General features: G+C 41.6%; 4 protein-coding genes across 8 annotated transcripts; 3 read left to right on the forward strand and 1 right to left on the reverse strand.

Moving 5' to 3' along the window:
- The first annotated feature begins 4,349 nt into the window (after positions 1–4,349).
- Positions 4,350–16,648, forward strand: pcsk9 (proprotein convertase subtilisin/kexin type 9). Its single transcript, XM_062424646.1, has 13 exons — positions 4,350–5,190; positions 8,730–9,072; positions 9,443–9,634; positions 10,330–10,462; positions 10,631–10,764; positions 10,891–11,032; positions 11,292–11,488; positions 11,576–11,759; positions 11,880–12,056; positions 12,140–12,288; positions 12,375–12,540; positions 13,396–13,562; positions 13,647–16,648. The coding sequence occupies exons 2-13, from the start codon at positions 8,899–8,901 to the stop codon at positions 13,839–13,841; spliced, it is 2,010 nt and encodes a 669-aa protein (XP_062280630.1). The 5' UTR covers positions 4,350–5,190; positions 8,730–8,898; the 3' UTR covers positions 13,842–16,648.
- Positions 5,201–7,877, forward strand: bsnd (barttin CLCNK type accessory subunit beta). Its single transcript, XM_062424648.1, has 3 exons — positions 5,201–5,709; positions 5,821–5,891; positions 6,518–7,877. The coding sequence occupies exons 1-3, from the start codon at positions 5,533–5,535 to the stop codon at positions 6,627–6,629; spliced, it is 360 nt and encodes a 119-aa protein (XP_062280632.1). The 5' UTR covers positions 5,201–5,532; the 3' UTR covers positions 6,630–7,877.
- usp24 (ubiquitin specific peptidase 24) lies at positions 15,283–50,582 on the reverse strand. 5 transcript variants are annotated; one of them, XM_062424643.1, is made up of 67 exons: positions 50,185–50,582; positions 46,519–46,687; positions 46,222–46,289; positions 45,974–46,117; positions 45,346–45,471; positions 44,968–45,003; positions 44,787–44,852; positions 43,603–43,668; positions 43,249–43,323; positions 42,456–42,614; positions 42,240–42,354; positions 41,949–42,052; positions 41,649–41,756; positions 41,444–41,539; positions 41,164–41,325; positions 39,308–39,400; positions 38,484–38,591; positions 38,246–38,395; positions 37,768–37,899; positions 37,041–37,152; positions 36,872–36,948; positions 36,578–36,718; positions 35,219–35,272; positions 35,017–35,132; positions 34,780–34,846; positions 34,585–34,695; positions 34,380–34,478; positions 33,877–34,050; positions 33,690–33,775; positions 32,081–32,189; positions 31,722–31,877; positions 31,448–31,545; positions 31,136–31,231; positions 30,821–31,043; positions 30,527–30,689; positions 29,951–30,112; positions 29,712–29,782; positions 29,441–29,601; positions 29,296–29,357; positions 28,804–28,995; positions 28,503–28,617; positions 28,181–28,325; positions 27,969–28,088; positions 27,715–27,840; positions 27,322–27,420; positions 27,125–27,207; positions 26,897–27,038; positions 26,685–26,804; positions 26,228–26,442; positions 25,314–25,438; positions 24,852–24,993; positions 24,337–24,487; positions 24,145–24,240; positions 23,630–23,733; positions 23,405–23,518; positions 21,964–22,171; positions 21,761–21,850; positions 20,520–20,622; positions 20,281–20,399; positions 19,944–20,057; positions 19,720–19,785; positions 19,545–19,611; positions 19,310–19,388; positions 19,086–19,161; positions 18,887–18,973; positions 18,437–18,547; positions 15,283–18,075 (listed from the first exon to the last, which is right to left on the reverse strand). In XM_062424643.1, the coding sequence occupies exons 1-67, from the start codon at positions 50,461–50,463 to the stop codon at positions 18,013–18,015; spliced, it is 7,866 nt and encodes a 2,621-aa protein (XP_062280627.1). In that variant the 5' UTR covers positions 50,464–50,582; the 3' UTR covers positions 15,283–18,012. The 5 variants fall into 5 exon arrangements, with proteins under 5 accessions (XP_062280627.1, XP_062280625.1, XP_062280626.1 ...); XM_062424641.1 differs by having other exon boundaries at positions 28,783–28,995; XM_062424642.1 differs by having other exon boundaries at positions 34,999–35,132.
- Positions 50,583–52,103: 1,521 nt separating this feature from the next.
- bloc1s2 (biogenesis of lysosomal organelles complex-1, subunit 2) lies at positions 52,104–54,549 on the forward strand. Its single transcript, XM_062424649.1, has 5 exons — positions 52,104–52,278; positions 52,506–52,622; positions 52,818–52,937; positions 53,073–53,177; positions 53,728–54,549. Exons 1-5 carry the CDS (start codon positions 52,113–52,115, stop codon positions 53,757–53,759), a joined length of 540 nt encoding a protein of 179 aa, XP_062280633.1. The 5' UTR covers positions 52,104–52,112; the 3' UTR covers positions 53,760–54,549.
- Positions 54,550–71,085: the final 16,536 nt, after the last annotated feature.

Consider the following 71,085-nt stretch of genomic DNA (forward strand, 5'->3'; position numbering starts at 1 on the left):
CTCTGCTGCTGCTGTGGCCAGATGAAAACCAAACAGTGCCCGGCCCACATGCGACAACAACTCATATCCTACATATTTTCGGTTCCGTATCCATACCACAGCCGGATATGGCTCTTCTCTGGGGAGAAAATGCAAGACTGCAGAGGAGGACCACATAATGAGAGAGGCGCGGCGGGGTCGCAGGATTTTACGCACTGAATCGGAAGGACTGTTTTTCCCAGAGTTTTCTGAGCTTTGCGGGGATGGGTGTGGGGGGGTGGGGGAACGCCACACGGGCATCATGAGAGGAGTGGAAGTTGATGAAGAGGAGAAGAGAGATGGTCCAGCTTTCAGTGAACACATCTGCTGAGCTGCTCCTCATCGCGATTTCCTATCAGGTAGAAAAGAGGATCGATGTTGATCAAAACGCGTGCGCACAGATTTACATGTTGAATTGGTCCGTGTTATACACCCTGAAGTCAGCTTCCTTTTTGAATTTTCTCGCCTCTTTTAAATAGGTTTCTGTTCCTCTGTCTATAAGCCACTTCCTCTCATACACTCATGCCTGGTGATATTCTTGGATGCTGTGAATCTGTGCCCTCTCTTCCTCCCTCCTGCAGACTGGCTGCTCCTGAAGTGCAGCTGTAAGTTGGAAGTAGTGAATTCCTGGAAGTCGGGAGTTCTCCATAGATGCCGCTCCCCCAGGGCATGGTGCTCTGTCTGGGCATGCTGCTGATGACCGCAGGGGGGGTCATGGCCCTGTGCGTGGGCCTGCCTAATAACTCAGCCCCGCTGTTCGGAGTCGGACTCTTCCTGGGCCTGGGGGGTGTGGCAATGCTGGTCAGCGGGCTCTGCATGGCCATGAAGAAACTTCAGGTGGCGGTGCCCGGCCACTTCCTCCTGCACCCCCGCACCGGTACCCGCTTCAGCCCGCAGCAGGCACTGGCCATACAGAGGTACTCACGCACCAAGGAACACATGCACATAGCCTGAAGACACAGATCTTCTTTTGCAAGGTTTTAACAACTTTTCACAAAAAAAAACAACCAGTCATGAAAAGAGGAGCAGTGTTTCTTAATTCCTTCATGTCATCACAAGATGAGTCAGAGGGAAAGGGGATGGGATAAACAAGAGAACATTTTTTTACATTCATGTTGTTGTCTTTAATCTTTTGCTTCTCATGAAATAGTGGATAGTCACCTCTCCGAGCCCCTAGAAAGTGTTTAAATGAAGCAATCCAAGATGTTTAGAGGGGATTATTTTAAGGGCTTGCCTGCCAAAAAGGTCGGAAACTACTAGCAAGGAAAACAGCAGACACCTTTCTATCTTTAACATCAGAAGTGAAGACGTTTTCAGGCTTCCCTTTTGTTGTTCTAGATACATAAACCCATATACAGACACAAAAGTTGTTGTTGTTGAACAGATCTCTTGGACGCATCACCACACATTAGTTTATAGTGTGCAGTTTGACAAAGAGCAGCAAAGTGCATTAGGCATGTTGACTTGATACTGAGAATTGGAAAGCAGCACATTTTTTGATTATGGACTAATTATAAGAAGTAGGTCACGAAGAAAAAAGCGGACACACATGCATGTGGTTGAGAGGCTGCCCTGGCATTGTCTGATGTAATCCACGATAGCCTGCAACTTTAAACAAGACATGCTCTGCTTATTGTCCATTGCTGTGTAAGAGTTTCCATCATCACACCTTTTTCTATTTCCAGACACCAAGCTGACACAACTCAGAATGATCAGTATCTCTGTCATTTGAGATACAGACAATGCATGTAAAGTTTTTAATGTTTGTTTGAGAGTTTGAAGAATGAGAAAAATGAAATCACGACAGAAGATTCATGTGCAAGATAATGCGTTCTCTGAAGGAAATGTGGCGTGATATCTCGGAGCTGACATGCATTACTGGAATACTGTGAGTGATTTCTAGTGAGGAGCTAAAGTGGCAATAATCTTGTATTCAGGTTGGGAACAAGTAGAGCCACATAAGGCACAGCGCCACTATAGAGTACAATACATCTGCTTATTTAACATGTTAAAATTAAGTGCATGAGGAATGATTGATGGTTTAAAAACACCAAACCTGAACTGTGATTTTTGAAGTTAAAAAATACTGTGCTCAATTTAAGAAGATGTATTATAATGTAAAATGAAGATTGATTGCTGGTTACCAATACTGTGTCGCATTCTCACAGGGAATAACAGACACAGGTCAGTTTTATGGCCTAAAGGAGCAGAAGGAAGAACAGATCCCACAGTCATGTTAGAGGCGACTGTTTAGGTTTAACCACCGTACTGTCAACACAGAGAAACCACACATTATCTGTCCTACATTTAGATTTACATTTGTCATTCATATAGCAGCACATTATCACTCCCTCCAGGAAATACACGGGACCACGGTTCTTCAAATACAGATGACTTTATTTTCCTCCTTCCTCATAAACCCTGATAAGCCACCGTCGAACTGTTTGAATACATAGTGTGCAAAATTAAGACATATTTGTACATACAGAATGTAAACACATAAGCACAATACAACATAACAGAAATAAACGTACCTCGCTGGCTGCACACAACCGAGAGGGAATGAGTCCACTTGACAAATCTTCCAAACCAAAAATATAATACTTAAAACCGAAATAAATCTTCAAAATGAGCAGTAAAATGTCTCTTTGCACAAACTTAAGGGTTTCAACTTCTTAGTGGAGGTTTTGCACACTGCACCTGCTTCACTCCACTCACTCGTGCTCTTTTTCTCCCAAGTGGTTTGTTACAATTAAATTTGTCCCACTTGCAACACGGTCATAAAATAAATTCCTACCCAGTGTTACACAAAGAAAATAAATATCCATGAAAATAAATAGGATAAAATAAAATATGTAACAAAAACATTAAATAATGACAAATTATATTTATGGCAGTAAAATAAGTATATGATGGAATAGGGAGGAAATATCAGGGGCAAATATTATGTAGCTATACAAATATGTTGTATTTCTTATGCTTTGTATTTTTTATGCAAAGGCAAAGTAGAAAAATATGACGCCCATCTGAAGGCATATGATAAAAGAATAAAAGGAATGAGATTCAATTAAAGTTAAATCTTTGAAATGAGTTAAAGTGTGATGACTGAAAGGAGTTGACTGTCAGTTGTAGTAAAAGTGCTGAAAGAAGCCGAAGTGTGTGTTGAAGTGTAATCATTGAAAATAGTCAACTAGAGGTTTAAGGATTAGTCAATTGACAGAAAATTAATTTTTATAGCAACTATTTTTATAATCGTTTTGAGTCATTTTCAAGAAGAAATGCTCAAATTCTCTGCTTTCTTGCTTCTTAAGTATGAATATTTTCTGGTTTCTTAAGCCCTCCATGATAGTAAACTGAATATATTTGGGTTGTGGACTCTTAGGCGGGACACAATAATACATTTTATGTTGGATCTTCAGTTTTGCGATCAACATTTTTCACAAGTTTCTGCCATTTTATAGACCAACAGCCCTACAGTTGACTATCAGTTGTAATGTAGTTATAGAGAGGAGCTGAAGTGTAAGTTAAAGTTCAATTGAACATGCACATGTACCTGCTCAGAGGAGTTGAAATGTGGGTTAAAGTGTGGTATAATTATCATCATAAAGCACTTTTCAAAACCAATATTACAGAGTACTTTACACATGACAAACAATAAAAACAGAATAACAGGAGTAAAATCAAAATGCGGACACCAGTAAATCCAATGTTGCACAGTACTTTACATAAGAATGAGAAAAAAATCTTAATAGTGCAGCACATAAAACATAATGAGATGTCACACATAAATGACTCATAAACTAAGCAATAAAAATTGGGTTTTAAGAGGTGATTGAAAAGATAATGAGTTGGTTAGTCTGAACCAAAGCAGGTCCCTCCAGAGCTTTTGTACGATCCACTCTAACTTTTAATCTATGACACAGATAATCACTAAAAGGAGTTGGCTCTCAGTTGAAGAGGAGTGGGTGCTGAAAGGAGTTGAAGGGTACGATAAAGTGTAAGTATGTGAAGGAACTGACAGCTGAATCAGTTCAAGTGTAAGCACTGAAGGCAGTTACAGTGTGAGGTGAAATGTTGACACAGAAAGGAATTGAAGCGTAAGATTTGAAATGTGTACTTAAACACTATTTCCTATCTCTTTTTTTCTTTCTTCAGGAGGTTGGACCGAATTCGTCGGGAGATGTCAGCAGACTCTGTCACCACGAGACCAGAGCCCGAACCGTCCCTCCCGTCAACCCCACCTCCCTGGACTATGGAACCTCCTCCGTCCTACGACACAGTGATGAAGAGCCAAGAACACAGCGAGCAGCTTTAACTCCTCACTCTGGTGGACACATTTACTTCATGTCAGTGCCTTTTGTATTTGGCGGGAACCAGTCGGTGCTATCGGTAAGCGCTATTGCTGCGACGGGCCTATTCTGTGCCTTAGGACAGCCGCCCTGATCCTAAACACGGGCCAAGAAGCAGGAAGAGACTGCAGCTGGTTTAAGACTTGTACAGACTGAGCCCCAGTGTGGCCTCTTTGTCTGTTCTGTGACTGATCATGAAAGGAATTGAAATGATCACTACAGCTGCTTCACTCTCTAAACTAAGGGCCTTCCTGGAGATCAGCATTATGTAACATTTACAACCAAGTTGAAGGATTCACATCAACAGATGGGCTGCAAGCCTTCTGAAGACACATAATTACGATATTGTATTGGCCTGCTTGACTTCATGTGACCTACTACTGTGGATGCACAGCACTTCTTCAAACACTAGAACAACTTTCCTCACAGTTTCTATTTGTATCTGCACTCTATCCTGTCATAACTTTGCACAACATTCATTTATTTTTTCAATGCAAAGTGCCTTAGCCAGTGAGAGCCGAATGTCAACAGTACAGTGTTATTCATCTTCCAGCTTTGTATCCAGTATTTGCAGAATGTCCACTGTTAGTTCTATGCTGTGATGTTATTATAAACCTGAGTTAATGAATAGCTACGGGGCTCTCTGTGGGTGGTGTTTGCTCTCCGAAATAATAGATTATTTGTTTAAGAGGGAAACACCGAAAGGCAGAGAACATAGATGGCAGCTAATTTTAAAAGCCACATCTAAACCAAGCTAATGAACGTGGACACTGTTCAGGAGCTGAGTTGCTTGCCAGCAGCTTGAGGCAAGGTGACCTATCAGGTACACACACTCACACACACACACACACACACACACACACACACACACACACACACACACACACACACACACACACACACACACACACACACACACACACACACACACACACACACACACACACACACACACACACACACACAATTTTATACCTGACCTGGCCAGGCTGTCTGCAGGCTTTAATAGGCAGCAGAGTGGAACCCTAACTGTGTTTTTCTCCACCCTCACCTTCAAGCCCTGACACAGAACAACATTAAATCTCTTCTCAGTGGTAGCACAACAGGTACTCTAGTTTCCAGTCTGCACATATAAGAGCTTCAGTAGCCAACAGTAGTTGCAGCGATGGTCGCAGGGAAACCATATCGGTACGGGCTGATAGCGGCAGGGCTGTGCGTGGCCGCAGTCGGCCTGTTCATCATGACTCAGGAGCGACCGCACATCTATGGCACAATGTGTGTTCTGGGCGTCATCATGGTGTGTGTCGGGACTGTGTGGAGCCTCTGCCAGTGCTATCCCAAGGTAGATACAGGCTGTGTGTGTGTGTGTTGGAGAGAACAGCACAGGAAGTAATATGCAATGGCTGCCATGCATGGATGGACTTAATAAGGGAGATAATGTTGTGTTTGTTAGGTCATTTTGGCCTCTGGGATTCAGGAGGAAAAACTAGAGGATCTAGAGTGTACTGCAGCAAAATATGAGAGGTATACACACACATGCACACACACAAACACACACTGTCCTAATAGCCCACAGACAAGCGGGTGTTCATTCAGGTCTTAATGATTCCCTATGGTCTGTCTGTATGTCTCAGGATGCTTAGCGACAATCATATAGTGGGCGTATATGGCGACAGCAGCAGCATAATGTGTCTGTAGGGAGGAAGGGTCTCCTCTAATACACAGTAGATAGTAATTTTATTGTCTTCACAGGAAAATTAATGGTTATGTAATGGAGTGCACCGGTAGCAGGGGCAGAGGATGGAGGTAATGGAGAGGGGTGAGGAAGGAAAGAGTGGAAGGGAAGAAAAGAGGAGAAATGAGAAAGAAACACAGGCAGAGATGGTGAATGAGTAACGCTTCCCCTTCCCCGAACAATGACCATTAATGTTCCCTCGATTTAAGCACTTGGGAGCGTTCGAAAACCTGCATACGAGTGTTTGCAATTACTTGAGCGTTCAGCAGCCAGATAAAGACATGCCTGCTCAGCAAATCCTGCCTTGGGAGGGGAAAAAAAGTAAGAAAATGAGGACAAAATGCTGGAACTAGACTACACTTTCTATTTCTGTCTCTCCCCCCTCTACTCCCCCCCATTTCTTATTTCATTTTAGGCATGCTGAGGCTCTGCCAGGTTTCTGTGGCCAAAAGTCAAGTAACAGCAGACTTCTCCCCGAGGTTCTTAAGATCCAGTGTCAAAGCTGTCCCACACTGCACCTGGTCTGAGGCAGGGACACCATCATCATGACACTCAGGACAGTGAAAAGATCTCATATGATGCTGTTTGAGCGTCTGTGTGTGTTTTTAAAGCTATTGTAAGTGTCTGTTTCTATATGAACGGTTTTGCATCACTTTTTGTCAGTGAGAAGTGGTTAATAAAGTCAAATGTGTGTTGCATGGTAGTTCCAGAGGATGGCACTGTTTACTCTATGAAAAGGAGAGGGAATATGTATGGTAAACCTGACACATAGGAGAACACTGGCCCACATTAACTCCACCAAGACAATGGTTTGTATAAAAACGACACTGTACTTCAGCTACTTAGCGTCGCACTTCCATTGAGACTTACAAGAGACACATTAAAAAAATGGATGCAGCTGATATCTTGACTTTTATTCTTTTCAGTATGGTGTATGGATCAAGCTCAGAAAACATAATGCACCTCTGTGCTAGTGTCAAACTTAAAGATGCTCTTTGGAGCTTTTTTTGAAAACAGACCAAAGTTACGTTCAGTATTTGTCACTAAAACAGATTGTGTGTATCCTTTTTAAGAGATTATTAAGATTTATTTTAGGGCTTTTTTGCCTTTATTTTACAGTGGGCAAACAGGGAGAGGAAGGGGAATGACCTGCAACAAAGCTCCCTTACTGGAATCAAACCAGGGGACACTGCCTTTATGTGGCATACGCTTTAACCACTCCGCTACCAAGGCACTCTACATAATGTGTATCCTTGATGCCTGACAAAACATGCTGAATGCATTTTGCTCCTCATCAAATTTTTGCAAATCTCCATTGCTTCATTTGTTGTTGATCAATGGAATAGTGTGAAACTGGTGGCAGGAAATGTGTGAAGTTTTGAGTATGTGTGTCCTCATTCACTTGCACGATACAAACTAATCAGGGACTCACTCATAATGACATGGCTCTATAGCACTACTAGTGGTGAAAAACTCCATAGGGTGTCTTTAATGGCATCAGTTATCTGGTCACTATCTGGTAATAAAAAAATAGTACAAAGCGGAAAATGTTATGGACTACATCAGAATGTAAATGCTCATAACCTCATATCTCCGTCCTCTCTGATAATTTCTTCATGAGATTTTTTTTACTTGAGCTGTAGGGTCAATGAATAAAATTTCATAACTTCTGGCCTACACAAAATTAACTTTCTCACTATTCGTCTCTTCAGTAAAATTGTTGCTGTCACCTTCTGTCGTCAATGTCAGAATCTCACTGGTCATGCACTGTAAAGGTCAACGTATGTGGGGTCAAAGTTCAATTTATTTGAACAGTTTACATTTGGGAAATCAGCTTAGTGTAGCATGAGGCTCACTTTTTGTGTGAAAACTGCAAAAACTCAATACAAAATAACCATGTTGGCATCATCAGGGTTGTTTTCACAGTCTTGAAAGCTACTCCAGATCCACAGAGGACATTATGCAACTGATTACACAGACTAAGGTGTACTCCACATGATGAATAAACTCACCTTCATGTGTAAAATCAGTGCACTCTATGACTTAATAAGCACTGTTTTGTTCCACTTTTTCCAGTATGATTCACACACGTACAGTAATTATATGGAGTGAACTGAGAGTTAAGGATACAGAGATGTAGCCTATGTGAGAGTCTGAGAGAGATCCAGGAGTTTTACTCTGCTCCCCTGAGCAATTACTTAAACAGCAATGATAAAATAACAATTAAATGATACATAGCCTGATTACATATATAAATATATAAAAACCTCTTCATATATGCACTCACCATGGTGCGTTTCTGCACACAGTCACACACTATGAGCTCAGGCACAGACAAACTTGCACTTACATGCATAACTTCCATTGTTGTGAGCACGCACACATGTTAAAACAGCATTTACAAATTAACTTGCATTGACAGGAAATGTTTTCTCAGATTGTCATTCAATAATGACATGGTGCTTTGGAGGGAAGCATGAAACATGACTCCTCTACAGTAAGAGGTGTTTTTAACGGAGGAGAATCATTCGATACAAAAGCGGTGGCGTGAGCCCCAGAAACGTCACTAGTCCCCGCCTTGAATTATAAGAATCAATTGTTCGATTTTTTTTCTTCTCCCAAATCAGAAGAGATGCTTGGAGGCGTTATCTGACAGTCAGGCACACAGAGCGCGCAGCTGTCGGAGACACCAAAACATCTGGATAACTCAGCCTGAAATAAAAACTCATCAGTGGATTTGTGTCATTTCACACTTCTCCTAATTTTACTGGAAACGGTCCAGAGCTGGTGTGAAGAATGCATCGCACCTCAGTTTGGATCGGCTGGGCGCTGTGGCTGTGCGCATCTTTGGCCGTGAGCGCACAGGACTACCCCGAGGACGACGAGATGATTCTGGATCTAATCCGGGAGGACGGGACTCAACCTGAAACCGGAGCCGAACCCGCTGCTGAGTTTCTCAGGTGCAACAAGGTAATTATCATCAAGCATTTCCTCCGCACACATTACAGCCTGTTTTTACCTGCGTTTCAGCACCTGACACTTATCTGAGGTTCCACCCTTCACTGATGAAGCACTGTCACCTGTAATAAACATCAAATCTTGAGTCATAACTGTTGAGATATTTTTAAATGTAATTTAATTATTAAAAATATGGGTTCTTCTTTGGTCTTATGGTGGTCTCGAGTTGTTCTTGCGAAGTGGCAACCCAAAAGTTGGAGATTTTATTTTTGCATGGTTAAAACATGATCTGTAAATGATAAAGTTGCTTTCTTTTTTGCAAGTAAGCCTACACATCATGTATGGAGCACCTGAACTTCATGTTCTCTGTGCTGTGCTGCAGGCGGCTTGGCGCATGCCCGGTCAGTACCTGGTCATGCTGCGCGAGGGGACGCACGAGTCTCACGTCCAGAGGACCATCAGGAGACTGAGAGCCAAAGCAGCCAGGAGGGGCTACCTGCTGGAGATCCTGCAGACCTACTCTGGAGCTCTGCGAGGCTTCCTGGTCAAGATGAGTAGCGACGTCCTTCATTTGGTAACTCCTCACCTGTCATCATGCTGCAGCTGTGCTCACCTGGATCAGCCTTAAGTGAAGAAACCAAAGTTTGAATTAGCATCTATTGTGTGATTAATAACAGTCAGAACTATCAGAACAAATCTTATGGGCTAATAACAACAAAAGTGCATGGTTTTAACTGAATCACAGTGGATGTAAGCAAAGAAAAAACCCCTTTAGAAATTATTCTAAATTAAGTAGAAATATAAAATACAAATTATTGATCAAGTAATAATTACTTTATTCAACAAAGTGCTTAGTTAAAAAATGATTAGAACAAAGAATTTAAGAAAATCTAACTCCTAATAAAGATAAAAGAATAAGCCACTTAAAGGACTAGTGTGTAAGTTTCAGTGGCATATAGTGGTAAGGTTGCAGATTGCAGCCAAATGAGAATTCTTTCCCCTCACCCTCACGTTCTAAACATGTAGGAAAACCTACTGTGGCCACGAAACTCACCAAAAACGTGAAAAAACCTCTCTATAGCCAGTGTTTGGTTTTTCCGTTCTGGGCTACTGTAGAAACATGGCAATGCAACATCATTACATCCACTATGATTAAAATAAAACAGTTCAAATATAGATGGACAGGTTCACGCCCCTTCCTGTATAGGTTTTTATTTTTATTATTTTCTTCAGAGAAACATTAAAACATTGGATATGTGTTCTTGTCAGGCGGTGAAACTCCCTCATATCCAGTACATAGAAGAGGACTCATCCATCTTTGCTCAGAGCGTCCCCTGGAACCTCCAGAGGTTATTGCAGCCTCACGGTGGTACCTTGGAGAACACAACATACAGGCCACCCAGTGAGTCAATCTTTGTCACACACACACACACACACACACACACACACACACACACACACACACACACACACACACACACACACACACACACACACACACACACACACACACACACACACACACACAAAGCCAACGTTATTACATTCTTAATCCCTCTGTCCTCTGCAGATGATGGAGGGATGGCAGAGGTGTATCTGATGGATGGCAGTGTTCAGAGTTCTCACAGAGAGGTCGAAGGACGTGTGCTCATCACAGACTTCAATAACGTGCCTGAGGAGGATGGAGTCCGAGTCCATAGACAGGTTACACACACACACAGGCAATACTCACACTTGCACAATACTCATAAAAGTGCAGCTCAATAATACAGCTTGCAATTCCTCAGTAAGTGAGTTTCAAAGTTTTGTGTGACCCTGCTTCCTCTGTAGGCCAGCCAGTGTGACAGTCACGGCACACACATGGCTGGGGTTGTGAGCGGGTCAGACACAGGTGTTGCCCGAGGCGCTGGTGTTAACCTGGTCCGTGTGCTCAACTGTCAGGGGAAGGGGACTGTGTCAGGAGCTCTGGCAGGTAAGACTTTAAAACTGTCATTATATGGAGATTATGACCAATAATTGATTTTTGGATGTTTTAAAAAAGTTGGATCATGCTTTAAAGGACAGGTTGACAATTTTTCGGGTCTGTCTCAAAACAACAGGTATTCATATCAGATTTTCCTCACTGTAATTATTCCTCTTGTTCATATTGGGTATTAAAAGAAGACAGTGTTAATTTCTGTGCACTGGCTTTACTTTTTAATTTGGACGTCCTTCCTCTGTCCTCCTCTCAGGCATGGAGTATATCCGAGCGACTTTACTGGCCCGTCCAGTAAATGCAGTGGTCATTCTGCTGCCTTTCGTCGGTGGCTTCAGCCGTTCATTAAACGCAGCTTGTCGGGACATGGTGGCTAACGGAGCCGTGATCATCGCAGCAGCGGGGAACTACAGAGATGACGCCTGCCTCTACTCGCCAGCTTCAGAGCCTGAGGTTACATCACACTTCATCTTTGGAGACTGACATTTACACGCTGTACTACCTACTCACAACCGTTACTTTAACTTCTCACATGTGCAGGTCATCACAGTCGGGGCGGTAAACTCAGCTGACCAGCTCATGTCACAGGGAGCAGGTGGCACCAACTTTGGTCGCTGCGTTGATCTGTTTGCACCAGGCGATGACATTGTTAGTGCGAGTAGTGACTGCAGCACCTGTTTTACCCCCCGAAGTGGAACCTCCCAGGCGGCTGCACACGCTGCTGGTATACACACACACACACACACACACACAGCTAAGACTTCTAAGAAAACACCAGTAACCAAAAAAACACAGACACAATGCATCTGTGGCTGCACAATAAGTGGTTTATATTCATGTGTAGGTATAGCAGCAGTGATCCTGTCGTCCAATCAGAACGCCTCACCTGTGCAGGTCCTGCAAATGATGCTACGCTATTCCATCAGCAACGCAATCAACCTCCTCCATCTGTCCGAATCACATCGTCTCACTACTCCAAACCTGCTGGCAGCCATGCCTCCTGCCAACAACACAACAACAAGTTAGTGACTCACACACTGTAATCTAACACACATGAACGGCATCTGTGTGAAGTTTACACTGTGCGCTCACTTGGGTGTGTAGGTGGGGAGCTTCTGTGTCGGTCAGTGTGGTCAGAGAGGTCAGGGGTCACGAACAAGGACAAGGCCATCAGCCGCTGTCGTCAGGGGGAGGAGATGATGGGCTGCAGCGGCTACGCTACTGACGGTGTGCGCATGGGAGAAACCATTACCGTGAGTTGAAATGGCCTCGTCTGAAAACCTTTCATCGAACGCCCACAAACATCAGAAGTTAATGACGCATGACTCTGTATTAACAGGTGAACAGCGGGCAGATGGAGTGCGCTGCATATAATGGGCCCGGGGGTAAAGGTGTGTACGCTGTGGCCCGTTGCTGTGTGATGAGTGGTCTGCAGTGCCAGGTTCATGCTAGTCCTGAGCCCGGGCAAGATGCTGAGTGTGATGGCATGCAGCACCACCTGTCTGGTAAGTCACAGATACGAGTTTAAAGGGGACATTTCATGGACATTTCTAGGTCTATAGTTTTATTCTGGGGCTCTACTGGAATGTCTTATTACATGTTTTACAGTTTTAAAAAACACTCTTATTTATCTTACACACTCTTCATGCAACCCCTCAGTTCAGCCTCTGTCTCAAACAGGCTATTTTAGCTCTTATCTCTTTAAGGCCCACAACCAATTGAGCACACTCTGTTCTGATTGGTTAGCTGCTGGAGGACATCTCTTGGCAAATACAATCTGAAACATGCATGTGGACAACATGAATAACACAAACACTTTCACTTAAAGGCAACAGTTTTATATACATTAATGTCAAGTTTTGGACATGTGACCAACTGACATTATAACAGTATATAAATGAATGAAGAAAATCACAAAAAGTTTGTTGTCCCATTTAATGGAGTAGCTCCTTTCTTCCCACACATGTCAAACTATTCCTTTAAAAAGGATATATGTTGAAGGAGTTAGTTATTGTCCATACTGTATGCAAACTGTCCTTTAAACCTAGTTCAAGCTTTTGATGTGGCTCCATTTAGAGCATCTTGGTCAATTATGCTAGTTACCATGGTAATCACTGTGAAAGGAAAATGAACTCCCTGCTAGTATAACTACCAGCTTTGTGTGTGGCATAAAGAGAGGGGGTTCAAACGCTGTTATAAATACACTTACATGATGATTCCTATTTATCGCCATCATGATGAACTCAGGTTGGAGGGTCGGTCAGTGCTTGTTTGGAGCTTTGTCTCAGAATCACTTACAGACAATACTTGAAGTTTTTCTGGTGTGATCTGATGTTAACATGCAGGTCTTCTCTTGTTAGGCTGTACATCTCAGTCCACTGTTGAGATCTTGTCAGACTCACGTCCACATCATGGTGATCGGAGGCGGTGCGGGGTGAAAGAAGAGATGACATCACATGCGGTGTGCTGCCATGCCCCGTCTCTGGAGTGCAAGTTGCTGGAAAACATATCAGCTGATAAAGAGCAGGTAAATCAGAGAAATGTCTTTTAAGATCATCTCCTCAACTTTCCATCAGACTTTGAACTCAAAATCGCTGCTTTTCTCCTCCAGGTTGAGGTGTCCTGTCCCTCTGGCTGGACTCTGACCGACTGCAACGCCATCTCACAGGGCTCTGCTATCTTGGGGCCAGTTGCTAGAGGCAACAGTTGTCATGTCCGCACTGCTACAGGAGTGAATGGGGCAGCCGGCATCGCTGTGTGCTGTCGCATCGGACCACCGGAGCAACCTGCCACAGCTCCTCACTGATCATCTCAGTTCGATGTCCAACATCGTGGAAACAGCCGATATCTCTCTAATGCAGTGTTGTCATATTTGTCGTTCAACCTCTGAATACACCCTAAACCCCAAAATACTCGTGTGTGACTGTGAGCAATTCTGTAAAGCTGTTTGTGGTTCAGTTTTAGGATTAGGTCCAAATCAGCTCCAGCACACACATCTGTCTTCTTAGCTGCTTCTAAACCGTTTACCATACACAGTTTGTAAAATGTAACCAAATATTTTTGTATCTTTTTATGTAACAATTATAAAAAGTTTTCTTGAATATATGATTCATTTATTTAAACAAATGTTGACCTTGGTGTTTTATCTGACATACTGTCTGTGTGTTGTTTGTATTCAAGTGATCACCAGACTGGTCCCAATAGTTTAAGACCGGTTTGGAAAGTAGGATTTGAAGAATTTATTTGTTAAGTAACACAATGACAAAGTGGATGATTATTGTGGTCATGAGTTTCATACACTTTCTGTAATAAAACATCTAAAAGCAAATATCTTATCAGATGGGGGACGGTGAAGTAAAATCTTGTAAAATGGGGGTCCATGGTCTAATTTGTACCAGTTTAGGGATCTTCGATGCAAAAAAGTTTGAGAACCGCAGCTTTAAGACTTGACTGCACTGTGTATTTGACTCATGTTTTCAGCTGGTTCAGGAAAATAGTCTGTTCCTAAATGAATTACAACCCAAACGTTGAAAAGGACGCAGCAGATAAAAAGGAGGCAAGGACAGCTGACACAATGAACACAATCAAAGACCGCAGTTCATTCAAATCAAAGCTAGATGCACTGAAATATCTAACAGAGTACACACACAATTAAACACACAGAGGGTGGCTCAGTCAGCAGCAGGAACAGCTGCAGGTGATCAGACTGAATAGCAGCATGAATAATGTGGCGGTATCTCTTGCTCACTTTGCATTTGTCTAAAGATGCACACAAGTTTAACAGCAGACTTTGAGGCAAACCTTTTACTTGAGATTATGCTTGAATAAAACACATTTGTGTGTCCTGAGCAATGAACTGCATCATGGGAGAGTCCATAGTTCATAGTTGAAATAAATGGACTGAAAAATGTGCCGTCATGAAAACCAAGCACGCTCTTCACATACAATATCTGGATGACCGTATAGATGACAGATGCCTTATATTTTTGTCAATAAGAACAATAAGCCACGGGATGAAGCTAGAGTAATGTTAATTGTTCATCATGTGGAGCTGACCTGCTCTGCCTCTCTGTCTAAAGGATAACATGGGATGGGGTACTGAGTGGAAATCCTGCTGAAGTCAACATATAAAAAGGTACAAATGAAAATGAAGATGCAGCAACATAGAATCAGGTACATCTCTGGCCTGAGTCATGAATAATATGACAATCTGTAAAATGTACATGAAAAACAATGTTTACAAAAGGTTGTGCATTCCAGTTTATTTTATATCAAATTTCCCCTTAATCAAACTCTGATGTACAAATTAAAACTGAGTTTTAACATGCATTACAGAATCCTGTGATGGCAGAAGTGAATTTTCAAAATTGAATGACAGTAAAAACCCGTATAGATGCCAATCCATTACCCACGCACTTACCCATCCCTCCCTGCATCCCAGGATTAAAACAAAAGATTGTTTCGAAGTGTTTTTTTTCGCTTTTTCTTTAAAGTAGTTGTGATGATGTAGCAGAGGGGCAAACCTAGAGGAGACTCCCGGCTGAATTATCACTTGGCACAGACTGCATGCAGCTCCATCGGATAGCACGTAACCAGCCACAGAGGAAGGGCGTGTGTTTGTGACAGTAAGTGCTAATGACCAAATTACACAGCAAACAACACAGGGGGCTGTTTTTTTTTTCTCCATCACACAGAAAAGACAAACTTCACCACCACTTACTGCCACACATGCAAACGTGCCAGAGAGCACAACGTGACATTCACATCTAGTGAGATAGAGAGGAAAATGGGCTTGGGGGGGGGCTAAAACAATGTCTTCCCTCTCCTCAGGCTCCGAGAGCCCACAACGAGGACGCAGAGGAGCCTCAGTGGATTGATTACATGATGACTCCAGCAGAAAACCATTTTGCATGATTGCTTTGTAGGTCCTCACACTGTAAACATTGACCTGTTAAAGCTGATAGCTAATCTGCTAAACTAGTTTAAGCTCATGTCTTCAGAACATCTGAGTGAAAGTGTGGCTTCCTTAAAACTATCTAGCATAAATCAGTATCTACAAAGTGTCTCTGCTTGAGCACAGAGTGAAAAGAAGCAGCATTTGACCATCACCAAAACCCTGTCCTGTCACCTAAACCCTGTTTTATTAGGGTAACCCCCCTCCCAATTCCCCCATACACACAGAATTATCAACCGACAGTAACATTCCTACAATCCATTATCACGACACACAGAGGACATTCCCTGTATTGTTTTGGGTCTGACGGGGGGATGAAAAAGCCCTGTTTGCACTCCTACAGTGAGACTATTTGACCACAGGAAACACTTGGTTTGGTGTCACGGTCAGGACAGGTGGAGAAGACGTTAACACACCTCCTCAGAGACATGACAATACAGTGTCAGAAGCGGGGACAGGGGGAGAGATCGGGAGGTTAAGGCACTTCAAGTCTCCCGATGATTGGGGGGTAGGGGATGATGGTTACACGTGGGTGGCGTTCTTGAGCTAGAACTCGGGCTACATTTGGGTTTCGGCCCCTCTGTGTTTCCAAAGGTAGACAAAAGCAAAAAAGGCAAAGCAAAAAGAAAACTCCATAGAAAAAAAAGAAAAAATAAGAAAATCAAACCTGATAAAGCAGAGGTAACAGTGAGGCGAGGAGGACCTGTTCTTTGTGTGTTTGTGAGCGAAGTGAATGACGTTACACACGCTTGCATTTTTTTTCCCACAAGTTCTACCATAGTGTGTTATTCTTTGTGTGTGTGTGTGTGTGTGTGTGTGTGTGTGTGTGTGTGTGTGTGTGTGTATAAACTTGGCACCTAAAAAATAAAACATGCTCCTGAGCTCCCCCTCAGTCACGACTGATCTGTGGGCTTCCAAGATCAGCTTTTTTTTTTTTCTTGCATAAGGCTTAAGTCTCTAAACATCCTTTCCAAAATTCAATCTGTCCAGAGTCAAAGAAAAGTGGCAAAGAAAATAAAACACGGCAATGAAAAAAAAAGAAGAGTAAAATCCAGCACGAGGCTGCCTGTCAGCGACAAGAAGTGGAAGGGAGAGTGCTGACCGTGGCTGGCACTGCTTGTTTCAAATTTGCTGAGAGGGCTGGGATCTGTCCTGTTTTCTAGGTCAGACCCTGCCCTGTGCTGCGTCCCTGTGGCTACGCTGTGGTTGGGGGGGTCAAAGGTCAAGTCACAAGTCACAGGCAAAGTGGCTCGCCATCAGGGCTTCCATGTGTCTGCAGAAGTGGCACTGACAATAGATCTCAAGTGTTAAAAGCAACAAAAAAAAGAAGAAGGAGAGGACACGAGCATGAGGAGGCTCTAGAGGAACTGACCAGTGCCGCTGTACGTCACAATTGACTGGGCTGGACTCTAAAGTGCATACTTAACCCCACCCCTTCCAAATGCTCATGTGTGGAGATGTTCCCGTATAAGTGCACACAATATGTCTGTACGCCGAGTTCCTCTAGAGCGGGGCTAACGTGACCTCTCGCAATTCGCATGGCTGTGGAGTTGAGCGCAGGAGACTTTAAAATATTATCTTACATCGGAAATTACATCTATGGAACAAATCTTTACAATATGAATATGTCTATGTAGATACATTGGCAAATATGAGCAGAAAATTGTTAAAACACAACCCAAACCCATCCTCCACCTCGCTGTCATTCTGAGTGAATGAATGAATAAAAAGGATAAACTGAAGTCATCCGTGATTGTGGAAGGTTTTTGCACTTCCCCCGTAATCAACTCTGCTGCCCTTAATGCATCTCCACCATCGCCTTGGCTGGTCTGAAAGGAAGTAATTCATGATTTATTCATAGCTCCTTAGTTGCTGTAGCGACCGAGAGAGTAATTGTTCTGATTGGCTTGTTGTGGAGTCCTAAATGTCCTGACCAATCAGAGGCGAAGTGCAGCCCTTTTTTCGAATGGCTGCCCGGAGCTGTGCTGCCTCTCCTATGGAGGGATCCTGCTGGTTGGAGGAGCTAGGGGTCCACGTCTTCTAGGTCGCTCTTCGAATCACCGAGCATCATGGGAGACTCTGACCCCTGTGAGAGATAGAGAAGGCGCATGTTTAATTTGAGAAATGTGTTGTTTTTGTGAGGAGAGGGAACAAATCTGTATGCCAGGCAGTGACAGTGGGATTATAACTTTTGAACGCCATGCTCGTTATCTGCAGCGTTCACGCCTGCGTCTGAACACGTCTGACAGTCTTGTGTTGTGTGGGCAACCTGACGGGCGCAGCAACAGCCGTGGGAGGACTTTACAGCTCCTGACAGAAGCCGGTGACATGTTCCAGTTTTTTTCCATTCTTCTCTGCAGATGTTCTACAGTAACGCATTGAGTCACTTAAGAACCGTGTGTGTGTGTGTGTGTGTGTGTGTGTGTGTGTGTGTGGTTGATAACTACCTGTCGGAGGCTGCGGTCTGCGTTTTCGTTGGCTGGGCTGCCGTCAGAGCCGTTGCTGCTGCCAGACTGCTCCTTTTCATTTAACAACGCTGTGGCATAGGCCAGGGTGTCCTGCAAAGTTACACACACACACACACAATGAAAGAAGTAAGCTAAGCAGGGAGCAGAGGAGAAAATGAACAGCATGTACAAATGAGTGTGTTTGTGTAGCTGTGGGGGGTGATACTGGAGGGGGGGCATATGAAATGCAATATTTTCTCTGTGTGAGTGTGTGTTTTTATATCTTTGAGAGAACCAGTTCAGTTTTGGGTAAGGGTTGGGTTCAGGCACTTAGTTGTGATGGTTAGGGTAGGGGGCTAGGAAATGCATTATGTCAATAAGCCTCCTCACAAGGATATAAAGACAAATGTGTGGGTGTGTGTGTGTGTGTGTGTGTGTGTGTTTGTGTACCTGTGCAGATATTGTGCGTTGGAAGGTTTTATTAGTGGATGTCTCATTGGACACGTTGCTCTGTGGAGTCCAGTAATGTTCAGTCATCTGAGGAAGTACAACCCAAATTAAAGTCAGTATACAGGATAATTATAAAAAAGTAATCACAATGTAAAATGTATATCTCTGCTATATTTCGTGACACAATATTTAAGCTTACCTTTTTTTGAAGCCACTGTACTGCCCAGCTCCAGTGACCAGACAAGTCTTTGAAGTAATCCTTAGCTGGAGCACACCTGGTGGGAAAAATGAAAAGAGGTTCAGAAATATATGTTGTCTGTTTTGTCTGTCAAAATATCATCAAAGTATCACCTGCAAGGGAGTATATCTAGGAGTATTTCTATTCCTTTACAACCATGACCTCTGACCCTTAGATGTACTCACTTCTGAGCTAATGTGACCAGGAACTTTACACACTGGTAGCAGCGTCTGCTGTCCACGTTGTTACTCTGGTGCATCAAAGCTGTAAAGAGAAAAAGCTCAGTTGGGTGTTTTTTTATATTCACTAAATCCTTTTAATACCCAAACAAAAAACAAAGATGCTGCCAAGTATCATGGCAGTCTACCAACACTATGAATAAGAAAAACACACAACAATAAAAAAGAGACTAAGACATACCTAGCAGGCCTTTCTCTGACTCAAAAGCATACTTGAGTCTCTGGGATTGCAGAGTGTCCTCCGCGACCTGAGGTAGAAGAATTAACTGAAGTTAGCAACGTTGATTATAATAGTGATCATACAGACATGAAAGCATAGATTAATACATTAAGGGTCATTGATGACTGTCACTCACAAGTAGCTCCTGCAGCATCTGGAAAATGTTTTTCAGTTCATGAGGTGGAGCCGTCTCCAGCTGGGTCTAAAAGACAAAGATTTGAAATGAAGAATACTCAAAACTGTTAGATTTTGGTGATTATACACTAATTAAAACATGAATATTATATTCTACCACATCCTTTCTGCTAATACCACACACTGCACCTTTAAGGTTTTTTTTTGGATGTTTTTTCTTATTACCTTGAGTAACTGCAGCACTCCTAGGGAGAAGGACTCATTACAGTACGAGCAGTAGGTCACCATCTCTATCAGGAGAGCCAGAGGGCCAGACAACTCACGCATAGCAAACATCACCTGGTGAATATTAAAAGAAAAAACAACAACACAGCAGTCATCAGTCAAACAGCTTCTAAGCCTTTTCATTTTTGTCTAATTAGTAGATTACGACCCCTAACTGACTGTCCAATTCCTTTTAAATGACTACTTTACAAGAATGACTATCATTAGTCAAGATCAAGATTTAAATAAAATCTGAAAAAAAGTGCACAATACTGTGAGTTGTTGGTTTGTATATTACCTCTAGCAAGTAAGGCTGTCCCTCTGGAGTGAAGAGTGAAGCCATGATGTCTGAGTGGAGGGGGAGCAGAGGGGTGGAGGCTGGGACGCAACTCACACGGAGCTTAAAACCTTCTGGAGCTAACGACAAACAAGAAGGGTACAAACGAGTCAGACCAAGAACTGGACAGTAGAAATAATACAAATCGATCCTTGTGTGCGTTTATGCATGAGACAAAGAGTAGATTGTGAGAGTCTCACCCTGTGTCCGCTGGGAGCTGAGGTCAGTGTGCAGAGTGATGAGGGCCAGGGTGCTGTGGAGGTGAAGAAACTCCCGAGCCTGAGCTGGACTCCACCGCCGGTTCTGTAGAAACGCACAGAGAGAAATGTTGCAGAATAGTTTGAATTAACTAGACTCACAATAGTTTTCCATGTGAGTGTGGGCAAAAGTCATTATTTATCTGTCACTCTTGTATTTTTAATCAAAATGTTGCTATATTCAAACACACACCATATTCAGTGGTGTGGTGTGTTTGTGAGTGCAAAATGATCATTCCTTTTGGCCTTTTTTGACTAATTTTTATAAATGTTAAGTCTATTTTAACATGTCTGTGATATTTTATTCATCTAACAATGTTTAGATTTCTCTACATTCATCTTCCCTTCCCTCAGATTCCCCTCTGACTTCCATCAGGCTGTTTTGGAAGCTATTTACATAAAATTGGTATTATTAATGACCATCTAGTCTGATTGGTTGGAGGTGTTGAAATACAACCTTATGAATAATGCAAATTCCTTTAATCTGCATCTTTACATGGAGTAATGGTTGCAGCTGGAGAGAAAAATGATTTAAACTTGAAGCTCCGCTAACACAATTTTTTCTCCCAAAAAATAATTAAAACATTTAATTAAAAAGACGCAGTAAATTTTGTTATTCAGTCTGTAGAATATTCATATTCTGTCCAGTAAAAACATGAAGCTTCACTTTACATTCAGACAAACTTATGTGGTGCCTACAATTGTAAAATTGAATCTGTGAGACCAACATTTATCTTCCAAAATGGACTGCTAGAGGCTGAGATGACTGGCTGGTCACCTAGCCAGCAGCACAAAAACATCTCCAAAAATGTAAAACATAATAAACTGATCACATATTGGGAATCTAAGTGGTTGTGCTCACCTGAAAAAGTATTAAAACTTAACAAGTGACATTAACAGTCCTACAGTAAAAATTACAACCATTTTTAGCCTGGCTTAAAATCTCCACTGTCACTGCTGGCTGGCATGAAATGCATTCTGGGTATTTGGCTGCCCCAAATCCACAAAAATCATCTCCTGATGTATCACAGATAAAACAGGTGGAGCAAGTACACATCCAGGCGTTTGGACAGTACTTGGCTGGATGTGGACTTTGAATTGGAGCAGTAGTTGGGCTGCAACTGATTTTGTTTCACAAGTACAAAAGAACACAAGTACACACTATATATACTATTGAATTGTACCTGGTTGTTTTGCCTGTTGGGTCCCAACAGGAAGATGAGCATCCGGCGATATGCTGAATGTTTTAACAACAACTGACAAGGACCACAACCCTGAGAGAGTGAACAGAGAAAGAAAAGCATTAGGATTTAATGTATTTGTACTGTCCTAAAGCAAGTAGAAAAGATGATCTACTTATTGCGTTTTTTCTTTTTTTCTTTATTACCCTCTGAGCGAAGTTACTGAAGAGCCCGAAGTACTGTGCACAGTTTTTCACATTCTCAGGAACATCTTTGTCCAATAAGGAGAGGAGGGCGTCAGTCAGGCCGTCCACCCCCGGGTCTCCAAAGTGAAGCGCGCTCTCCAGAGTCTTTTCAAGGATGGATGCGACCACCACCCTCACTTCCCTCACGCTGCACTCCAACAGACAAACCCTGAGGAGGAGGGGATGGAAAATAGAAAGATATTCATTATTGCAATTATAAAAAGATATGCTAAACAAATGGAATTGAAACCCAAGAAGGAAACGCTAGTCTGACAATGATAAAAGTGTTTAAGCATCCTCAGTAGCTTTTCAGACTGTGAGGACAAGGTGAAAAATGAAGTTGACAAAATAAAGAAATGCAGTTAATAACAATATTTGTGTGAGACAAAACACTTATTGTTGTGCTGCAGCTCCAGCCTTGATACACACAGCTGAGTGCGACATATTGTATTTGTTTTCTCTGGGAAGGGGTGTGTGGTGTGTAAAGGGGGCCGGGGTGTATTGTTGCCCAAAACGTCCGATGTTTCGACAACCAATCATGTCTAAGGACCACATGATCACCCCATGCCTGAACAGAGAGTATTGCAAGACCACACCTTTCTTAAAAACACACGCCCACTTTGGGAAACTGTTTGGGTCTTAATGCTTACATTCCAGAGACTGACCTGCTCTTTCAGCCAATCAGCATCCATTCAGTGAGGATCACACACAGGTGTTTTTAATACTCTGCTGTCAGTACAGATGCAATTGTAAGCGTGTTCGAAAACACTCCAGAGGCTCAGATGATGTGTGTGTGTGTTCTTGTAAATTAAATACATCATCAGGCGCTAATGCCTTTTATAGTCTCAGGTAAAGCTTGAGTATGTAAGAATGTGCACTTGAGAGAAAGAGAGAGGAGCATTAGTGGCTGCAGCAATATTACAAGGGTAGAATGATTTCACCCTGACCAGAGAGCTGAATGTGCATTGATTAGAGTGAGGGAGCAATGCTGGCAGCTGCCAACTCTGCAGTATCGCATATCACTAGGGCAGCTACAAAAATGCTGCAATGATTAGACCCAGGCCAAAGCTCGGCAAAAAGAACAGAAATCTCCCGTAGAAACATACAGAATGTCTGTGCTTGATTTCAGGGATTGCATAAAGCAGAAGTGAGTTCAAACTGTGATTTAAACTACAGTCTCAATCTGCAGCTAGAGCTTGCTTTTGATAAGCTCAGATCTAGAAACAGGCTATCAAACAATCACAATGAAGTTTATGTTAAAGTGTTGTAATTATTTGCAAAACCTACATGTAATGACATGGTTTTCGCTGATAATTTCTTTGCAAACACCACATGTAGGATTGCATATCACATAATGCGACAAACACTCTGGGGGTTAAGCAGCTGGGCAACAAGCACTGACCTGGTGATCTCTCTTCCCTCTTGTCCAACAAGGTACTGCACCATCCACTGACACGCTTCACTGCTCTTAGACAGCAACACCTCAACTGTTGCCATCCACTCCTCTGTGTCCACACTGCAGGAGATTAACAGAACAACAGCATGTGACAGAGATAGAGAGAGCCGAATAAAAAGAAGTGCAATCAACAAGACATAATGTTGTAGCTCATGGTGGGTGTGTTTGTACCGGAGTTTCTTTTTGGTGTGCAGGTAGGTGTGGAAGAGAAAGTGAACAGCCAGCTGAAGACTCTCTTTGGCCATGGGCTGGTAGTCTGCATGCTTCAGCTTTGTCTGTAACACACACACAATTTTTAAAACATCTTTGTGAAATGGAAACTGATAATCATACATGAATTGTAGTGATTTAAAAGTCTTTATTAGAAATTATCATGTAGTTAAATATAACTGTAACACTGTATACAGTGTGCTCAAATTCCATTGCCTTCAGTGAGTTGCTTTGATGACTTAGATGATAGATCACTTAACATGGTAAGAGTGGAAACAGGGAATTGTAGTTGCTTCTATTTAAATGATACATTGCACAGGAAAAAAAGGGGGAAAAATGAAAATATAAATTTGTAATAAAATATTTGCTTCCTGAAACTTGAAATATTCAATAATTATAAGCAGATTTTATCTCTCTGTACAGCTACTGTATGTATTTATATACAAACAAAAAAGACAAACATAAGAAGCACATACTGCGTTGACGGAGGCCAGGGAGAGGGTGAAGTTGAAGTAGTCACTGTTGTAGACGTCTCTGTTCCTCATGAACTTGAGATTCTCATCTCTCACAATCTACACAGGAGAAAAAACGAGATAATGGCGGTTCAGAGACAAGACTTTCTTCATGTTATTTTTTAGTTCCACTCAGGCAGCTTGATGCCACTTTACCTGATAGATGCTGGCAGGCATCTTCTCCACAAACAGGCCCTTCTTTTCTCCTTTGCGGACCAGGCGGGTGAGGAGGGTGAGGCGGTCGTTGTTGGCTCTGGGGGGGCGAGGAGAGGACTGAGGCGAAACATCAGGAGAGGACGGGGCAGACCTGGAAAATACAGAGGCAATGTAACTTAGTGATAAAAGGGGATGAACTGTTTAGGTTTTCTGTTACGAACCCTACTGTAAATACAGATTCTTTTTACACACACAGTTGACCCATTTATTTTTTAATAATTTTCTCCAAAAAAAGAAAAAAATGTGAATATATTTTGTCTGTAATGTTTTATAAAAAATCTCAGATGTTTAAAAACTGTACAACATCAGACAACAGCGTCAGATAGGCAGCATACAGTCTTATTATTCTGCTGACTGCTGCACACTGCGGTGAGTAATGGTAACTGATACATTATCTGCGACTCAATCAGAGTGTTTATGAGGTAAATATAGTAAATGGTGGGAAGTTCACTCACAGTGTAAGGTCCTCAGCTTCCTGCCTCATGATGCTGACTCGGCTTTTTTTGGGCAGGACAGGTGAGTTTTGGTCGCTGATCTTCTGATAGAACAACATGTAGGCATTCCAGTATCTCCTCCGCACATCAGGGTATGGGTTCGCTACACACACAGACACACATAGTTACACACAAATAGACTTTTTTTTTTTTTTTTAAAGTCCTTACCACAGTGAAGCAGGAGAAATCTTGTGGACAGCATTTAAACATTTGGAAGAAAACCTTTTTGCATATTCATGGATTTTTCAAGGAGCAGATGTAATTTTGAGAATTTCAAACAATGTTATTAAATTCTTATGTGGAAAATTCACATCAGACACAAATGATTATTCAAAGTAGAGCATTATAATGAAGGGGATATTTAAATTAAGCATTTGAATGTACGTTGTTACACTGATGTCACAGTTAATGTATATTACTTACACTGATCATAAACTTTGGGGCGATACTCTCCTCCAAAGCACTCATATTCCAAAGTTTCATCATTCATATCAAACTCCTCCACCACGTTGTCGTTGAACTTGTACCAGCGTCCACGGGCGCTACCACTAAGAAAAACAGAGGGAGAGGAATGGTATATGAGGTGTAAAAAAATAATAATGTCACATTTGCTTAAACAAATGATAAATCAAGAATACCAAAACAATAAGACAGAGACTAACTCTGTAGTAATTAGTTTGTCAGCAGGATGTGGTGTCCACCTGTATGCTAACCATTCTGTCTGGTGACTGTGAAAAAATCAGTCATTGTCTAAAGATCTAAACCTTTAAAGATCTGATATACAGGATAATTAACTAACTTCAAAGCAGCTCCATAATCTGTCCAGTTTCCTGGAATAAGATCAACTTCCTGAGAACAAACTTTCTTTGTTGTAATTTTAAGTGGGGATAGGAACAAGCGAGTGTGCAAGAGCCTGGTGCCAAATATGAGCTTCTGTGGTCTCTTAACGTTCCACTTCTCCAGTGAGCGTTCCTGTCAGCCAGAGCCAGACATGTGGAGACGTTTACAAACTAGACCAGGAGCCCACACGAAGTCTGATGCTGCATTTGTGTGCCCCATGGAGGTCTTGTAAATTCTGCCTGGAAAACTAAAGCAATAGATTTATATGTTCCACTAATCACTGGTTATGTGGCTTTTATGTAAAGTAGGAACAGGAGCTGGAAAATGGGAGAGCTTTTGCAGCATGTGGCTCCAAAAAGTACCTAGAACCATAAATGCTTAAAAAAACATTAGCCCCTTAAATGAATTTTATCCTATAATGGACGAAAAGGGATATAAAGATGATAAAGGTGATAAAGAGATATGGGAACATCAGTGCATGAAGCAGGGTCTCTTACCGCCTGTCTTTAATGAAGGAGTAGTAGTGTCCTGCATGCGCCTGACCACTGTGGACAACAACTCCCACAAGTTCATAGTTCTCAGAAATGGTGACCTTCTTCCTGGGCGACCCTCCTGAAGTCCCGTCGCCTCGGCCCTCGCCTCCCTCTCCGCTGCAGTCTTGACGAGCCATTCCAGAAACGGTGTAAGGCTCCATGTTCAGCACCCAGGGGAACTGTGCAACCAAATAAACAAACAGACGTAAACCAAATTGCTTTTGTTTCAACATGTTAAGTGAAGATACATTCCCTGCTTTTGTATCAGAGCCAAACCGTTCACTATCAGTGTGAAAAGTTAGATTGTGTTCATTTTAAAACTTAACAGTGAGCTGGGAGAAGAGTATGGCATCTGGGAGAGCTATTGGGTGCAGATCATTGGATAAAAGTAGGTAATCTTGGAATTAGAAATAGTCCGTACCCTGATCTGTTCGTCATATTTGATAGAGCGTCCGCTTTCCCAGTCGAAGCCGAAGCGCATGAGGTGGATACAGAGAACACTGGGCAGGGATTTAATACATGTCCTCTTCACTGTGGTCCTCTGCACGGAAGAACAAGAACATAAAAACAATCATAAGTACACGTAACAGTATCAGTGTAGTAGAATAACAGCATGCAGAGCGTATTACGAACCTTCTCCTTGCATTTCTCACAGTAGTAGGCGTTGCTGCCCTCTAGCACCTCTCCTCTGACAAACTGGTCTAATGAGATCTCTAAACTTTGGCAAGATGTCACTCCGAGGTTCAGTGCCATGAATGTTTCTTCACGCTCATACCTATGTAATAAAAAAGGTCAAAGGGTCAAGCATTATCCATGATCAGTCTCAAAATGAAACCTTCAAAAAAATAAATGTGTGCTCACCGGTGAGGACAGTCTTTACAAATCTTCTGGTCAGAGAAGATTCCCTGAAAGGTGTTTTTGAAGATTTGTTCTCGGCCCATTTTCTGATGGAGGGAGGTTTCATCATTATTGACATCATCATAACTGATGAGCTAATGCACCTACTTAGATGGTGCACATAATGTTTTCTTTTTAAATTTGTGAGGCGTGTGTTGTACCTTGAGATGTTCATCAAGCTGGTCCACCAGGCTAGTGAAGAATTCGTAAGCGTCTTGTTGTTCTCTTACATACAACTCCTTGTTCCACATCTTGAAGATCTGACATAAGTGATTTGAATGTGATTAATAGTTGGCTAAACCGGGATATGGATCAGCTTGTCAAGTATGAGAATGTATGTGTTTATGATTCGTCTACCGTTGTACTTGATTGATCTCACTATTGAGAGAAATATCAAAAGTGTTGCGTAGACCATTCAGGCATAATCTTGTAAGTTTTCATGATATGACAAGCTTACTTAATGATGAAACAGTAAAACACTTGAAGTTGAAAAGGTGAGTGCATTACTATCAGAACCCATCTCTGGTTTTTAATGTAACTGAATCATCTAATACCTTCCAGAAGTTCTCAGGCACGTAGTACTGCAGTTTGCTCTCCATCAGGTGGCCAAACAAAGACTGAACCTGGTAGAAGACACTCTCCTCTGGCTGGTCTGTGTCATCCTCGATGGACAGGAAAGCCTTAAAACAAATACAAACACACATAATCTTTGATACCGGGTTCCCCCTGTGACGTTGAGTTTGGACTCAAAGAGCCGGCGCCCTCTGGTGAACATATAAAGTAAGTAGCACTCAGAAATCCTGCGTACCTCTGGTAGACCAGGCTGCATGTAGAGCTGCTGGAACACGGCATTCATGTAACACGTGGCTCCACCGTTCTTCAACCCGACAAAACCTGACACTGAGCGGCTTTCTACCGGGGGCAGATACTGACAAGGCGACAAAGAGATATTTTCACTCAACTATTGTGTAACAACAAATATTATTTCATGAAATATTATTTTAATAATAAGTGTCTTACATCAAACTCTTTGCAGAGCGAAGGATCAGACTGGTGGTGCATGGACAGTAACTCTTTGGTGATCAGGCGGAGGTTTGAGAGAGAGCTGTCTGCCAGCATCACCAGCACCTCGTAGGCTGCCAGTCTGCTGCTGGCTGTGCTGCACCTGACCAGACACACAGGAGGTGAAGATGACAAAAGATTAACACAACAACAGTACAAACAGTACTAACTAGAAAAGGTTCCCAGTTTTGAGTAGACTGCTTCACCTATTTATTAAAATGACTTAAAAGTAGCTCACAGGAGAAAAATAACTAAGAGGAAAAATAGGAATAAAACGTACTTGGGGTGAAAGTCATGGCTGGGCGCCGGGGAAGTTGTCGGGTTGGAAGTGTTGATGATAATGCGAGAGGCTCGGAACAAGAAATCATCCAACAACTGCTGGATCAGAGATGGACCTGAGGAAAGAGTCACACGTCGTCACTCTCAGTTGAATCAATAGAGCGTGAAGATGTTAACAAAGACTGAACACAAGAGATCTAAAAATGTATCAAAGAGAATATGATGTGTGTAATCCTGAATTTGCCATATTTGTGTAATGGGCGTAGGGTTGTTTTACATACGTAAACTTGATGTTTGCTCACCAAGATGTTCCTTCTCATTGCCACAGAGTGAGAGCAGGGTCTTGATGAGCCGGAGGTGACCCGCCAGGAGGATGTTGTCTGCCTCGCTGGTCTCCATCTCAGAGCTCCAGCTGGGCTCAAAGTTGTCGAGCCAAGAGATCTCGTCCTCCAACATGGTGGCGGCGCTCACTTGTAACACCTCCATCTCTGAAGCTGGGTGAGGACAGAAGAGTGGAGAAAGAGAGGGAGGGAAAGAGAGACAGAAAGTAACAGATAGAGATTTTATGACACGCTGATTGTGGCTGATACAGGAGGCTGTGTTAGAGGGATTTACAGCTTCAAAGCACAACATAAGAGTTAAAATTTACAATGTTCAAATGTAAATACAGCTACATGTGCAAAAACTTTAAATCATTTTTATACATTAATTACTTGTTTTAACAGGCAGATTGTTTGTTTTCACAGCATGAGTATATTCGTTCTGGTGACTGAGATTTGACTTTATTGGCTTACTTGTTAGATCATCCAGAAGCTGGCATCTAAGGTCAAAGTACTCTGTGCACTGGGACAGCAATCTGAGGAGGAAAAACATTAAAACTATGAGAGCACTGCAGAGGTTTCCAGTAATGTATACCTTGTCTGTTACTTGCTCAATTACCTCTGGTTGACCCCTCTCATGACAGATGTAGGACTCCAGAGCGGCAGCTGAGCAGTAAGAACGACTGACAGGAGGAATAAGTTGGGTTTCTGTACATCAGGGAAGGCTGAAGTGTCAGTCTGGCTCAGAGTGTACAGCTGATCACAAGCTACACGGCGGATCTGTAGGAGGCAGGGACAGAGAAAAGAAAACATGAACACACACCGCCATGGTAGGAATATACAGTGTTTCTTGTGTGCAGTCTATTGAGCAAAAAGAGAGTGTTATTTACCTCTCCACTGGGAGATCCCAGCAGAACATCAATGATGAAATCATTGACGGAGGGAAGGTTGTAAAAAGATGCTGGAGGGAGAAACCAAGCACACAGGACTACAACAACTGCAATATGCCACTGCAATTCATGTGAAGTGACTGACAATACTAATGGTTTAACAGGTAATTATCAAGAAGGAGACGAACAGTGTTGGATTGTATGCTTGTGGTGTGTTTGTATTCCTGTGGGAGTCTTACATAGTTGCTGACAGCGCAACTGCAGACAAGTAACCAACAGTGACAGAGCCTCACGAGCGATGATGGTATCTTTAATGGAGATGAACTGCTGTCTGACACATATCCCAGCATGCAACGCTGTCGGCGTGGTCTCGCCCTCACTGCTGGAGCTGCAGTTACTTCCTGCAAACGTACACAAAACATTTGTTTAGCTTTTGTTTGGAGCACCGGAAATGCTTCAGCCATTACACTTCCCGTTTGAGTCACAAATGACGAATGAAGATTAGATTAGATTAGATTATTTCATTTTGAATGTGTAAAACAAGAAAAAAACAAAAAACAAAAACAAAACAACATATATAAAAAATAGAAAGCACAATGATCTCACTGAAAACAGTGAACTTACACCTAACAGAAAACGGAAAACATGATGCAATGCACTTTCGACCACATCCGAAAGGGAAAGATGAACAAGATAATTATCATGACTACTGACTGTAAACATTTTAACTGACTGCCAAAACAAGAGATAAAAAACAAAACAAGAACTGACACCTACAACAAAAATGAGAAGTGTTTTTGTGTTTTTCAGCTCACCAGTACTGCTGACTCTTGTGCGGACTCCCTGTGGCAGAAGTGCGCCATGGGTCTCTCTGATTGGCTGTGGGCTGCCAACCAGATCCAATCGCCCTGCTGCAGCTGCCCAGGTCAAACGCATGAAGCAGGCCACAGTGGAAGTGAAGTCTCCCACTTCCATAGTCTAAAATACAGGCAGAGTAAATATTTATACATTTAAAAAAATCATTCTGGCTGTGGACTTAATGGTTTATTTGCCACTGAAACATCTTGATGTCTGAACTCTGTGTGTTTCTGTGAGTTATATTCCGGTACCTGAATAGCTACACGAGCAGCAGGTATGATCTCCTCGACTCTTATGGACGAGCGCTCAGACAAAGACATCTGTCTGTAGGAGGACTTCTCTGGAGTTCCACAGAGAGACAGCTGTCGCCCCGTCCGACCGGCGTTACGGAACGGACGGGATGACAGCGCATCGCCATCCCTGATGACATCATCATCCAGTGATGCAGGCATGCTCTGGCCAACCAGGAGGAACCTGCAAATAAAGACAATTGAGTTATGGAGGTCTGGCATGGGATGTGGCCCAGAATATCCAGCCCTGTGTTTTTTAAGAGAGATGATTTGCACCTGGCCAACTGGAGACAGATAGAGTAGACTCCTTGTCTGGTCTCGTAGTCCACCTCTGATGGGATGGAATCTCTCTGCATAACATTCACCACCAGACTGCAGAGTAAACACCGAGAAATACAACTGTCAGAACTAAAAATAAAAAAAGATCCTATGAGGCACTTTGGATAAAAGCATATGCCTAATGGCATATGTGTGCCAGGTGTAATGCAGCTTGACAAGTCTAATGACACTTCCAACAGTGGAGCAAACCAAAACAGCTAGACAAAAGATGCTCTTTTCTATGAACATGTCTGTTCTCTGTGGTGTTACCTGAGGCCTCCTGCTTTAAGGAAGTTCTCACAAAAGGACTTGCTGCTAGTTTTGGCCATCTCATCATCAGACGTGGGCATGAGCTTTGAACTCAACACCTGAGACAGACAAAGAAGGAGGATGAAAACAGGTGTTGAAGCCTCTATTTACACTTGGAAAAGAATAGCTTTACTGAGTTTATACTTTACTCACACATAGGCAACTAAGCTTCGAGAGTGCATGTTAAATATGGGATGCTTATATACAGTGATGGGGTGTATTTTCACATGTGTACCTCAAGGTTATAAAGCACTCTGAAGGTGGACATGCCCGGGGCTGACGATCTGAACAGGGACTCCAAGATGGATGCAGCACTGGGCTGGTGCTGCTGCTTGGAGCCCATAGATGGAGAGCGAGAGCCTGAACCCTGACCGAGGGTGAACAGCGTCTTCTAAAGAAAAGAGACACAAAGGGACTTTGTGAAAAATAATACAAACAGAGGAGGTAAAAGAAGAGAATACATAAAGAAAAGAACTACTACAGATCCATCACATCATTCTCCCAAAAGATTTTGTTGACACAGGCACAGACATCAAACAAGCCTCACTGTTCAGCCTTTGGCCTGAATGCATCTTAAGAGACGGTCTGCAGTACCTGATGGCTCCAGACGCTGGATTCTTTGGGAACAAAGTTGTCGAGGGCGTCCTGCACTTCTGGATCTGTCGGGATCAGCAGCAGCAGCTTTCTCACACGAAGAGTAATCCTGCAACAAACAAACACACATATGAACAATGAGGCACTTTAGCTGCCTGAGATCTTTTCATAGTCATTGTGATATTTTAATCTTCACTAGTTACTAAGGAACTCATAAACTAAGGTACTTAATGCATAATTATTTCTCTAATAATAATTATTAAAGTAGTTCCAGGAAAATTGCTTCCACTCCACAGGGTTCCCACACATTTTCACAGACAAAATATCATAACATGACTTTAAAGGAACCCATACTATAATTTCCCTGACCATTCACAACCTATGAATTCATTTCTTCACAGACATCAAAATAAACCCTCCTTTTGTGTTCAGTTCAAATTTAGATGTGTGAAACATTTTTTAAATTTTTTCTGATCAAAACAAGGCTTCATTGCATCTTCCACAATGTACTGAAGACAATAAAACACATTTTGATCATATATATATATATTTTTTTAAATGCCTAAATTAAAAAAAGAAAAAGTTAGATATGTAGGGGGTAAATTTGACCTGGTAGTAGTTACGAGTTGTTTATGCAGGGAAATACTTAATAAATGTTGCCAAACCATCAAAAAAGCTGTAATAAAATCCTATAATAATAGCATATTAATATTGTGTACTGATATTAAAATTGTGTTTCATGCCAAGAAAGGAGGGTATTGACTTGAATTCAATTGCAGAGTGGCACGCAGCAAATACGATACCACACATCTCCTGTCCTCCAGCTGTATAGTAGTATATAGGCTGTGGCATTCTCACACTTCATTCTTCACGTCACTACACACCTGGCACAGTGCGCTCACTCACACTCTCACACGTTACATAGACTAATATTCATTTCCTGAAAACTTCCCCTCACCCTAATCATAAGCTTAGTCTAACCCTAACCTTAACCATTGTCCCAAAAATCAGCCGTTTCGGAATTGGGGTCACAGCTTTTGTCCTAAATTGGACAATCCATCTGATATTAATTGGTTTTTAGTGTGACATTTGTACCTTAAAAGTAGAAACACACAGAGACCCACATACACATCACCTGTCCTCTGGCTGTACAGTAGTATTTAGGCTGGGGCTTTCTCATGCTTTATTTTTCACATCACACCACACTTCTAGCACAGCTTTCGAACACCATGCGAAGATGGCACATTGTGTTGTGTTACTGACGAAAATTAAGGGGTTGTAGAATTAAAGTATTTACAACAGACGTAATAATAATCATTTTAATATATTTATATATACAAAAATAAAAACAATTTATTTTGGGAATTATTTATTTATCATCAGCCTCTCATGGACTTATAAATATATTTCCGTTTTTTTCAGTGCCTGTGCTTGAATGACAACAGGAGGGCTTAATTTCATGACTTTTCCAGGCCTGGGAAATTATATTTTAAAATTCCATGACTTTTCCAGGTTTTCAATGACCGTAGGAACCCTGGCCCCAGAAAAAAAAAAAGTCCTTTCTTTGTTGTTATCAACAAGGTGTATGTTATTTATCAAAAAATCTCACCTGCATTCATCCAAGTTAGCCAGCTGGTAAAGCATCTCAAACACATTACACACCAGCGCCATTACCACACCAGGCAGGGACTTCTCCTGGAGAAACACAAACACAAGCACAGTGCGTCAGAACCGATGTAAACATGAGTGTGTTCTGCAGTCTATTGGCTTGTGCCTTGGTGTCTTTGAGCTGGTACCTGCTCCAAGGCGTAGGCAGAGTTGAAGACGGCGGAGCTGGAACTGCTGGAGGCGGAGGCTGAGGACTCGGAGCTGCCGGAGGGAGTTCCAGTGCCCGAACTTTTCACAGTCAGGCTCTGCTCATCACTGAAGCCAAGCTGGGACAGCAGCTTCTGGTCCCGATTCATGGTCAACTAACACATGGTGAAGGGACAGTGAAGGGAACAAATGAGAGAGAAAAAAACCCAACAGGGATTGAGGTTGTTCAAGGCTGTGTTTCCCCTGCCACACAATAGATGCAGTGGGCCAACTCATTAACAAACAGGAAGTGGCACCCTGCCTGAAAGAATTTATTGTGCATTGATTTGTAGTTTTGTAAGGTGCACTGGCTTCAGGGGAAAACACATGACTGGGAGAGGAGTACAATACTTTGATGAGGGAGTGACAAATAAAACAGTACATTTAAAACCAAATGAGGAACAACGACTCCCTGCCTGTCACTTACAGAGTCATCAACACTTACCACACTATCATTGGCAAAGATCTGGACATTGTCCACTGGACAGCTCAAGTGCTCGGATATCTTCCACCGGATACTTCCTATCGTCTCATTACTGTGGGTCTGCAGGACAAAAGGACACACACACATACAGATAAGTCATTTATTCTGGAGATGTAATTCTACACAATGAAAGTATTACAGGGAACTAAGAAAAGTCTTAAAGTACCTCTAAGGTGAAAGTGTCTTTGGTTGACTCATAAGTGATGTGAAGAGTGACAGGGTGTCCATTGTACGAGGCCCCATGAGGTAGAATTGTTCGAGGAACTGAGTACATATCCTACACAGAAACACACACAGATATTCAGCTTGTATTCAACACGTTTACTTTCAAGCACCTCAGAATGACGATGGCAGGTTTTACCTCTATAGTGATGACGTAGCGTTCAGCCAATAGCAGCAGTCTTTCGATTATTACCAGCTTAGTGGATCTGGAGATGAACACAGGAAGGTTTTCAGTAGGATTTTTTCTTGTGTGTTTTGCAGTAGCGAAGTATAAATTGAGTTACACCAGTTAGTTAGTGAGGCAAAAAGAACAGTCTTACACAAACATGTTTTAATAAGGTTAATAACTATTTCTTACCCAAACCCCCCCGTGTACCTGGATGGTGATTGTACAGACGTGGCCACAGTCGGCATGGCAGTGGCCGTCAGCATCTTGGTTGCTCTAGTAACAGCATGTGTTAAAGTAGGCCCACCCAGGGCCGAACTGGCTGCCTGAGAAAAAGAGAAACACGGATGTTGGTTTCTCTGTGTGGGTTTCTGTGAAATGGCACCATTGCTAATAACAATATTGAATTTACCTCTAGCCTCTTGTAACAATCGGCGATGAACTTCTTATGCAATGACACAGAATCCTGTGAGGATGAGAAGTTAATGTTAGATGTGGTTTCATAAGGATCCAGAACAAATTGATTCACTCAAACGTACAAAGAAACCAAATACCAATACAGTGTAAATCAATGAAAACAATCTGCTACACCCACCACACTGGATGCTGACTGTGTGACATTTTAACACTGGATTGACTCAATCATTTACAGTCTTCGCTCTTTGCCTTTACTTACCGCTGTGTGCTCTTGAAAATAATTCAATTTAGGACAAAAAATGGCTCCTTATCAAACAAGCAGCTCATCATATTAGCTATAAAAAAGAAGACAGCTGTACCATGGCTTCAGATGGAGAAACAAAGAGTACTACTATTATTATTATTATTATTATATATTATTTTTTCTGATCTTTCGGTTGTAAATTGGCAGAGTATGGAACAGCATGACTCTTTCTTCTCACAATTATAATAACCAACTACTACACTACAAGTTAATTCAAAGATTTTACTTAACACCAAAAAAAGAAAAAGAAAAAGGAAATTAAGAATTACTCAGACCCCTTTATGCAATTATGCTCTGGACAGTTCTGCACCCGGTTTTCCACAAATCATGTTACTGAATGATGATTCAACACTTACCCTACCTGTATATAAGAAGATAGTTTTGTCTGCAGGATTAAAAGCTTGTTTTAGCAGGATTAACAGGATTATCAGCTCTTTGTGCCCAGGCACAAAATAGAATCTATTCAAGCGTTGATGAAAGCCACTCAAGAGCTCAAACAACTTCTTTATTGTTTCTTGGGTAAACAGATTTGGCGGGCAAAGAAGGAGAGGAGGGTGTAGTTTCTTTAATATGTTGTTTTTCCATCTGGGTGATTGAACTGTGGATTTTAAGATCCAGTATACTCAGCAACAGTTGTCTTTTGTTTATTTCTTTGCAACCAAGGGGTATAGGGTATGGGGGGGTGGGTGGCTATAGGCTGCTTTTTTTTGGTGAGTTGTTTTGGTAATGTAAAGACCCTGGACAGAGATGTTAATACATCTTGACTGAGTTTTTGATTAATGTGGAGTTTATTTTATTTGCATGACAATTCCTTTGTGTTGTGCCGCCTGTACCCTTATCAAGCAGAGAGGAGCAAATTTTAAAAAAAAAGAAATTAAACGTTGGTCACCAAAAGAAAAAGAAGACAGCCAGCATCACACACACACACACACACACACACACACACACACACACACACACACACACACACACACACACACACACACACACACACACACACACACACACACACACACACACACACACACACACACACACACACACACACACCTTCTTCATCTTGGGATTGAGGTTGGTGTAGCTATATGTGATGATGAGCAGGATTGCTTCATTGGCTATCTCTTCATCGGGGGTTTCCATGGCGATGCGCCAGATAAAATCCATCCCTGAGAGGTCGAGGCGTTCCACACACTAAAATATGATACATTAAACATTAATGTCAGCCATTAAGGTGCATTCTTTATCTATATACCCAAAGTGTGTTTCAGCTCTCACTGACCAAACAATTTACTAGATAAAATATTAGTAAAAAATCAGTTCAGAAGAATGTGAGTGAAGACTGACCAGCTGAGTCCCTTGGCGTTTCAGGCGATGGTCACACAGGTTGACATTCTCAAAGAAGGTCTTAAACAGATTGAAACCTAAGAGACACATAAAACATAAGAACTGGTGTATCACAAACGTATTCATGAACTAATGCTGAAAGGATGCAGATCAATAATGTGTCTCCCACCGTTCATAGTGATCTCATAGGGCTCCAGTTTTAAGATCTTCTCCTTGAAGAGCTGCTGCTGAACATCACTCTCGAGGTCGTGTTGTCCTTTGGTGAACCACTCAAAACACAACTGCACACATCAAAACAGACTACGTTAAAGCTTCATTCGAGCTGAATTTTGGATGAAGCGCTTGGGAATAGACGTCAGGCTGCACAGAACTGTGTGTTCTCCAGAGAGTTATCTATGTTTAGTACCATTTGTCTTTAGGCACAAAGGAGCAGCTGTACTTTTTGTTACATTGTGGTGTGGTTGTGCTGCAATTTCTCTCCCAAGTTTAAACTTTACTAAATTATCCAAAATGATCCATAACATGCCAAATGAGAAGGAGGAATGGCAAAGATCAATACAACCAAAAAAAATCAGTCAAATCCTCCTGATCATTCTATCTCATGGCATACTCTAGTGCAAAATCAAATTCACAATGAATTATTTCTGAGACTGAGAAAAAATATTAGTATTAATATCAAAATCATGAACCAAGGTCACAGGTTTTTATTTTTCGCTTGTCTTACTGAATGTTTTAGTGCCTTGAACACACTTTGAAAAAGTAAGAAGAGAATAGAATGAATGGCTAATGTGCCATGTGATCCTGCATGTTCCTCCACAGTAGTGATCCAGATACCAAATAGCCAAGGGACAAGCAAGGACAAGGTTGCATTTACATAACAGTTTTCATCTCCTCACCTCGCGGTCAAGTTCACAGACATCCGGGCCGGAAACCAGGCACTCCCAGAGCTCCTTGGCCCTGTTCCAGACCAGGTAGAGGCTGGCCTCCTGGAGGAAGAAGGCCAGGAAGCGCAGGTGGCTGTCCAGATACTAAACAGATCCAGAGAGAGAGAGAGGGACACACACGTCATCTTGACCCTCAAACAAACCCACACTGTCAACTCACTGTGCTGTTCAACTTGAAATACCTCTTGTGCACTGTGTAAACCCAGAACAGAGGTCAGATAAAATAAGATTCACTACTGATGTCAATGTCAAACCATTAATTGTGTCATTAATCATTCATATGAGCTGCAATATGATAGAACAGTAAATGCATGAAAGGAGATCAATAAACAGAAATAAAATTAAAAGGCATAATAAATGCAGCTGTGATTCTTGAAATTAAATTACAGTAAGAAAAAGACTTAAGGGAGAAACTCGAACATAAACAAACCTCCTGGTAAGTGTATCGTCCGTCCACCATAGTCGATCCCGAGAGGCCGTTATTACCCGAAGCAGTCACAGCGAGTCGATGGCAGCACACCAGGGATCCCGTGATCAGTTTCACAATCTCAAAGTTCTTTTTCAAGTCCTGGATGATGCTCTGTGAGGAGGCAGGGAGGGGTTACTATGGCGACATTACACTGGTGGTGGAACAGATCATTTGGATTGCATGTGCGTTTGTTTGTTACCTTGTCTTGTTTCTGATAAGTCTGCTTTATGAAAGAACGGGTGATCTCGTGAAGCTGACGGAGAGCAGGAACAACCCAGACTGCCTGAGGACTGCTCTGCTGAGAGGCCTGTTGACACACACACGTGTACACACACACACACACACACATCAGATAATACGATAATGATAACCACTACATCAGGGCCAGCACATTAACACATGCTGCAAAAACAGAGGTCTGTGATGGTCTGTATTAATCTGATTTTGTTATTGGATTGATGATATTCATCATCTTTGCTTTGCCATCACAGACCCACTGTTTTTGCAGTAAGGACTTTGTGACAAGGTGAGAAAGAAAATCAGGGCCAGGGATGTAAAAAATCAGCTAACAGTTTTAGAAAGTTCAAATTTGCCATCTTGAAAATGTTTAGGTCAAAAGTCAAATATTAAGCATAACTCTTTGAAAAACTCTGTATATCCATGGCTCTGATTACATTCCTCTTTGCATGAGTAAAGGTGCTAGCACTTCCACCAAAGCCGACCACTCATCCAGCAGCTAAATCACTTATTTAATTCATCTCAGCTCTCACCCAGGACAAGATCAACACCATTGTGTAATCATTAGTCAGAGCCAAACCCCTCTTAGTAAGGCAAGCGGAAGATTAACACACACCTGGTTGAACTACCTCATGTCACAATCAAGTGTGAAATTATTAACCTGTGACCAATGAAAACCCCCTTGTGGTCAAGCCCTCCTCCGCGATTGGTTGGCAGGCGTGAAGCAGCGAGATTGGACACAGATTGGTCAGTGGAATTATAAACAATGAGAGCTTCTTCTCTTACTTTGAATAAAGAGTTAGCTTTCCTCTTTCCCCAAGTGCCAGTAAGAAATGAACTTTGAGTGTCGCTGCCTTTAGTGTCCTCCTGAGTACAATTCTAGAAACATACATTTCATTTGAACTGGGACGCATTATAAAGACAGAAATATCAGTGTGTGTGTGTGTTTGGTCTCACTCGATTCAAAAGACATTCATCCTGGTTGATATTTTGACATCATATCAAAGCAGGTAAAGCACAGGTGCAATTGAACACATTAACAGTTTAATTTAGGTGTAGCAGTCGGCCATGCCAGAGAGCCAGTACGCAAAGTAACAGTGAACTGACACACCTACGTGCATGACTAACTGGTGATGTACAGCAAAACCTATCTAACATCTAGAAAGGCATGATGAAACATGAATTCCTGCACTTTCACCTATAACACTTTACCTGTCCCTGCATTCCTATGTAAAAGTTATATACAAATAAATTCCTTCCACACCTTCATTCATCTTTAACTACGATATTGTCAGTATCCATTGAATAAATCAAGACTAAATTAAGGGAAAATAAAACATAAGACCAATTAAACTCAAGAACTGCAGAGCTTATGTCTAATATGTGTGATAGTCTTGAGCTTTTTTAAATCTCACAAATCCTTCTTTGTGCATGCATGAATATGAAGGATTTTTGTCATTAGTTTGACAGCATCTTGACAAATAAGCCCCACTGACGCAAGTTAATACTGAAGCAGAGCTATTGAACAGGAAGATAAATAAGAGAGTGAAAAGGGAGGGATTGAGTCAAATCTGTGTCTGTGGTGTCACTGTCTGCCTGACTGTCTCCATTAACCACTGCCTCGCCACGGATGCTAGAATGGGGTACAAAATGAAAACAAACTTAAGTCGAAGGGTAATTCTGCTGCACTAACAAGGACATGCTAACTTTAGAACAAAACTGTCACAGCAGCGAGAGAAATGTAGGGGCCCAATGCAGCATTTACTTTAAACTTATACTGCACAATCAACAGTCGCTGTTTGGTTATATGTGTATAGAAAATAAACAATGAACGTATCTACTAGGGGAATTTATTATCAAAAACACTAAATACTATGATGGTGCATTAACTTTATAAATTAACTTTACATAAATTAACTCACATACATACATAAATACTTCTCTGAAGACCAGTCTACATATTAACTAAGTAAACAAAATCACTGTATTTCCTCTGATAAAGGTCATCATTTACCTCAACTGCAGCAGGTGCCAGGCTTTATTAGAAGCAGGCTTAAATTAGAGACAAGCCTTTATTTCCAATTCCCTCTGTTTTATAAAAACATTCACTCATATTGTAGAATGAAGCCTCTTGTTTTGTGATCTGCTTCTGCTTGCTATGTTAATTTTTTGTTATTGCATTACCGGTGATTACAGTAATCTACACCACAGACTTCTGCCAGCTGAGAAGCTCATTCCCATTTAGCTCTCTACTAACTAGAATGGGAATAAAATATTTTAATCGTGCTGCCCTTCTAGACTTCCCAAACATTACTGGACTGAATGGATCACATTCTGGTAGTGAAACAAGTCATTTCACAGGAGCTGTGTGAGTTTGTTACATGAACGTAATGAGAGCTCAACAGGTTACATCTGCAGCAGTGGCAGCAGGGTTGGGAGGGGGGCGGGGGACCCAACACAGAAGACAGAACCGTGTATCAAGACCGTGGATGTTTGTGTTGCTGTTTCAGTCTTGGTTTCAGAACTGTCACATCTAGTACCTAATTATAAAACTATCACCCACTAAAACTCTACACCACAAGTAGCACTAGCCTACACATCTAAAACGACAATAATGAGTGACTGTAACATGTCTGTCTCACCTTCTTAATGTCCTCAATACATTTAATGATGTAACTCCGTTTCACAGTCTCCTTGACAGCGTAGGCATCGCTAAGGATCCCCAGGTGCTCCTCCAGTGCCTGCTGAACTAGACTGGTAGGCAGGGTGGGGAGGTGTGCCAGCTCCCACAGCACCTCCAACACCTGAACACACACACAGACATACACAATGCTACAGTCTTAAGGCTACTCTTTAATAATAAAACCTAACATACTGTCGAATATCTTTAGCATTGACAGAAAGAGATATATACCAACATACCTTTCCTGTTGTAGTTTCAGAGCGAGCCTCTCTGCCGATCCTCCCGATCAGACTGAGCAGCTTCTGCCTCACGCGGTCACTCTCAATCTCCCAGCTCTGAACAACATGCAAATACGTTATTACCAAAACTACACACACACACTTACAGGTCGCTAGATTGATTTATTCCCCATAATCCCAGTCACAGAAATGCTGCACCACTGACCTTCTGTATGAGCACAAAGAGGTGGGTGAGTTGATCAAAGCTGAACTTCACAGCAGCAGCAGCAATGATTGTGTGAATGTTTTCAATCACAGTTGATGACTGGCCGGCCTGAAATGCAGACACAGGAATCAATACATGCATTTTCACATTCGTCACATCCACACTTCTATGTACTTACTAAGAGCTACTGGTAAGCTAACTGCTCAGTTTTAAAACAGACAAACCTGTTGAACATGCTTATTTAAAATGTAATAATAACACCACAAAGGTTATACTATTTATGTATGCAGTGGTGCTGACCTGTATTTTCCAGATTTTGGAGAGTTCGTCCAGCGACAGTTTACTCCCCAGCAGCTCAATGATTCCCTTAATTCTCTCACAGTACTGAGCCTGGTCAATGTTACCTGGAACAAAGAAACAATTAATAACCGCAGTGAGTATCGTCAACCTGGAGCCAAAAGCCGTTACATGTAATTTGGATTATTTCTTTCTTTTTTCAGATTATGGGGCTATATTGTTTGATTAGTTTTGGAGATATTTTGTAACATAAGTCAGTTTGTGCTGTTTGCATGATGTGACATATGTTCTTACCCTCCAGTGCTATTGACAGGACTGAATTCTCTACGAGCCAGTCTAGCAGTTTATCTGTGTCAATGGCGTTTTTCACTGTCTTAGCCACCGTGCTCTCCTCTATTAACTTTGTCACCTGCAAGACAATATACACAAACACATTAAAAACTGATTAAAATACCAAGAAGAAAAAACTAAACATGTAATTCTGACTCAATAGTCCTTATAAGAGCTGACCTCTTTGAGGGAGTTCATCTTGGTAGAAAAATGGGGCGTTTTGAGCATACGCAGCAGCGTGTCCAGCCGCAGGTCATCTACCACATTTACCAACTCCCTCTGGAACCTCATACACAACAGCTTGATGGCCGACAGCAGGTCTGGGATGCTCACCAGGCGCTAGAGTTAAAAGGACAAATGAGGACGGAGACTAAGTTATAACATACTCATTAAGTCACAATCACTGTGCATGTTTTCTTAAAACTTTGGAACATTTTTACCCCTTTTACTCCTAAATTTCACTGGCCAATTCCCCGAACTTGCACAGTGCACCTTTGACCCATTTGGCTGTGATATCTACACCACTCCAATACAGACTGATAAAAACATATTTTATATGGCTTGCAGTGGTGGAATACATATAGAAAAAAGGATTATAGGGTCTCTGCCAACACTTAAAAGCTGTGAAAAGATTAATTATATAAAGTTTGGCACAGAATCTCTACCACCTGTTACTGTTTTATTAGCAGCTGATACAGATTCAACGTCATACCCGTTGTCTTATTTGCCATCTGCGCTGCATTTATAAGTGTTAGCTTGTTATGCTTGTTATGTTGCAGCATAGGTGGGGGAGCTGCACACCCAAAAACGCTACAATCCTCCCAAGATCTTGCTCCCACACTCAAGATAGACACACCACTCCAGGAATGAAAAACATACATTAATAGGGGAAGTCGAGTGCTTTTTGCCACTGCGCCTCTCCTTTACAAACGTAGAAAGGAAAAGTCATAAGAGGGTGACAAAACAGCACTACCTTGTCTTTAAGGTCCTTCTCCTCCAGGTTCTGCACATATGTGATCATCTTATGGATGACTGGATCAAGCATGGGCTAGGAAAAACAATATGAGACTTTGTTGGTCCCTGTTGGGCAAAAGGGCCACTGCAGCAGCAAACAGTAAGAGGATACAGCACATAAAAATAGAATATAAATCAGAATGGAGCACAAGGGTCATATAAACACACACAACCAATCATTTCAACACAGCTTAGATAGGAAAAAATTAGAGAGAATGTAGAAGAGAATGTAAAAGACAAAAGTAACCACATATGGAGCAGTATACAACCGTTAAATGTGTGTGTTTACATGTGAGCAGATAAGACAGCTCACCTGGACGAGGCTGGAGTTGAGGTATTCGGCGCAAACTCCAAGAGGCTGGACGAGAGCTGATACACACTGCAGATGGACAGATAGAAAGAGACGCAACAAATCAGACATGACGCAAACCAAAAAGGAAATAAGCTTATAGACAGCATTTGTGGTATGACTATCATCAGAATACTTCCCCCTATCGCTCTCTGTCTTCGTAGGAGTGTATGAGATATGTTTACTGGTGTGCCTTTTAATGGCTTATGAAAGACATAGAACAACACCACTCCACAACGCCACTCAAAATAAAGTGTCTAGGCCAGAGGTCAAACCGATACTGTGTTTCACTGTTGCATGTGAATGAGATGGAGGGAGTGTAAACAGATGTGTGTGTGAGCTTCCAATAGCGGAGCCCAGCTGTCATTTGTCATTCATCGCTAAATCACGGTAGCTTAATGAAAGGTTCCTGTGTTTTTTTTCTATCTTTCTTCCATCTCTGCTTCTGGACTCGTGCAGCTCCTGTCTCCACCTTCCTCCCTCTATTCACTCACTGAACTCCCCCCCTCAAACCCCTCCACCACTCTTTGCACTTGACTTCCTGCTCAAAAGCAGACAACTGAATGAGTCACCCTTGGGAGTCTGTAGAGGAGGGAGCACTCCTCCCATTATTTTTTTTCTTCTCCTTTCACTTTCACAATCACTCCTTCCTGTGCTTGGAGTATGTTTGGTATTTGACAGCTTACAAACTCTGCTGAACTCCCTTTGCCACTGAAGAATGCAACCGTGGTCCGCAACCAGTCTCTGCCCCATTAATATGCTAATGATTAGAGGGAGTGTGTGTTCATACATGCACTGAATCAATGGCTGCGCACTGCTTTGGTTCCGGCCAGGTTCCCAGAGGGAGGCATCAGTACAAGGATGCCTCAGAACACGTAACACAACAGAGCATTTCAACCATCACACAGCGGGAGGATGAGAGGCTGTGTTTGTCTGTAAGTGAGAATTACTGAGGGGAAAGAGAGGGACATTCAGCACCCTGCAGCTGAGAGCAGTAAGGGTAAACATGATGACCTTTTGCCTGTATAGGCTGTCTCAAAGTCTGTTTACGGTCCGTCTCTCCATTCATCACCAGGGTAGTAACTATTTCATCACTCTTAAGATCCTTCAGGCCACATGTAAGGAAGTGTAGTAGAGAAAAGTCTTACAGCAATTTCAATTTCATCGGCGTTGAGCTTAGTCTGGATGGCAGTGAATCCTCCCAACTCTCCAAACTTCACAAAAAAAAGAAAAAAAAGGATATGAGACATCAAGAAAAACAGATTCAACAGAAGGTATTTGTGGCATATGTGTACAAAGCCTATATCTGGGTGATTGCTCATTACTCACCCGATTCACCAAATCAACCAGCCAACCATGAGGCTCCTGAAACAGAAGATTATGTTTTTTTTAGTGTGTTTTTTTTCAGCAGTGACACTGACAAATTAACATTGGACACGCACATGTTTTCTGACAGCTGCTGTGTGTCAGTCCCACATGTTCTACGGAGCCCCAGTGGCTCGGTTACACAACACTGAGGGTGAAGAACTTGTTTGCCTGCTCTCGAACATGACTATGGACCGTAAACAAAGGCTAATAAGGAAGTGTGTGTATAAACACTAGCAGAGCTTTACATACTTTCAAGTGTATCTTGATAAATTGGCACGTTTATTCTAATAACACTTCGCAGGCCGAAGATGACTCTGGATAAATGGGGGCGTCTCTTACTTTTTGATAGGTGTTGCTAGGAGAGACAGCAAACATGTTGGCCTCATCTCCAAAAACTTCAGCCCAGTTCCTCTGACAGGCCTTCATCCGGTTCTTAAAATGGTACTCATTATCAGGGTTGAAGGCCTGGACACAACAGTAGAGACATAGAGCATAAACACATAACACATATTCCATTTCAATCATGTACTGTCACATGTCTGATTACCAAGGGATCATAAAATAGGTATTTTTTTGTAAAGATGAACCAATACTTTTAAAAAAACTGCCAGATTGACATTGAATCTTCACACCACTGATTAAATTTGGCAACAAAGCTATTTGCTGATTCACAGCACAAGAATTGAGGAGCTTTATTGTTACCGATTACGATGTTGGATGCTATGAGAATACTTCTTTTTTTCTTTATTTCTCAATGAACAATAACTGATTCATTAAAACTTAAATGAAATATAATTAAGGTATCAATTTGGAGATTAATTAGTAAATTGTTTCCCAGATGTTCTATTGTTTTCAAAGGTCATTTAGTTACTTCAATATAAAACACATGAAGAGAAAAAGCAAAAAGACAATAGAAACATATTAAAAGACAAACATTAAGAGAGACAGAGAGTGAGAGAAAGCACACCATGGTCAGGACTCCCATCAGGTTGACAGGTACAGGGTCCTGCTTGACCCTCTCTGCAACCAGCTCCACCAGCAACATGAGCATGTTGTAGATTCCCTCGTGAATCTCTGTGCCCCATTTGTGCACTGCGCTGCTGGTCAGCAACTGAGGACAGAGAACAAGACGGACGTGAGTAAAATTAGTGAAGAGGTATGTTAATTAATCAAGAGCCACACAGTTGGTTAGAGCTCAGAGTCTTTGTTGCTCACCTTTTTAAAGGCCTCCGGCATGCACCGATCTATAAAGCGCTTGCAGTTCTCATCAGCGTCAGCGAGACCTGACAGAGGGGGATTCACATATTTATTCCACACCTAAACTTGGCTGTGGCGAAGAAGATACAGATTGAGCCATGTAACACAAGTGTCCAAAATAAAAACATGTGAAAAACACCCGACGGTCCAAACAAAACACGCCACCCACACAATAATGCAGACGGAGATCATTTTGTTTAACGCAGACCTCCAGAAACAACAGATTTCATCCCACACACAGACAGACGGTCTTACCATGCCGGGCGAGGCAGGTGGATGCGATGAGACATTTGCCCAGGGACTCCTCTCTCTTGTAAGGTATGGACCAGTGATCGGTAAATACTCGGCTCTCCAGCTCGTACAGGTTGGTGGTAGGGAACTCCATGCTCCCCCCAGAGCAGTTCCCATTTTCATCATTGCTCCTCTGTAACACACACACACAAGACAAAATTACAAACTAATGCGATGGGCGAGTTTATTTCACCCAGCTGGGCCCTGCGTCTGCCATTGTTTCATAATGACACTGAGCCTGTCCTCTGTGTGATGTTAGGATATTACAGATGGCCTCGGGCGATGATAAAGTCAGACAGGATGATGCTTGATTGTTTTCCTCCCTCTGGGAGAAGAGCGATAGCAGTCATTTGCAAAGCGTGTCCTCTCCGCTATGACCTGCCCTTCATTTCTGCATCTTCTTGTCCCTCTATTTCTAACAGAGAAGCTCTCACAGAACAGATTCAGACAGACTGCTTGTTTTCTACGGTTTCACTGCTCCATTTAGTCAAAAGGGGTTGTGATGTGTAAGAACAGGGTGTGAAGCCTAAAGTCACATGTCATAAACACCTTGGCACATGACATGACACTGTCTTGTTAGCTTAAACGTCTGAAACTGAAAGCATGGTGCTGACAACGCTGCCATATTTTTCCTGCTGTTATAAATTTTAACAGGTTGTGAAAGGCGAAAAATTAAAACTAAAAGTTAAAATTCAACTTTTAAACCTTCTGTGTTTATGCTTCAAAGTGCAGATGTTCAGGCTCAGCATACAACTGTTGTAAAGAAACACAAAATAGCCGATGGCAGTAAAGTCTAAGAGTCTGTGTTGTGAAAGCAACAGCAGATAAAGGATTGCTGAATTATTTACATCATATAGTTGTTTACATATTCATGAAGTCATCTGAATATTCATGATTAAACTGCAGAACTCCCTCCTCTGAAATAATGCTGCCCAGTTGAACATTACAGCACACATCTGCAACACTTAAGCGCCTCATTCTTTCACATCAACCACTGATTTATGTTTGCGCTGTAATTGTGCCGTTTACCGACACAGAGTACTCTATGGAGGCTTGTCCTTCTGTCTTCTATGAGAAAGTATGTTAAACTATGACTAAGCCTTGAGATTCAGCTGTCACTACATTATAAATGACCAAAACTATTACAACTCATTTGCCCACTCTGCCTGTGGGCACTGCACAGTATAAATATTAATACAGCAAAATTTATTGCGGTCAAGTTGTTGCATTTTGAATCCATCTCCACCTATTAGCATACATAATAGTCAGTATGTAAGAGCATGTTGCACTGCGCTTTATACTGATATATATCCAATGCAAAGTAATGGAATAGACATTAAGAAGTGGAGAAGAGGGAGGGAGGGAGGGAAGGGAAGGAGAATGCAACAGCGAGGCATCGTATTTCATCCGTTCCCTTTCGAAGAAAATCAGAAATGACAGATAGATGGATGAGAGGAAGGAAAGAGAGAGAGAGACTAACCTAACAGGGCTTAGGAAAGCACGAGGTTCATAGAGTAACCTAGAGGAGATATTCCATTGCCGGCAGAATTATCAAACCAAAACTCACAACCTTAGTCTCAAAGGAGAGTCCCTTGACTTAAATAGGAAGGACAGCACCGGAAAATTGGAAACTTTCTCTACAATATACACAACCATCAACCATCAATGCATGCAGATAAGCTGCAAATATCAGAGTTTAAAGACCTACAGCCTTGGTGGGAAAGGTTGGGGTCTCTGAGGCACAGTGCACATGTGTGGTTGCGCAGGAGGATGAGGTAACTCAGTGCCACTCTGTTACCATGCACCCTGTAACCCTCCTGAGATCCCCCCTGCAAAATCTGCAATGTGTTTGTGTGTGTCAGGGAGACTGCAGGGCTATATTTAGAAGGACAACATGGGGCCAAAGACCTATGACATGCCTCTTGTGCACAAATAAAGTAGACACAAGAAGAACATAAAGGAAATAAAGCACTTTGATCCCTATTGCTTCTTTTATAGGCTGCATACTCAGAATTTTTACCCATGTACATGGGAGCGTCGCTTTGCAATTTCGTCATGTCAAAACGAATAATATTTCTGCAAATGTTCTGAAAATATATATGAGAAAACATAGTCATTACACTAATGGCTCAAACATGGATAGACTGATCATTCAACAAGTATATTGGGATGGGGAAATGTGTTCAAATTAGAATCTTCTGGCACGTGGACATTAGCGAGATAATTTTGGCAGCTCTTAGAGAAACTTAATGAACTGACAAGTGAGTCACTGTGGGCTGTGTCAATTTGTAACAACATCATTATTAGCCCATTTACAAAAATAGGCTTATTATTTACAGTGAATTGCAAGTGTGTGCTATTTTCTGCAAATAGTAAATGACAACTGTTGTTTATACTACACTCATTATGAAAACCCTGCATCAAAATGTGTGAGAGATGATGACAGAGAGGAGATGCACAGGAAATGGCCAACAGGTATTGGAGATTAAGTACCTTATAATTTAGTTTTATTCTGCTGACCCATAATCGCAGAAACTCAACCACATTTCCATCAAAGGGATGGTACAAGAAGTTGAAAACTGAGCGATTAATCTTACAACTGGTAGGATTTGTGACTTTCAAACAAATTGTGGCACTGTTTTAAAGCACCTACAAGACGTTTGGAGATCTTAGAAAGCAACAAGCTTGGGGTCAGATTGCTGCGAGTAAACAGCCTCAAGTTCTTCAAGGTGTCAGTCAAAGCAACCTGCCTTGTCTTATGAGGACAGGTGTTTGAGTAGCCAATGCAGTTTAGTGTTAAAACATAAACACCTCAGTAGGACAAAGTGGCAGCACCTGCAAGTACAACGCTGTCAACTGTCATATGGCTGTCAATGATCCAATAAATCGCCTAGAGGCATCAAACACGAGGGCCCTTACATAGCACTGACCATTAATTATTCAAATAAAGAAAGCTGCTATTTTGACAACTGACAATGTGGACAGAAGAATAATCAAAATGGCCACGTAACGTTACGCCAAAATTAATTGCGAAACCGCTTCTTTAAAGTCTGGTTCTCGTGGGCTTCAATCACGGCAGGAGCTGTCAGCCAACATGCCAGCTAACGCTAACGCTTGCTAACACATGCAAAGACAGCCTTAAGAGATCCGACCAACTTGCCACAGGTTGTGGGTCATCAGCTCACCTGGGAGAGCTGATGACCCACAACCTGTCTGCTCGTGGTGTAAATGTGCGGCTGCTGTCCTCCAGGGTGATACATCTGTGCTGCAGCTCATGGTCCAGTCACTGGCGCCTTCAGCTCTACTGGCGTTAGCTAGCCAGCTACTAGCTAGCTGAGCTTTTAAGTTAAGAGCTGCTGTTTAGGACTATTATTTCGGTAGCTCTGCTGCATGGTTGCAGATAAGTATCCACTCACCATAAGCCAGTGACATGCCTTGTCCCCTCACCTCCTACTCTGACAGCTCACGTTGGGCTCGGTGCATTTAGCATCGAGGCTGCTAAGTGTAAGTGTTAGCTAGTTAAATGGGCGAGCCCACACTCTACCAGCAGCAAGTAACGTTAGCAATAAACCGGCTTTAAATCGCTGCTTCGTCTCATTCTTACTTTTCACCCCTTCATTTGCTCCTTACCTCGCTATCCACTACATCGTGGTATGCAGGCGGAGGGTCAAACCCTCCCGTGCCAGTCCGCCCGCTGTTCTCCCCCTCTCCGCTGGTGCCCGAGCCCGGGGCAGGCCCGCTCTCCATCGGCTCGTATCCATAGCCGAGTCCGGGGCTTTCGTTAGTCAGAAGCGCGACTGCCTCGTTGATATCATTCTTTGCCAGCCGGAGCGCTTTCCGTATCACGTCGGGGTCTGGGAAACCCATGCAGAGCAGCGTTGTTATGTGCTGCTCCTCTTCGGTCTCCATGTTTGGGGGTGTCTCTGTTTCTCAGACTAATAGTAACGGGGTGTTCGGCACAGCCCTGTAGCTGTGCACGCCGCCATGTTTACAGCCCGCTGCTTGGTGCTAGCCTGTCACGATCTGGCTTCCCCCACAACAGCGCCGACAGAGGTGTTATGGCGAATTCTGTCTGCATGAACTGCACGGTCCTCGCGGGAGCGCGCACAACGAAAGAGAAAAGCACTGGACGTTGTGATGACTTCTAAGGTTAATTGTGGATTAATAAAGAAACTAGTGTCAGTCAAGCTTATGCTATGCTTACATTATGCACAATTTAAGATACAAATCCAATACGTAATATTATCAGATTGTGGCTATAAAACACTATAAAACCCACTGTATCTATACATTATATTATATATTTATATTTATATATTTAGTCCATTTAATAAAATGGCCACGATGAGTGTTGTATGAATGACAGTTACTCTTTCAAGCAAACATTTTTGATCAAATAAAAAAATGTTTCCAAAGTGTGTAAAAAGGTGTCTGTTCATCAGAGCTAATTTTGTACCTGTCATTATCACACCGCAAATAAGGTAAAAGTGCCAATATTGCAATGAGTTATGGTATCTATTTCAAAATAATGACAGGCTATACAGAGTAATTGAATGTAAAAAAGTTTAACACAAGGATTACTGTAAATATTGTGTTACTGTCATAAGGGAACAAAGCTGGCTTAGCATGGGAAGCAGGGTGAAATATGTTTTTAAAATAATAAATGAAATACCAGGTTGTGAACTATCATCACTCACAAATGACATGTCAACAATGTTTCTTGTAGTGGATTGTCACTCAAAGCTACATTACCTCACCTGGAATCACTCATGCATTCTGTACCAACAGGACAAAGCATAAAAAATGATAAAATCTCACTGTAGTAAACTTCTTATTACAGTGTTAAAAGGACTGTACTTATAAATGACTGTTATCCCGGAGTAACCCTTTAACAGAGCAGTAAAACGACCTTTGATCAAACAGCTGCTGTATGTTTGAAGCCAATAAAAATTCCTGAAACTACTGTCGTTAGTTGGGGTGGGTTGGTTTCATTAAATTTTTTAAAATTAGGTTATTAAATAATCATTTAAAGGAATTACTAATTGGGAAGTTTTGGTTAGTTTTTTTACTTTGACTTTTTAAAAGCATAATTTAAATGCAAACCGCATTCAGTGTTTTAATTAAGTAATTTATACATTTATTATGATTTTTAAAAAGTCTATATAGTACAATCATTAGTGGCCCACTTTAGGCTCCCCAGATGCCTCTATTTAGGCTAATGCCGAGCTTTTTTCATTGGACAGGTGTGCTAAAGGGCGGTTTTTGTTATATGTTGTGTCTTAAATGCAATAAAAGCCACAATAAATGGAGAAACTCACAAATGCTGAGTCATGCCTCAAACTAATTTTATATGTGCATGTACCTCAAATGTATTTTTTAAACTCCATATTGGGTCCTTAATTATTCATAAGCGTACATCAAAATGTATGATTGTAAATAACCACTGAACTCACCAGGGCGTGGCAATGCGCGCGAGCAGGGGTGGTGGTCGTAGTGGCGGGCGGACGTCACGTGAACATGCAGCTCATGTGACAAAGGGAAGTCAAAACAGGAACAAAATGGCTGCAACGGGAGATGAAGCTGCAGCGATGGATAGCATCTCCAAGGCGCCCTCTGCTCACCCAGCGGCTCTCATCCCTGCTGGAAGCTCCAGCAGTCAGGCTGAAGCTCCAGAGGATGCGATGGAGAGTCTGGTGCCCCCTCCCAAAAAGCCCAGCACCAACAGTAGGCCGTGTTTCCTCGCAGTTTCCGTAGCTTGCTAATGCTAATAGAAGATATAGCCAGGTTACACTGCTATTAGGTTTCAGTTACACTATATGTCATCATTAAAAGTTGTTTTTTTTCATGAAATTGCCTTCACCTTTTTATTGCAGTTACATTGAGTGTTTTGAGCTGCACTGACACTATACGTTCTGTGTTGTAATAATCTTTCTCTGAATGCTTGTTATGAGGTGATGGAGGTGTGGAGACAGCAGAGGAGGCTGTGGAGCCTGCAGAGCCAGATATAGACGAGTTGTGCACCGATATGTTTGAAAAGATGGCTCTGTTCCTGCAAGGAGAACTCACAGGTATCCCTGAAACCCATTGTGAACTTCCCTTGTTTTCTTTCTTTGTCCCTGAACACACATGGACATCTACTTTTTTAACCAGAGCATTGACTTACTGATGCACCCCTATCATTTCTGATGCTCATATTTACCTATGTTACCCTCCGTTTCCCCTTTTCTCTCATGCATATTCTCTGTATCTGCTTACCTTTTCAGGAACTTGCGAAGATTACCGGCTGTTGGAGAACATGAATAAACTCACTAGTCTGAAATACATGGAAATGAAGGACATCAGCATCAACATCAGCCGTAACCTGCAGGATCTCAACAATAAGTGTAAGTGAGATATGTTGTTTCTGCACAAAAACTCAATAACACAACTGTTATTTCTTTGTATGTCTTATTCAGAAGTTATTTCTACTCCGATGATACATCATGAACATCTAAATGGTGTATATCTGTTTATGTTAGATGCAAGCCTCCAGCCATACTTGGACCAAATAAATCAGATTGAGGAGCAAGTGTCTACACTTGAACAAGCTGCTTACAAACTGGACGCATACTCGAAAAAACTGGGTAAGACATTTAGGCTAATGTAAAAAAAAAAAAGGCAGAAGTGTGTGTGCATAATATGTGAAACCCAAGAATATATTGGGCGAGACTGATCCTATTGAAATTAATTTAATTACAGCTCTTAATGTTATGTGGATACATATGCTCATAAATCCACACTGAGCTATAATAAATAACGGTGTAAACGTCCTTTAGTTAGTGTACTATGTTCTGATGAATGAATGTCTTGTGTTTCTGTGTCATGGAGAGCACGGACCCTGCATGACAGCAGGAACATCTTTCTCAGTGTGCTGGTATGTTTTTGGTATGTGTGGCACAGACCAATAATAGCTCGGCTCATATTGCAAAGTATGACAACATGCTAACAGCAGATGGCGCTGTGACACCACAGAACGTTTCTCACCTAACTATTCCCACATTACCACCCTTAAAGACAGCCAAATGTCACCTGGTCATATTGCCTTTTGACTTTAGGAAGGAAGGTTGACGTGTTTCTATTGTGCAGCCTTTAGCTGCAGAGTGATCAACTCCCTGTCTTTCATTATCTTTACAGAGGCCAGATTCAAGAAACTGGAGAAACGGTGAGAGAGGGAGAGGAAGAGGCACACCGAGAGTTATGGTGCCTTCTCACCTTCTTTCACCCTGCCTTGCCTTCTTCTCTCCTCGCCATCAGAGGCAGGCACAGTGAGCAGGATGTGAACTGAGACTGAAATAATAAACAGCCAAAGCCACTTTACACCTAGAAACGACGAAGGAGGAAGCAACTCAAGTCACATGAATTAGCATTGCAGTTCTTGGCTTAGATTTAACTTCAGTATCACCGATTTTGGCATCGGTCAAGCAGCCAAGTTGTACAAGAGTGTTTGATGTATTCCCCCATTCTTTTACAGGGACACTTTATGTATGATAAATTAGCCAAATGACCAGATTATCCTAATTGCGTGATGGAATTATAGCGTACCAATTTACTGAAAAGAAACAGCTGAACTGGCTCAAATGGGGTGTATGGCGCCTGACATACAGCATGTAGAAAATTAACACAATGAAGCATGTTCAAAGGTGTGTTTTTAATAACATCCCAGCCCTGGTACTCTGATCATGTAAGACAACCAGCCTCTTGACAGGTATCAATTTAGTAATAGTACCCTGACATGTATGTAGGGAGTCTTTGTTGTGACACATTTATCTGTCCAACTTACTGTGAACAGCATCATAAACTGGTGAGTTAAAAACTACTATGGCCATCTGAAAATCACACTACATTTGGAAAATGAGTTTGCAGTTTAATATGGAAGAGTATTTGATATGAATGGTTGTATTATGCCTATTTGAATATATTGACACTGAAAAACTTTATAAATAAACCATGATGTGCATATCATTTCATGACCTTTCATTAATTTTCACTGTGCTAAACTGACCTACTGACAGCAGATGGCAGACCTGCACCATGATAAAGACTTGAATTGATGTATAGTGTGATATATCAAATATTTTATAGCTTTGGAAAAATGTACCCACTGCTAAAGGAGGTTTTATTTTCAACCTCCTCCTCAAAGGAAGAAGAATAAAAACTGTGGGAAGAACAAGACCAACAAAGGGAAACAGATGACACATGCTTGACAATTTAAAGGAAAGGCTGAATGGGTGACTAAAGATGTGTGTGATGCCCTCTGCCTCCTTTGTTTCCTCTCTATAAGCCGCCCCAGAGCTCTTTTTGTTACGGAGCAACAGATTATCTAAACTGATAGGAACCCCTCCACTGTTCCCTCCTGAGAGTGTGTGTTGGGTCATGCACACGTATGCATGAGTGTGTATGTTTGTGTAAGACCTAATCTAAAACAGGTCTCTGTCATTAGTCCAGTTGAGGCCCCAGCACAGAGGGAGCTCATTATTCATACTGTAACATTATTTACTGTTGCACTGTGATCCTTCCATTTCTCCCTTTCCCTGCCTTTTCCCAGGGCCTTGGGGCATAAATTCAGCTCCCCTCCCAAAGGCTCTCAAATCAGGTCCATTAAATGATTTTGGGTTGTTTTCTGAGGCAGGAGGCAGTCAAGCATAGAGGAGAAGGTAACCTACTTATTATAGGTAAATCTTTCTTACATTCTTTACTTTTTGGGAAGTACTGCAGAACTGAACCATACTGCAGCATTATAGTTTGGATGTAAAAACTTATTATATACTTCACTAAATGTGTTTAGCCTATTGTTGATTTTCAGATGGGTTGAATAATAGTGAATAAATCAAAAAAGGCAAATTAAAACAAGTGTTTATACTGCGTGATAAAACCAAGCAATCAAACAGAAGAGGTAGCAACAGGTATGCTAAGAATATTAGAATATGCCAAGGATAGAATAAAACAAAGGAGGGCATAAGAACAATAATATATGAAAGAGATAAGAATAAAACAAAGGAAGATTGACAGTCAAAAGCAACGTTGAATAAATACATTTTCAGTCATCGTTCAAAAATATTCACTTGCATTTCTTATATCGTTGGGTAGGAAATTCCCCACTTTTGGTGCATAGTTAAAAAAGGCTAAGCTGCTGATTTTCTTATTTGTTTAATAGGGGGTATTTAAAAAAAACTGCTGCAGGATTATAAAATGACAGAGTAAGTAATGAAGGCTAATTCCAAACCATAAAGAGCTTTGTAAATAAGTACGCCATGTGTTAACTGCAGCTAAACCACTCATTAAATGACAAACAGTTTGGTCATCACTTGGGTACAACAAAATACACAGCGATGTGTCATCAGCATAGCTGGAGAAATTAGGCTTATGTTATCCGATATTATCACATAATGGAAGAATGTTCAATATTTTTATATTTTAAAATTACCAAAAGGTAACTCATATTTCCCTGATATATGATCTCCCATAGTGACAAAAAATGTTCTACCCTTTACGTAAGATGGTTTCAAAGGCAACACTTTTATCTTCTAGAACTAGAATGGAGACCTTGTTGGCATCACTGCTAAACCCGAATATTGCTGAAAACTTTGGTGAAGACTGTCTCAGTGCTGTGACTTGCCCTGAATCCTCAATAAAACTTTATTGAGATATTATTTTTCTTCAGGGTATCTGTAATTTAGTTAAAAACAACCCTTTCTAGTATCTTACCTAGAAACAGAGTTTTTGATATAGGTCTTTAGTTATTAAAAACAGTTTCTAGGGGTTTTATAGCTGTAATATTAAAGGATTGTGGAAAACATCCAGTTTCAAGAGGCCTGTTAATGATCTTTCTGACAAAGTGAATGACTGGAAACTACAGATTTAACTTAAATGACTAATTGAATTGGGAGTTAAAATGAAGAAAACGTCACATGAGTAGCTGGTCATCACATTTTTACATACTCTCCACTCTTTATCTCAAAGAATGCATATATTTGAAAGCAAAGGGCTGTTATTCTTTAAGGTGTTGCCCATATTACAGGAAAGGAAACATTGAGACAAAAGAAAATACGTCAAAAATGACCTAACCGCTTTGGTTGGTAGCCTATGCAAAAATGATAGTTGTCGCAACAGCTCATTAAAAAAAAACAAAAAAAAACCTTCTTTTCCATGTATTTCTCAGTTGACATCTAATAAGAAAAGTGTTCCCACGTGCCACTGTGTAATGTATGCATGTGGAATCTTAACTCTGAAGAATAATGCAGCAGACACACACATGGTAAGAATAAGTGTGTAAATGTGTAATTATTTCATGGTTCTGATAGCTGAAAATTTGATCCACTTATTGGGATTATTGGCTTGTGTATGTGTGTGCATACACTGTGTGCAGTACTTGGCAGTGAATGGAACATAATGGTGAGTAAGACTCAGGAAATTAACTTTCGTTGAAGTCTGGTGAAAATGTTACATTCAACGTGGAATCTGTTCTCATGCACCCATGTTAAGTGCTGTTTATATGATAGTTAAGTGGAGAGGATCAGCAGGTAGCACTTCGTGTAGCGTTTCTCTGTCCTCAGTAATGTTTGGCCCAATGTAAGTTCTGAATGAGGATCTTTCAGCTGCATTCAGTGACCAGCACAAATTTTAGCTCATTTCTGTAATAACAAGACTACATATTCTTTCCCTCTGCTCCTCAGAAGGGACATCTCTCTTTTCACTCCCTTTCTCCTTTCTGATCTCGACCCACAATGTAAATACTTATTCACATGATTGAAACACACCACAAACAGCAGGGGGTATTGTGCAAAAATGCTCTAAAATGATCTTGAAAACCTCATCTTTTCCAGCATGTACTGTTGGGCATACACAGAAAAAAAGACAATGCATTAGAGATGTCCTAACATATGTCACATGTCATCCAGGTTATATCAATTACATAGGAACGGTTCTCATTGAATTAAGTAAACTGTGGTTTCAACTTATAGATATAATCAACTTACATTCAGATTACCCAAAATGGACCAAATAAGCCTAACTCAACAAAGGAACTATTCCAATTCAGATCTTTTGAAATGATACTGCTCAAATTTGATTTGGTCTGACAGACCTCAGGAGGTTCCTTCAAATGAGAATCAGAGTCAGGTTTTTTGCCAAGAGGGTTTGCACATATAAGGAACTTGAATTGTTGTTGTTGGTATGGTGCAACAGTCAAAAATATACACAACATTAAGTAATCCTAAATAATGGCATGAGGTTTTGGTCTTGACAGACAGCCTCTTGCTGGAAGGATGTGTTTAAAAAAAGTTTATGTACAGAGTCAGCCCTGATCTTTCCTGCTTGCGTCGTTGTCCTGGAGGTGTGCAGGTCCTGGACGGACAGCAAATTGCAACTGTTTACCTTTTTGGCATAGCAGAAGATACACTGCTGTCAGCTTACATCCTTGGCTGTTCAGGTTGGAGGGAGAGACAGGGTCTGCTCCAGCTTCTTCGCGTCGGTTCTGTCTCTTGAACGACCAGTTAACGTCCCTCCCCAGGATGGAGAGTGTCATCATTGTGTTAGGGTTAGGGTTAGGGTTAGGGTTAGAGAGGCCGAGTTGTTGGAAGGACTGCAACAGTGGGTTAGCCCTGTAACTGTGAATGTCATGCACTAACTGACTGACTGAGTCATGAAGATACACCATCGGTTGGCCAAAGGAGGCTGAAGCTAAGTATTCCAGAATGCATTTCGGACAAAGTGGTTCAAGAAACAATTTTACTTATTTGGTTTTTAGTGATATTATATGTAAAATACTCACTGTAAATCGGAATCTCTGCCATAACAAAATTAATTGATGAAATTAAATTCAAAATTCTATTACTGACACCCCATTGTACACGGAGTATCAGTGCCTCTGTGTGTAGAGATGCTGTAACTGGGAGTTCTAGTCTTGTTTTGGAAACACTGGAAAAGCTCAAAATGACGCAAAGGAATGACGGTCATTGTGATGAAGGTTGGTGTTGTGACTGCACCGCCTGGTCTTCATAGACGGTTGAGAAGCTGTGAGTGCAGAGTAGTCTTTCTCTGGCAGCTGCCCACTGGTACACAGCTGGTGTTAACAGGTAATTCACTTGTTATTATTTTATTACATTTTTCCCCCAGTTGTGGTACTTTCCCTCTTTGTAATATACAATGCAATGCAGTATTGTAAAAAATATCAAATAATTCTTGGCTCTAATTCTTCACAGCATTTTGAAATATAATATAATCCCTTTTGGAAAATAAATGTTGGTTTTACAGATGAAATCTAACAATTGTAGCTGCCACATTAGTTCGCATTAATGTTAAGTGAAGCTTCATGTTTTTACTGGACAGAACAACACCGTGCCTCTGGGGCTCTACAGTACATGTACAGATATCACCACATTTCAATAAACATAAATGTCTTCAAATGAAAAGATCAGTCTGTATTAATTATTTTTAAATTGTATGTCATTAAGCTACATTACAGACTGAATAACATAATATTGTGCATCTCTCTGTCAATTAGGTTATTTTTGGTAGCAAAAAAAGTGTTGAGCTTTGAGATGAGAGTATTTTGTCACAGATCAGTCAAGTGGTTGTGCTGCTGCTGTCAGCAAGTACGCTACTGTTACAGTTGCATAATGATCGTACTGTGTCCTGCTGTTCTCAGAAGTTTGTATTCCCGAGTCAAACTTGCCAAATCCGAACAAACAAGTACGCAAGTCTCAACTTCGGGTACTTGGTATTGAGATAGGCCCTCTGCCAAATTCATTCAAAGCCACGCTCATTCTGCGAAAATCCACCCCTACTGTGATTGGCTCTGACTCTGATAGGCTCACCCTAACTCTAACCATCTTCACCACTCATGCCTAAACCTAACGAAGTGGGTGTGTCAAGTAGTAATGTGGGTGTGTCGTGTAGATACTGCCAGTTTGCAGACAGACCTTGCTCGCCATGTGTCGCCGCTTCCTACATCCATCATTTGAAATTAAAAGCTGTCTAGTATTTCATACACTGTCCAGCCATATACCATGTTTTGACCTTGTCTTGTTTTCAGACAACTGCTATTCAAGTTTCTTAGAGTACAGTCATTTAGTATCTCTCACCGCCTTGCTAAACTTTTATTTAGACTCTTTAAACCGGTCCTTGTCCCAACTCATAAATGCTCCCTCCTCTCCTCGAACCTAAGCTGTCTGAGTTTAGCTGTAAACTGTGACTGAGAAAGTATGAAACACATGTCTGTCATCAGCTGCAGCAGAGAGGCTGTTTTCTCCATAAGTCTAAAGTGGAGACTGGGCCAGTTAACAATAACAGGGCAGGATGCCACACCACAGTGTTGTGTAACTGTCAAGTAAGCACGAAGTTTGGGAAATTTTGCCAATGTTCATGAATGAGCGAGAGAACAAGGACACTCAAGAATCCATTTTCAAACCGCATTTGTGATGTGTTTTTTGGCCTCGATCAAAGTTAGCATTTCACTTAATTGGGCAATGTCAACAAATTTAGTAGTATTGTGAAATCTCTCTTTATCCCTTTGTCTTTCACTCACTTTCACACACTCGGGCCGTGATGGGATAAACAGCCCTCCATAACTGGACTCCAAGCCATTTAAAAACCCTCATATGCCCCTGTAAAGCAGTGACACTATAAAGACAGCCAAATGGCCTGAAATAAATGGCAAAGAGGTTCATGTTTGCATCCATTTCAAAGCAGCCAATAGATCTGGGAGGTATTTCAGTGCAAATATAAGCCACATGTGAGATCTAAGGGACCGAGTCAAACTTCAAATACCTTTCACAAGAAGGGCACGACAAGCCACATGAGGTCAACTTTTGGCACCACAATCATTCACTTCACTTCACTGCTCACACCTCCATCATATACTGTGGACACGTGAGGACGCAAGAACATGCACAAAACCTACATGTCATATCTTACCCCTTTGAAACTATATCCCAAAAGCAAGCATCTACCAGGTATGTAGGGCTTGGAGCACTTCGACCAATGCTAGATGAATGCAATCCATTTTGATCATACCAAAATGTCCACACTGTCACTCCATTATTACAAATCTAAAATGAAACCAGATGGGATTGTGGCACAAAACCTTAGGTGCAGCGGTATTTTGGATGTGAGACAGAGCCCAGCCGCTCTCAGCAGGTAGGGAAGTCAGGGTGTCAGACTCTGGCTCCGGACTCAGATCTAGCTCTGTTGCTGGGGTTGAAAAGCGAATTGAGGATTCTTTCTCTGCAGGAAGTCATAACCAGCAACACCTGAGAACTGTCCTGTGCAATCCTTGTTAAAATCTGATATTAGTTCAGTCCTGGAGGGTCTCCCTGTGTGCTGCTGTTGTTTGTGTTCCCATTTTGACTTTCTGTTAAGAGTCTTCCTTTCATGTGCAGCGTGTCCAGCACCATGTCTAAATGGACTCAGCATCTCCTAGACCCCCTGTTAGAAGCCCGCTCAGACTCTTTGGCACCAGAGCCATCTGCGTGCACTATCCCTGCATGTGAACTGTATGACACACAGTGACAGTAACCACACCTGAGCATTTCATATATAAAACAATTCAAATCTTGTCATAATGATGTCCAATCGTCTCCCACAATTAGTCATGCTTTCAAACATGCACACATAAGGAACCTCAACTCTCATAATATTTCAGAATGTGACTTTTCCTTGAGCGAGACTTGGTTGGACACATTAACAAACAGACCAGATCAAGTGATAGGTTGTATGGTCCTTTCCATAATCTTGTCAGACATTTAATCTAAGTCTGTCAGTGGCAAAACAAGCACTTTTATTGGATGTACATTGACGGGGCGCTATTGCCACGTAAGATTACACTGCAGCCTGTTTCGTGGCTCGCAGCTGTAGCACTCCTACTCAGTACTGGACCAGTTTCAAAAATCATTGTCCCTATTAGTCATTTAGACACAAAAAGATAGTACAATAGGGTTCAGGTTGAAAACTACTCGTTTCCCTTTAAAGATGCACTTATCAATATTCTTATATCAAGAATGGAAGAGATAACGACATGTAATTTGAAAGGAGTCTTTTGTAGTGACAAAACTTTTGCTTAATGAGAGTTGTATCTTCTATCAGCTTATGTTTTGGTTTTACAGCCCACTGTTAAAACCACTGTTACCCAACCTGTCTAGCACTAAACACTACAAAGTTAGCAAATAGCTGGTGAACATAGTGGAGCATTTAGCAGCTAAATAGTCAAATATTTTCCACAGGAGTTAGTGGAGACTTAAAACAGAGCTAAAAGGAGACTGAATATTGGACTTAAATTCGCCATGCTATTATAGTGAAGCAACTCCAAATTAATGTTAATGTCTGTTAAATGTTTAAAAAGGAAACTGTTGGCTAATAAGTTAAACATAACTTATAGGCTGTACTCAGCCAGAAAAATCTATTATTGCTTCTTTAAGTCTATTTTTGTATGACTTTTGTTGTAAGACTTATTTAACTTTCACACTTACTTCAATTTCTACTGATAAGATTGTAAAATAATCATAAATTTAGCAGTCTTGACATGCACATCATTACATTTACTGAGACATCTAAGAACGCAGTGTTTGAATAAAGAAAGGGGGATTTATGGAGGGACTGTGGCTTTTCTAACAATTCATATCCTGTTTATTAGGCATGAGTACTTAACAGTTAGCTCGCACACTTAGAATTTTATCAAAAAGGGCTTTTGTGTGTTGCATGATGTATGTGCATGTGTTTCCCTTTCCGCATTAGCTCATCCAAATGAGTAATAAGTGTCCGGAAGCTATAAAAGGACAGAGTTGACTCATCTTGGTATGAAGGCACCACAGGCTGTCCTAAATGAGACAGGCATTCAAAACCAGAAAAGAAACCCACAAAACACAACGTCTTATTTATAAGTAATCACACATGCAAAAATTGCTATTTCTTCTGTACAGCATGGCATACAATAAAATGAAACCCACTTATAGTCTAGTTTCTTTAAGATTTAGCATTTAGATTTACTGATTTGGTTAACAGTGAACCCACAACAACCTCCTTAACTCAATTATTCAGTAAATAGATTTAATGATCATTGCTAACCCTAACCACCACTGCACAGTCTGCTCCAGTTTCATGGCATTTGCTATCCATGGATAACAAAAAGCATGCGTTCTGTAGCTTGAACTGATGACATTTGATTGCAGAAAGGCCAAGTCTGCAATCAGGTTATTTCTGAAAGAGTTGCAGCCTGTACAGCCGTGGAGATACAAACACATGAGCTGCATATTTCTCTGAACTGATTGCTAAAAACATTCATTTTAGGTTTCTTTTTGCAGATAAGATTGTGACCCCCGCTCCACCTCCTATACTGTCACAAAATATATTTTTTATTCTACAAAATTACTGACATTCTGTCTAAATTCATGCAATTGTATTTCCCAAATGTTCTCACTGGTCTGTTCATTTAATCTCTAAAACATAGCCTACATATATTATTTCACATACATGTAAAGTATATAGTTATCCAGGCGATGCCGATCATTTTTTCTATCAGTCATTAAAACTTTTGGCAATAGCCTAAATTCACTTCAGATCCCTTATTCTCTTACAACCGCAGATCCCATCTCCTTAACAAAATCCTCCTGAACACTTTAGAAAAAACATATTTTTGGGTTTAAATTTCAATCAGGCTTCCTCAAACTGCATTAAACAAGACAGTCATCACTGTTACAAATTACACTTTAATGTAGGTGGAATTCAATGACTGCTCCATTCTGTTTCTGCACAATATCAGTGCTGCTTTTGGGTTTATTTGAAATAGGCTGATAATCAGACTAAATTCCCATTTTGTTTTACATCAATTATCTAAATCTTACCGGTCCAGTAGAAGATGCTTAGTCCCTTTATATTCTTGCTTCATGTGTTATCATCAACCCTTTGGTGTGTGGTGTGCCTCAATGGTCCGTTCTTGGTCCTGTCTTGTTCTCTGTGTTGAAACCCAAAAAAATATTTAAAAAAATAGATTTTATTTTTCTAATTACTATTGAAATATACAAAGTATTTACTATTTATTGTTGTCATCACTCACCTCTTGGAAGAGACTCAGGCCCCCATATCATGGACTGTTTACTGTTCTGAGGCCACAGTGCTTTTGCATTTTCCTTCTTCAAATTCTCGCAGATGCCAAATCAAACACTTTTTTTTTTAAAGCAAGTCAAAACAGTCTTGTTATCCTGCAATGGTGACATTGTATCTTCTAGTTGGTAGGTGTCTATTTTTTCCATGTTGGTTGTCTCTTTTTCTCTTCTTTGTCTCCCATTTATCTACAGTACTTTTTAATGTATTGTCCAAAGAGTGATACATACTTATTTGTAGCTCAAAAGCTCATTTAGAAGATGAAAATGTGAAAATGTTCTTCTTTTTTTTTTTTTTTTTTTTACCTGTAGTGCTTGTTATCAGTGTGTGAGAGATATTCAACAGAACATTGAATTAGACATGCTTTTATTCCCTCTACTTATGGGCAATATGAGCAGTTAGAGTGGAAGAAAGCCAGGGGACAAACTCTACAAAGACACAGAAACTGTTATGATATTTATTTTTGATGAATAATTGAATCATTTGAGCAGTTTAGTCCAGTTAATATTTTTTTGTCTTATTCTGTATACAATAACAACGTAACTGCCAGTGTTTAAATGGTCTGGAGCAAATCATCTGGAACTGCTGTGATCTCTTTCTCTTTCTCAACTGGACCCACTCTGTGTGATTGAGCTTTGGCTAGTTGTCCAAGCTACACTCACCAGCAGAGCAGAGTCAAGGGCGGCAGGCTGCAATAATATTTGCCATAATTACCCAGAGAACACAAACATAACTGCACCTGGCTCAGCTGGGCTACCTGGTCGGTTTTGCTGTGTGTGTTAGTCTGTAGTCTTTAGCTGGTGGTGCTACAGTAACCCTGCGCTCAGGTCATGACACGGTCTGCCAAAAATATCAGGTGGTTGTTCTGTCTCTTTTTGGTCTCCCACGACTTTCTCATTGTATTTCTGATGATTTTGAAACTTTTCAACATCATGCAGCAGTGGGTGTAGGGGATGTACATGACCACAAAAACAGTGAGCAAGTCTGTGGGTGAGACATTGTCAGTCCAAGTGTGAACCAGCTTTTGAGTCATTCTGATTTAAAAACCAGATGAGTTCAGGTATGGATCAAAATGTTAGCATGTCGTTATTTATAAGCATAGTGAAATGTACCAAAGTTTGAATGGGTTTCCTCTGGAAGCTGTGCTGCTATAAATCTACTGAGCCTTCTGACTAGTGACACCATTGACCTAATGTACCTTTGAAGTGCTTTGGAGTCCAAACAATGAGCACTGAGCACAGAGTCAGCTGCTTGACCTGGCCTTGCATCTGATTGTATCTGCTTAGGCTAACCATCATTGGCTGGCTGCACTGGCTAAATTGGCAGTTTTATCTGAATGTCATGGGCTGCTCAGCTGTCCATCCAACCTTTGTAGCCCTTGTAGTTAATAACAGAAACATGTTCCTTAACCTCTTACTAAAGAAGAGAGGAGAAATGTTTTTAATGTGAGTCTGACTGTAAGTACAGGAGTGCAGGAAAGTCTGTAATAGCATCAGGTGGATTCTCTTAATAACTTGTGTTGTATAGATTTAGGCCGTTGACACTGAAAAGGCTTGGTAGTGTCCCAGGACCCCCCTTTAGCTGCACCCACACATTCAAAACAGCCCTCAAGCTAACATCGATCTTTGAGACAGATGCTACACACACAAGGCCTCATTGGCAGTCATCAAAGCACCCTCACCATCAAATGATGGATAGGGTGGATAGCCAACATCCCCAATGAGCAGGCTTTACACAACATGAACATGGCACTGACATTACTAAGCAACCAGTGCAATGTCAATGTGAGTTTGAATCTCAAAGCAACAAACACCTTGATTCCTCATGTTGGCTGGTTGAAGAGTGATTAGTGTGGATCTTAGATTTACTCTCTCCTGCAGCTGTAGCTGTTTATTACATTTTACACACCCTGCCTCCCTGTCTCCAAACCCTCATTATCCTATCAAAGCTATGTCTACTGTTACACAGATGACCTGTTCACATACTGTATTGAATTAGGAGGAATATGGCCTTACATCTGGATCAATGAGAAAACGTTGTTATCTCTGCACCACTAGCACAAACACGTGCATCTCATATGTGTGTATGTGCAAGGTAGCGCAGCAGCTACACATCTCCCCCAGAAGCAGTTATATTGCTCTTTGCAAATCATATGTAACTAAATCTCCTTATTTACCCCTCTGACTGGAGTCCAGCTTACCCTGATTATCTCAAGTTATCCTGTTGACAATGAATATGGGATTTAGAACTTTGTGTACAACAAACCAGCATGTATCTCCGCTGTTATTTCTATTTTGAGTTAAAACAGGAAGAAGCTTCAGCTTCCCTTACTGTTACAGTAAACACAAATAATGTGTTTCCCTGTAGTTGCCTCAAGCGTCATAAATAGAGAGAAAAAGAGAGAAGGGAGGAATGATTGATGGCTTTACCCCCTCTGGTTTTGAGATTCATACACTCTGTAACAGATCTAACTTACAACAGATGTGTGAGGTGTGTGTGCCTACATGTGTGTGTGCACGTACAAGAGAAAGACAGAACCTGGCCTCTCTTGTCCTGTCCCCAGAGCAGCATCTGCATAGTAATGACTACAGACAGTTCTATTCTATTCTATTCGATTCGATTATATTGTATTCTATTGTATTCTATTCTATTTTTGGTCATTTGTGCTGTGCAGAGATATTTAGGTGCAAAGGAAGTGGGTTGCTGTTTAGTAAACACTTCCTGTGTTCCATTCAGAGTGAAATATGTTGTGTGTGTGTGGCTCATGTGAACAATCAGGCTACAACTAAGGGAACTGTAATAATTTCCAGATTAATGTTTTCCAATAATAAAGCCAGTTAAGGCTCATTATTTGACTGTGTAAGTCAAAGTTGACTAACACAAGGTCTATTGAAACGGTATTTACATAATCTTCAGGTTACATCATCGTTTATCACTCGCATACAGGTGGAGCAGCTCAGATAATCAAAACAGGCACATCCCTTGATAAAACACAGCAGGTTTCTTGTGGACTTTGCCGAAGGAAAGAGAACGTGGATGCAAAACATCCTTATGATTATAATATCAGCAAATAACCGGGGAGGCAAGGAAATGGCTATTTTGAGAGCAGCGCAAAAGACCTTGACTGTGTTTATTAAAGGTGTGTGTGTGTGTGTATGAAATAGGCATGTGAATGTGTATGTGTGAGACTGTTCCATAGGCGTGTCCGCAATGCCATCGGTGACCCTCAGATTCCCTCCTGTGAGACGTCATGTCACTTCCCCCCTTTGTTTCCCCACTCAAGAGGACCTTTCTAAAAATGTCTTTTTGTTTAAAGGTTCTCAACAGCCCTCCTTCCTCCTTTGCTTGGCAGAGGACTGTGTGTGACTGTGTGCTTGTGTGTGTGTGTTTAAGTGTCTGCGTGTGTTTGTACATTAGTGATACCCTATATAGTTGGTCCCAAAAACAGGAACTGTTGAGATGTTGAGGATGCTGAAGGGTGTGTGTTTTCCTCTCCGGTTTGTACCTATATACAGTCAAGGATCCTGTTTCATAACACTCTCTAGATGTGGTGAGGTGAACATGTTGGGGACCTACATGTCAACACACATTTTATTCAGGCTGACGTACGCTGAGTGCACACTCTCTAACATAATGTACCTCCCACACTGTAGGATTCACCCCTGCACAGAGTAACCTCTGGTCCTGACCACCACAGCGGTGTTGGGACACAAGGCATCTCCTGAGGCTTCTTGCCTATTATATTCTGAAAAGCATGATGTAATGCTCTCTCTAGGTCACCATGACTATGTTGAGGTGTTGCAGCAAGAGTGCAGAGTGATAGTGTCATAATGTTACAGGATTTCATCAATTAAGGTCGTCCAGTGATACAGATACTTAGAAACTCTCCCCCACTAATGGACACTGAAGACACACACACACACACACACACACACACACACACACACACACACACACACACACACACACACACACACTTATTTGAAGTCCAAGGGAAGTGTGGCACAGAAGCACACATGCTTTTCTCCTCAATGGAAAGTGGCTTTTGTCCAGGTAAATAAGTCACTTCCAGTCCTCCAACACTTCCAAAGCTTTCCTTGCTGTAGCAGTACAACAATAAGAATCTGTAGTGGCTATTCAGTGGCCGAGGTATAGGATGTACCAGGCGGGAGAGCTGATAAGCTGACCTCTGGGAGGACCCCGTCTGGACCAAGCCCAGCTCTGCCTGTGAGACTGCAACCATGCAGGGAAGAGCACACTGATGATTATAAAAACAGACCGTGTGTGTGTGTGTGTGTGTGTGTGTGTGTGTGTGTGTGCGTGTGTGCGTGCGTGCGTGCGTGCGTGCGTGCGTGCGTGCGTGCGTGTGTGCGTGCGTGCACGTGCGTGTGGGTGTATTATAGTTTGTTAATCATCTGTTTTATGTATAGGCATCATTCATTTACTCAGGGAGAGTTGATGTTTTCATTCAAGCATTCTCATCCCTCAAGCCCTCATACCTGAACAACAAAAGAGGTCTCCTGTCATTAGCTTCCCAATCAACCCCAATAACTGATTTAAGGCAACATTGTTTGATCTGTCATCTGTGTGTGCAAGAGTTTATTAAGTTTAGTCAACAAAAACTGCTTAGCTGAGGTTTGAGAAGGATTGTGGTTACGGCAAATAGAATATGGTTAAGATATGGTTAGAGTTTGGTAAAAAAAAGCTCTTGGTTAGGGTTGAGGTTGGGGTTAGCCATTTAGTGGTACAGTTAAAACTATGTGGTTGTAGTTTATGAAAATCCAAATGATAATCCACATGACCTGACATTCTGCATACATAAAGGGTGCACTACTGCACTGAATGTTGACCCTGGAACAAAATCGTGAAGTACAAAATTGTCCGATACAGACATAGTTCCTTGGAATACTGGGCTGGGTCAATGGAATCCAACATTGGCTGTTGGTAAGAGACAGGATGTGAACCTCAGTCTCCTTGGTCAATACTCTGTACACTTAAACAACCATTGTGAACTCCTCCCCAGAGGTTTTGCGGGCGCTATCATAATTTACATGACCACAAACTTAAAACATAGGTGGTTTTATGCATTTATACAACTAACTCATGCATGTCCCTTCTCATCGCCAGCTTCAAGTTTTTGTGTCATCAAAAGTTACAAATGTTTGTATATTTCACCAGTCCATTTATGTGTATTTACCTTGGCGAGAAGGCCACAATAAGCAGGCATGCAACAGAAACAGAAATATTCATAAAGACATCGTAAAATTATCATCGCTGTCATCATCTCTTTTCCTATTCTGCCTTTTCCGTTCTCTCTTTCTCCTTCCTCTACCTCTTCTTTAAGCCATTTCGATACACTCAACAGGGGATCCTGTCTTGGATCCCATCCGGAAATTCTATCCCCACCAAACGGCTTCCCACTCAGCTTCCTAAAGGGCATCATGGTCCATTGCTCTATTTACAGGTCTGTGAGAGTGTGTATGTGAGTGTTTTCCGGTATCACAGCTCAGAAATAGCTCTGTCAAAGAGAGTGCCAGGAGCCAGGGAGGCACCAGACCATACTCTTATGCAGATGTCCACCTCAACACAGAGCAACTGGTCCCACAGATGACCATCACACAGAATACCAAATAAGATTTCCATATGCCCAAACATTGCAGATGAGAGGAAGGAGGAGGGACACTGAGATAGAAGAAGAGGAAGAGGAGAAGGAAACTGAGAGTGAGGGGAAGTGAAAGAGGGACTAAAGGGCTGATGCTTTTTCTGTGGGATCTTTGTGAGGCACACAAGTACACGTGTCAGGCCTTCTTTGAAGACATTCCTTGGGGGTTTGGAGGACAGATAAAGGGGATGTGTTCGAGGAGGAAACCATCTCAATTCTGTGTGCGTGTTTGTTGTTTGAAGATCTGTTTAGAAAGACAATTTAACACATCATTGAGCCTCTGCTGCATTTGGCATCTGAATAAAATTCTGAATCTCACAGTTAGAGTTAGAGCCCTGAGGAGCTTCGACCAGCAAACTGACCCCTTGATGAAACCATTTACCACCACCCACTGAACTCAGATCAGTTACTTGAGACCCCCACAAGGTCTCTTCTAGCCAGATAGGACTGTTTTATTCCCTGGCAAACTGCTGCTTTATCCCTCAGTCCAAACTAAACACATTTCAAAAGCAGGAGCGCACCCACACATGCACGTACATGCACCGTCACACACCTCACATACACACACACTGCTTGTTTGTGTGCCTGGCTGTGGATCAGAGGACACCAGCGCTGCAGCACTAACTCAAACCTTTGGAAAAAAACATCATCCTGTGGGAGTCGAGTCCATCCATCTACAGGAGTGTGATAACACAGGGCCAGAACCCAGATATACACAAAAACGCACACAGCATAATTTGCACATAAAGACATGCACACATAAAGCTGGCAACTGGCTACCATACCCCCCAACTCTTATAAATACACAGGGCCCCTGAGCTTTGATCATTCTTGGCCAACAAAAGACTGACTAATGACTTAACAACAGAAACATGCGTTAACAGCTTTTTCTCACTCTTTTGTAATGGGCGTCAGGTTCTGCTAGTCATTGTGCCTTTTAAACGGGGGGAAACACAACAAGCAGACTTGTTCTGCAAGAACGTTCTTCCATGTCTGTGTCCACATACAACTGAAAGTAGAAGACAGAGTATTAGTATTTCAATACATCCTGTGAGCATCTGAGTTAAGTAGCACAGCTGCTGTCCTTATTTCATGAAATGTTTTGAAAGTGTTTTTTAAGTGGAACTACTCGAGAAATGTTAGGAAACTATGTTGTCTGTATTGTGACCTCTGATATTAGCCAATCTTGGATTGGAAGGAGTTGTCAGGTCAGTGACTCTAGTGAATGTCTGGAGATAAGTGTAAAAGTCTCAGCTTTGGTGGAGGAGTGTTTGCTCGTAAATGGTCTGTGTGGAAGTAGGAGGTGTATTTTCAGGAATATGTGGGGGTAAATATACATTGATGTGTTACTGCATCATCTTATGGTATGTGTGTTCTCATTCCTCTGGTATTTTATGAACTTTATGGAGCCAGTTCCCCCAAATTACTCACCCACTGTGGTATCCTGCCTCTGAAACAGCTACCTCCAGCTGTTTTGCTTCATTTATAGTACTCAGACAGTGAAAAACTACATCTGAAGAAACTCAGCAACATGTCTTAGAAGTGATTTCACAGTTACTCAGGACACAGTTATCATAGGGACTGTTTCCTAGAAAGCACTTTCTATGAAAACCATTGAAAGTGACGTCTGTGGATTGTCCAGAGACCTTGTTTCTGGTAAGACACACAGCTGTTCATTTTTTCAGATGTAGTAGTAGTCCCAATGCTTTGAACACCACAAACACAGTTTTAGTAGT

Source organism: Scomber scombrus, chromosome 8 (genome assembly GCF_963691925.1).
Source record: "Scomber scombrus chromosome 8, fScoSco1.1, whole genome shotgun sequence".
NCBI lineage: Eukaryota > Metazoa > Chordata > Actinopteri > Scombriformes > Scombridae > Scomber > Scomber scombrus.

Bases quoted from the DNA above. Each gene is read 5' to 3' on its own strand.
- pcsk9 (XM_062424646.1), top strand. From the start codon at position 8,899: ATGCATCGCACCTCAGTTTGGATCGGCTGGGCGCTGTGGCTGTGCGCA. The intron at 11,489-11,575 runs GTTACATCACAC...TCACATGTGCAG, and splicing joins CGCCAGCTTCAGAGCCTGAG to GTCATCACAGTCGGGGCGGT. The intron at 11,760-11,879 runs GTATACACACAC...ATTCATGTGTAG, and splicing joins GGCGGCTGCACACGCTGCTG to GTATAGCAGCAGTGATCCTG.
- bloc1s2 (XM_062424649.1), top strand. From the start codon at position 52,113: ATGGCTGCAACGGGAGATGAAGCTGCAGCGATGGATAGCATCTCCAAG. The intron at 52,279-52,505 runs GTAGGCCGTGTT...GCTTGTTATGAG, and splicing joins CAAAAAGCCCAGCACCAACA to GTGATGGAGGTGTGGAGACA. The intron at 52,623-52,817 runs GTATCCCTGAAA...TTACCTTTTCAG, and splicing joins CCTGCAAGGAGAACTCACAG to GAACTTGCGAAGATTACCGG.
- usp24 (XM_062424640.1), bottom strand. From the start codon at position 50,463: ATGGAGACCGAAGAGGAGCAGCACATAACAACGCTGCTCTGCATGGGT. The intron at 31,232-31,447 runs GTAACACCACAG...TTTACTCTGCAG, and splicing joins CTTAAAGCAGGAGGCCTCAG to TCTGGTGGTGAATGTTATGC. The intron at 20,400-20,519 runs GTGAGACTCTCA...GTTTGTCGTTAG, and splicing joins CAGCTCCCAGCGGACACAGG to CTCCAGAAGGTTTTAAGCTC.
- bsnd (XM_062424648.1), top strand. From the start codon at position 5,533: ATGGTCGCAGGGAAACCATATCGGTACGGGCTGATAGCGGCAGGGCTG. The intron at 5,710-5,820 runs GTAGATACAGGC...TGTGTTTGTTAG, and splicing joins TCTGCCAGTGCTATCCCAAG to GTCATTTTGGCCTCTGGGAT. The intron at 5,892-6,517 runs GTATACACACAC...ATTTCATTTTAG, and splicing joins ACTGCAGCAAAATATGAGAG to GCATGCTGAGGCTCTGCCAG.